This window comes from Lissotriton helveticus, chromosome 7 (genome assembly GCF_964261635.1).
Source record: "Lissotriton helveticus chromosome 7, aLisHel1.1, whole genome shotgun sequence".
In the NCBI taxonomy this organism is placed as follows: Eukaryota; Metazoa; Chordata; class Amphibia; order Caudata; family Salamandridae; genus Lissotriton; species Lissotriton helveticus.
The window spans coordinates 1,036,913,964-1,036,986,052 of record NC_136068.1 but is presented as its reverse complement, the minus strand read 5'-3'; the positions used below and the strand labels follow the sequence as shown (position 1 = coordinate 1,036,986,052).

Sequence of the window (72,089 nt, the reverse complement as noted above, 5' to 3'; positions counted from 1 at the left end):
GATATTAAACATAGTTTATTATCTTTTTATTTTTCAAGTTTTGAAGCTGCTGCTGCTGGCTGGTGGGGGGGCATTGCTCCTCCGCCATAGCGCAAAAGTCACAGCTGATGGTCACCCTAGATATTTAGACCTTTTCTGGACTCTATTTTTGCTGGTTGTAGAACTTGGTGCATTCTACCTCTGATAAAAAGGAGTAAAGTACCTTTACTTCCTCTCTAAACCTGGTTACATTGACTTCACCTAACTGACTTATCAAATTTGCCTTCAAGTCCCTAGTATATGGCGTAGAAAATGTACCCAAAGCCTGGAAGTTACATGCCTCCTGTGGACTGCAGCACCTATTGTGCTATCCACAGAGTTGGCCCTGGAAAATGTGCTTTAGGTCTATAATGTGTAGTCTGAATGCAGCTACCTAAAAGCCTGCTTGCCAACTTGTTAAAATAGTTTTTTTGACAGACAGGAAACCCTGCTTTAAAATATCAATGTCACCCCTAAGAACAACTGCGTTGGCCAAAAGGAAGGGTGCCTAATATTTAAAAAATGGATCCTATACAAAATTTAAATTGGCATGTTCTTCAAGTGACTATACCCTAAAAGCTGTTTTCACTGCCAGGATCGTAGCTGAATCCTAGAAAATGTCAAAGTCCAAATCAAATTAAATTTAACTTTAAAATGTAATTTAAATGTAATTAAATTAAACTTCAATCTGTAATTTATGGCAGGAACCTGTTGCAAACACCACCAAAGACAATTTTTTTATATTTATTAAAAGCTCAATTCAACTGTGAATTTGGATTTTCAATACATTTTTAGGACAAGTACATTTTAGGAATGTACCTTTTCCCTGCTAGAAGCTCCTGGAGACTAATTTTCATTAGCCCTCCAGCTGCTGTCCAGCCAGTGCTTGACCGTAATGAGCTGTGAAAACTGCTCCCAGACCTAGAACAATCACCTGGGTGTGGGCAGGTGTTTTGCTTCCCCTTTAAAGAAATTCAGTTAGGGTGGATCCAGGAACTTCAAGAACGTGTAAATGGCCTGCCCTTTCAATAGTAAATGTAAGGTGAGGCCCGGAGAAGGCAACCCTTGTCCATGCAGTCAGGCTGGCACCAAAACTAGTGGAAGGGAAGCTAACCTCACAACCAGTTTTGAGTGATCACAGAGAAATGGACTGCTCCGTTCTCTGGCCAAAACTCTAGGTGGACCCACAGACTCTGCACAAGGGATGAAGGGTTTCTCCATCTTGAATTTTAGGATTAAGTTCCACTGTGAGATTGTTTACAGTTGGGCAAACAGGAACTGCTGCAAAAGGGCATAGGGTTGAAACTGGATAACAGACTTTACAACAATGCTTTTACCACGCATCACTTTACCAAGCAGGTGCTGTTTGATAAATCTTCACAAAACTTTCTAAAAAAATTTCCTTCACCTCAGCTTCTTCCTGAAAAGTTTTGGGGTGATCCATCAAGTGGAGGCGGGGAAAAAAGAAAAGGTCCAAAAACTTTAACATCCCCATTCATATTTCCATAAGAAACTTGAATAGCGATACCGCAAAAACGGCTGAACGGAATTACACTAAATTTGGCTGAAAGATAGATTTTGGTCTAGAAAACGTGTTTTGTGATTTGCTGTAAATCCTTTCTGTAGTTTTTGAGAAATTAATGTTCATAAAATTTGTGTTTGATGGTTTGGTTTGCAGGACATTCGTGAGAGTCCCACGATCATGCAAATTAAAAAAAAAGAACAATCTGATTGGCTGAGGGGGCTTTAATCCCCATTGGCCACCTAGCTCCCATAGAAGAGAGGGTTTCATCCTGCAAAACCAAGGACGATATCTATTCTCCTGGATCCAAGGCTGAGAGGACCTTGGCCAAGTCAGCATCTTGAACTTGTCCTCCAAAAGGAAGGTGTTCAGAAACCCAATGTCTAATATCAGCCAGAGGCCTCTGTATTTTGGGTTCTAAAATGTACCGGGAATAACTGTTAACTCTCACCTGTGTTTCCGCAGGAACGATATGCAAGCTGCAGAAGAAACTGTTCCAATGTCTTCTATTCACCAACCCTGCCCAACAGTATTAAATCAAAACCGGTGTGATGGGGGAAGAGGGGAAACATTGGAAAAAAGAAATGAAGAAGTGTCCCTCGACGTACTCAGTGAAACAGGTAAGGTTCAATGCAGGCATAGGTGTTCCCTGTATGTAAAGAGTAGAAAAGGAGGATTCATCTATATACTAGTTGTATTCTAGTACCTACAATTCTATGTAAGCAAATGTGTATGTAAAAGTCATGCTACCCGTTTAGCTCCCCTCTTCCACTATAAATCAATAGCAGTCCACACAGGATTATAAGTGCAAGCTATATGAAAGAGAATAAATAAAGATATTGTAATCCCACTTTGGCAAAGCAACCATCAAATTATAAATACATGTATACAGAAAACACTCGCCCTACTATTAAGAAGTAGCAGTGAGGTAAAATTAGCCCAAAGGTTCATATAAAGTCCCAACCTATTTGACAAAAAAGAATAAACAATAATCTGAACATTTGCTTTAAAAATAAGGGGGAAAAAAGAAAATATGCAAAAAATATGCCTTCAGGAAACACTAATATGCTGTCTCTTAATTCGCACCTATAGATATAAGTATTGCTTATATCTATTTAGCATGCCAGCGCGTAACCACCATATAGATGGTACTCAATACTTTAGATGGTTTTTTTTCTTTTTGTCTTTGTAGGATGATCTAAGGAGGGATACTGAGACCCCGACGAAGAAGACGCCAAAAGAAGAAGAGATGAGCCGCCGCACCAGCCCTATAAAAGAACACTGACCACACGTAAGTCCGAACCCCCAGAAGAACAAAAGTAAGTTCACTGGATGCGAAAGAGTAGCACCCGAAGACTAGAACGTGTTCTGCCGCAGTCCGAGGTCCGTTTTAAGCCCACACCGCTCTGCTCCTGATGCAGCCTGCAGTGGAGGTGGAGCATTCACAACAATAAGACCACATTCCCCTCTCTATCTCAGAAACTGTTTCTATGGCCGCTTTGGCAAGCAGTGACTGAACTTCCTGGGCAAGGGTCCAGAATCCAGCTGCCGGTTAATTACCCAGAGTGACGCCCTGAACGACGAGGACACGCACCTTTCCCTGCAGCGGCCGGGCTTGGCTCCGCCACCTTGCTTGCTTCACCGACAGGCCGGGCTTGGCTCCGCCGGTCGGACTACACCTCCCAGCAGCCTCCAGGGGGAGGCGGCGACGACATCCACCAGCGCGCCAGGCGGCGCATAAAGCCCCGGCAGGTTCCTCCTCCCGCGAGGACGCGCGCGGGACACACCGGGGCTAAGCCCGGGCAAAGGGCGGGCCCTCTGTGGCCCTCCGAGGCCTGTAGTGGCCGGGACGGGCCACCCCCCTTAAGATCTTCGGTTGGGTTCTCGATGACAAAGTAACATTAAGAACTTACGGAGGGCAGATAATCAAATATTGAACAAGGATGACCAAGGCACAGAAAACTCCGATGGCAACAAGATCTACCACCAGACTAAAAACTGTGAGTACACCTTTACCCGCTATAACTGCCATCGATATCATGTTGCAAAAAACCATTAGCGTAGTGGCCAACTCCATTCAGGATACCGAGAGACGACTATCTCTGACACCAGACCTGTGTTTTCCGAACCTGTCTTTGCACACCATAAACAATACGCATATTATGGACGATACCCTTAACTCACAGGAATCTCTATTGATGCAATCATTTTCAGACCTACCAAGGTCGCAGGTGAAGGACTGGACTTTTAAGAACCAGCGGTGCCAGGGAACAACACCTGAAACCTTCGTAGGATACCTGTTCGGCGCACAAGTGACAGAGACACGGGACACTTCCTTCGGCGTCAAAGATCAGCGTTTATTACTGCAGGGAGGCAAAAGTCATGGGAAGTACAACAGAGTGTAGGTTCCAAGAGTCTGCTTCAAATTGTAAATGTGGATCGCTCCTTTTATACACATTTTCAGCATTCAATAACGTAACGAACAAAAGGTTACAACTCAGTTCCCACAATAAACTTAAAAGGCTTCAATCATGGTGTCGGAACCCGGAACATAATCATAGTAACATTTGTCGGTTCCCAACTGTAAAAGCACATTATCCTGCTGCTATGCACATTCCACTCTGGTTGTAAAAGGACGAGAGTAAGAGACAGGAACAGTTGCAAGGAAGTCAGACAACAGAAGAAGAAGGAGTGTGGAGGAAATATCGGAAGCGCAATCCCAGGATCAAAGGATTCGAGCCGAGCGCATGCGGGGCTGAAACAATAGGCCAACGTGGGAAGATTACCCAGCTGCGGAGCCATCTGTCTTTGCCGTGCCATCCCCCAGTCTTGGGAATCACAGGATCATGAGGCGGACATTTGCCTGTTCGCTGACTACGTGAGGGCAAGAAACAAAATGGATGCCGTATCTAAAATGGAACCCGAGGGTTCAAAATGAAGAACCTGTAAATAAGACGAACCCTTCTAAGTAGCGTAGCGAAAATGCGTACACCTATTAATCTCGTCATTTACGGTTCATAGATACCACACTCGCTAGCATCGTAACGGTTCTCATTGGTCCTCAGACGCTCCTTTTGCCCTCATGTAGGCAAGCACTAGTCAGAATCATAATCAATGTCGATATTCATCAGATCATTCAAGTGTTGTTGGAACATCATCTTATTCATCAATGTCTCGCCGGTAACAGATGGCCTTCTTATACACGCTGTAGCACAAAGGCCACATAAGGCAGGACCACACTGCACACAAAGACAACACGTGAACAGAAACGTCACAACAACCCCTATAATCATCAGAATTTTCCAACCCCAAGTTGACATCAGACCCCAACACCATCCTAGAAGCGTCCAATCTCCCTCGTCCACGTGTATGGACTCCGAGATTTTATGCAACTTCGAGATGGCTTGATAAACCGTTGGAGCGTTATCAGGTATGAAAATGCAGCAGCTCGAATGGATGACCTTACACACACCACCTCTGTCTGCTAGTACTACGTCTAGAACCATACGGTTCTGTAGCGTCATAAGCCTATCCGCTTGAAGCTCTGCTGTCAGATTACCAAGGGCGCTTGCAGTTATGTTAGCAGTTGCTTCCACTACACGAGTTAACTGTCTCAGATTCCTGCTATTTGACCATAGGGCCCCAAAACGGTAGGAAACCCTTAAAGAAATCTCCTGCTTCTTGACCGGCAGTATCTTCTTTACTTACGACACCTCTCACCACTCTAGTTTTGTGATAATCTGAGGCAACAGTGAAAGTTGGGGGCAAAAGATTCGCGATATAGCAGGTACCCGAGAAGTCATGAGGTAACCACGTATATGCACGATCATAACATACAAAATAGGTACCCTTGGCAGTCAGGAAGACAGGGGAAGAGAGCATTGGTAACACGTAAGTATCAACACAAGCGCTCTTCCCAAGCTGAGCTCTCGGATTGCGACCAAGACCTTGCAGACAGAAATGACCGAGATGAGGTACGATCCAGATTGGAGATGAGCTTTTAAAACTGCCTATTTTTCACTGATGTACTATACTCGACCTCACTCAGATCCTTATAAGCTCGCACCTCTTCCTCTGGGATAAGTGTTGCGTCAAAAATATCTCTATTTAAATCTGCAATTGCTATCGCCAAAGACTTGTGGTACGGGCCAGGACCAAGGTCTGCAGAGCGAGGCTCTCGATGGGGGTAGGAATCTAGTGCACTACGGAACATGGTCTGGAATGCTCGAGCTGACCCCTGGGGGCTGTAAGGAAGGACAAAATACGGAATACCCTTATCCATGGTATGTGGCATTAACCCACATACCCAACAATTGGTAGTGTTCACCACCAACTGATGCTGATGTAGAAGTTGAACAAAAGAATTGTTCATAAATTCCGCACGTCTGACCTGTTCATGTTGGGGCAGAAGATTAAAGGAATGTGGGGACATAGTGGAAACAGAATTTAAATCATGAGGAGGAGGAGTAGGTAAAGTAGACGGTAGCAATGATTGAAAACCAAAATATACTCCACCCACCAGCAGCATAGAAACAGTTAGGAACAACATAAAAACCTGTAACATAAAACATTTTTTTCGAATTGTTTTGTGCAATTTGGATCTTTGCGCCACCATTTTCTCAATTTCCAACAGCTTAGAAGACTCCATCTTCTAAAAACCGTCCGTGACGTTCTTGACGCACTTCGTTCTGAGTAGCGATTATCAATCCCCAGGAGTTCCCAGAAATCGACAAAAGTAATCGACCTAGTGTCAGATACCTGCTAGACAGGAGGAAGTACCCGCACGGCCTTACGGTTAACCCAGATGAAAAGGTTTTTAATCAGAGTTCATTGAATTCAATATACGCTTCCTAGCTGTAAGGAAAAAGGTACACAATATGTATATTTATATATATGTAATGTCCACAATTTTATGGCAACAATAGAGGTGATGTAGATTCAAAAAAATAAAAAAAGAATTTATTAGTCTGTTAGCGCGGTCGAAGAAAGTATCGACTTCTTCCGGGGCGAGTCTGCTCTTCAAACAGTGGATCAGACGGCAAAAGAGTGTTCGATTGTCCACGCAATTGTTCAGGACTTGAATTCTCCAATGTTGTTGAAAGAGGGTTAACTTCGGATGGTTCAACAGGGGTGTCGGGTCTTACTGTGTTATCTCCTACAAGCTGTGCGTCACTAAACGGCACGTAATTTAGAGGGACGTAAGTTTCAGACGAGCCGAATCCTTTTCTGATCCAACTATCTGCTGGCAATGGGAGCGGAATTTTCTTGGTGTGGGTGGCATGCACCCAGTGTTTTCTCCCTTCCAGCCGAACCGCAGTCCTCGTTGCCAGCAACACCTGGTAAGGTCCCACGAACCTTGGCTCAAGATTTTGTTTTCGTCCAAAATTGCGGGTAAGAACCCAATCACCTGGTTGGAGCCGATGACCAGGACCCTCTGTTTGTGTCGGTAGAGCCTCAAAGACCTGTTGATGAATCAAACTCAATTTAGCAGTCAGATCATAGAGATAGTCAATTAACATTGGATATTCAAGTCTGTCAAATTCTTTAGGCCTCGGAACTCCCCAAATGTTCGCAGGACGGCCGAACACAATCTCATATGGGCTGAGCCCTACTCGAGAGTGCACAGTCGCTCTGGTCGATAGGAGAGCTAAAGGCAAAGCGTCGGGCCATGATAGACCAGTCGTTGCCTGGATTTTGGCAAGTTTCAGTTTCAGAGTGCCATTATATCTTTCCACTAAACCCACAGACTGAGGATGATTAGCACTATGAAATTTCTGATTTATGCCAAGACCACGACATACACTCTTCATTACACTTCCCACAAACTCACTTCCGTTATCTGACCATACAATCCGTGGCATTCCATACCTGGGGAAATACTCTTTGAGTAGGACTTTTGCTGTGGACAGGGCAGTATTATCCTTTAGGGGGTAAGCCTCAATCCATCTGGAGAACGCACAAACTACAACCAAGACGAACTTTAAATTATTGCATCTCTCCATGTGGATAAAGTCTAACTGAATAATTTCAAAGGGACATGTGGGAGGAGCAAAATGACCACGTGGAGTGGGGGTGCCCTTGCCAGGATTATACATCAAACATACCATGCAATTCTTAACCACTCTCTCCGCACATTTAGTAATTCCATCATTCTTCCATACGGGCGACAGCAACTTACATATGCCTTTCGTACTAATGTGTGATGTACCATGAGCCATAGTAACAACAGCAAGCACGTATGCATCTGGTAACATCCATCTCTGCTTTTCCGACAAATCAACCCAACATCCATTCTCGTCTAACTTTCCCGTACTCTCTTTCCACTGAGTCTTTTCCATCTCAGTAGCTTCATTCTGTATCTTCTTCACACTCTCAACTGTGTCCTCACACATACTAGTCTCCGCTGGCCATCTTACTGAACTCGCAACGTACATTCGATTTGTCAGATCTCTAGCCGTCTCCTTCGCAATCTCATCCGCAAACGCATTACCGCGACCAACATCATCCGTCACCTTCCGATGCGCACTACATTTGATTATTGCCACCTCTTTAGGCAATGTAAGTGCGTCCAAAAGGTCATTCACAAGCTGTCCGTGCTGAATCTTCGTACCATGCGACGTCAAAAATCCTCTTTCTCTCCACAATCGACCAAAACTATGCGCCACACCAAAAGCATACTGGCTGTCTGTAAACACATTCACCCGCTTCCCTCTGGACAACACACACGCTCTCGTCAAGGCGATCAACTCAGCCGCTTGGGCCGAATTCTGACTCAATCTCGCAGATTCCACAACTGTACTCAATGTTACTACAGCATACGCAGTCGTCACATCACCATTTGGTAACTTAAAACATGAACCATCCACATACAAAGTACCATCGGGATCTACCAATGGAGTGTTTTTCAGGTCAATACGACCCTTCGTCTCCTCTTCAGTTCTCAAATAGCAATCATGTGGTGTTACATCACTTAATTCCATGTCGATCGGCAACAACGTTGCTGGATTCAACACATTACACCGTTTTATCCGTATGTGACTTGCCAATAACGTCAACTCATATCCAGACAACCTTGCGCTCGTCAAATGTTGAGTTTTCGTTCGGTTCAAGAGAGTGTCGACTGCATGCGGGACCATCACCATGAGCATATTATCCATGACCAGACCTGCGGACTGTCGAATGGACGCCGCAGCTGCCGCTGTTGCTCTCAAACAACTCGGCAAGGCTCTAGCTACTGGGTCTAAGGTCGAAGAAAAATATGCGCATGGACGCTGTTTGTCGCCAAATTGTTGTGTCAGAACACTCAACGCACAACCGTCCCTCTCGTGAACATAGAGTGTGAACGGCTTATTGTAATCAGGAGTACCCAACACAGGAGCCGAACACAACGCATCACGCAATTCAGAAAAACTTTTCTGACACTCTTCAGTCCATGGCAAAGGAGATGAAACATCCTTGCACGTAAGGGCTATCAATGGTTTCGCCAACAATGAAAAATTTGGAATCCATTGTCTGCAGTATGACGTAATACCTAGAAAGGCACGTACATCTCTCTGAGTCTTTGGCACAGTCATTCGAGCAATCGCTGCAATTCTCTCTGGGGTCAACCTTCTCCCATCCTTTGACAGTAAGTGACCTAAGTAGGTTACTTCTTGACAACAATATTGCAGCTTAGAAGGTGACACCTTGTGATGTAAGTCACATAGGTGCTGCAACAATGATACTGTAGCGGTTTTGCAAATAGCCTCTGTATCAGCTGCCACTAATAGGTCGTCAACGTATTGAACTAAGGCTGCGCCTGTCGGCAACACAAATGCAACAAGCTGACTTTTAAGTGCTTGGCTATAGATCGATGGACTCTCACAGTAGCCCTGTGGTGCGCGTTTAAATCTAAAACTGCGCCCACCTAGTGAAAATCCGAATAGGTCTCTGCTTTCCTCAGCGATCGGAATACTAAAGAAAGCATTCTTTAGATCAATTACCGTGAACCAGGAGGCGAAGCCGGAATCAGGGTCAACAAAGCCGTGATGTCAGGCACCACAGGAAACTGGGGAATCACGATTTTATTTACTTCTCGCAAATCAATTACAAAGCGGTACACAGGAGGTTTAGTTGGATCTGTGCGTTTCAAAATCGGTAACACAGGACTATTACACACATTGCCTCGAGTTTCTTCAATGACATCCTTTTCGATCAGGTCATAAATGATCGCTAATAGTGCTCGCTCACCATCAAAAGAGATACGATACTGTGGTATACGTGGGAAACACACATTCGATTTCAACTGAACCACATAAGGTGGGATGTTCAATAAGCCTACATCGTTGGGACCCGTAGCCCATAACGACGCAGGCAGGGAACTCAATTCCGGTGGGAACTTATCAATTGATAAGTACATAGGAGAGATCGCTCTCTGACCTAATGTAAGCTCCACTCCCGCAGGAGAGCAGTACAAAGTCGCATATAACCGTTTTAACAAATCCAAGCCCAAAAGATTCTCACCACAACCAGTAGATAAAATCAATGGGGCCTCTAGCTCATGAGGACCAATCGTAAGGGACAAAGGGCTAGAGACAGGATTGCTAACAGGGGCGCCAGAGAATCCAATGGAAACATTTGATAAGCCGGACAAAGGTGCGCCAGGGAGTTTCGAGTGCATGATGGAACTTTTCGTCGCACCAGTGTCTAACAGAAAAGGCTCAACTACGCCAGATGTAGCAACTGCGACGTAAGGCCCACTCTGATCAACCGGAACTGATACTACTCCCTCTCTCTGTCGGTGGCTGTCCTAGTAGTGGTTACCTGCATCAATCTCATGTTCGACATAATAATCGTCCACATGATACTGTGCTGATTTATCGGACCTCACATTTCGTTGGTCAAAATAATTATTCGCGTCTGATGGGGTATGAGGGCGCTCATGATTTTGAGGGGCACCGCGGCCTCTACCTCGGGGTGCTTGTTGAAGACCACCACGACCCCCTCGTGCCGACACACCGTTAAGCCGGTCACGCAAAGCTGGACAATCATATTTTATATGGCCCTCTCTTCTACAATATGCACACTGATTATACCCAAGCGTAGATCTAAAGTCGGAGAAGTCAGATCGTGACTGCATTCTAGTGGACTGGTCTCGTGGTCGATACTGCTGCTGCGAATCATTTTGATTCGAACGTGGAGGATATGCCTGCTGTAACAAAACCTTTGTTTTGAGCTCCTTCGTTTTCTTATCTGAACGATCACTTTCTTCCTTTTCCCTATTCTCATAATATTGAGCCGTAGCTAATATCTGTGCAGTGGTTGAAACAGCCCATGCACTTTCTGAATTCTTCAATTTGTTGCACAGCTCAGGCAACAAATTTAAGACAAACTTATCAACAAATAACCGTTGACCACCTTCGGTGCTCATGTCCTGACCACTATGATCGACAAATGCCTCCTCAAATCTAGTAAAGAAATCGGAGACACTCTCGTCTTTCTTTTGCTTACAAGCCGATAATTTATCCCAATTTACCTTCATCGCTGGCATGAGCGTTTTCATAAGCGTAATAATTTTCTGAGGCAGATCCGTAATCAACGGCTCAGGCTTAGCCCCACCAACTTGTCGTCCATCTGCCGCTACCAGTGTAGCCCAGTCACCACCCAACTCAACTAAATGATTCTCTTGGCGAATTTTCGCCCAAATCGGTTGTGGTACGACATTTCCAAACAGCATGTCGATGTCCGCAAGATTCATAATAGTAGCGTCTACCAGTTGAGACAACTCCTTATAATAACCTGCCGGATTCTTGCGTGGATCAGGTAAAGATTGTTTCACCTGCAAAACTTCTGATCGCTTCCATGGGAGGTGTATCCAAACTCTCTGAAAGTATGGCAGAATCACAGGATTAGCTTGCGGATCACCTGGCATGTATACTGGCGGAACCTCTGTCATAGGATACTGACCAGAGTTCGTTTTCTGAGTATCAGAATCGTCATCAAACGACACTCGAGAAAACACTGTGCACCGTAAGGCTAATAATCGCTCTAATGCACGTCGTACATCTCCACCTACAATCATGCCGTTCGAAAATTGACTCTGAAGTTCAGTCATATCGGGCGGTACATTATCTAAATCATCATTATACCATTCTTCTCTCAAAAAGTTACACATTTCTTCAAACACAAATCTCTGAGTGGGCTCATTAAACTGAGAAAACGTATCAAAGACCACGCGCGGCGGGTAGTTAGCAGGGCCGTCTTATCCATCTACGCGCCATAGTTACCAACGTGGCACTCTCCCTTCCACCAGGGATTTGACTGCGCCTCTGAGGAGTTTCAGAGACTTCGGATCGAAGTAACGATCCAGAAAGTGGGGAGTAAAGAGTAGCGACAGTATTAGGGATACGATTACGAACAGAAGGAGAAAAAAGAACAGGAGCAACAACATTAGAAGTGAACGTAGGGACAGCAGAGATAGCCGGGACGGCTGAGGTAACAGGAACAATTGACTGAGGAGGTACAGGCAAAGGAGCAGTAGGAATAGGACCAGGTGGTAGGACAAACGCAGGACCAACAACAGGCTGACCAGCAGCCGCTGGAACTACAGGAGGAACTACAGGGGCTGTAGCACCCTGTGCATAAGGAGGTGGCGATTTCATCAAATACGTTAACAGAGGATCTTCCTTCGAGTCCTCTTCTGTCCTATCAAGACTAGTTGATAATGCCGGATAACATTTGTCTATCCTCATGTGGTGTAGTCTAGTAGAAACTTCTATTTCTTTTTCTTCTTTATCTCGCTGACATTGTTGTACAACTTGCATTATCGGGACGATACCTTCTTTACGATTCTTTTTAAGCTGTTTGATTTCTTTCTGTTTGGCCTCTTTACGCCACAACCGAAGGGAATCAAACATGGCTGGCCTAGCTTTCTTCTTAAATAATTTAGTTTCTAGATTATCTAAAATCTCCATTCCAAAACTTCCGTGTGGTGGCCAACTAAGGACACCATCCTTTCTCGTATAACGGACCCAAAAGTTATTACATATAATAGGGCCCACACCATGTCGACTATAGAGCTCATATATCGGAGTTCCAACTGGAGGTATCGGACACGAGTCCTCCAACCGGGAATCCTTGTTGCAACATTTGAAGAAACCAATGAAACCACTACGGCTAGGCATCATGCACACTAACCAAGTATCAAACTTCAAGGGTTACCAAAGTACTAAATCTTTGTGAAAGACAAAACCCGCGGTTTTTGGCAATTGCAACTGTCAAATAACAACTATGGACCAACAACTAAGCACCACAAATGCAATGGAACCATGCAAATAACTAAGCACCAACAACTAAGGACTGGGAGCGACCCACAAATACTTAACTGAGAGCTCGATGGCATCACCAGGAAGGCCCGTCTATCGTCTCGCCATACAAAGGACTACGCCAGGCACCAAAACAGGTCGACAGTCAGAGCATCGATCCGTTGCAGCCGTCAGGAGGCGGGAATCTTCGCGGGAAAAATCGTTGGACCACTTATTTCGACAACAGGATCGATGAAGCGGGGTGCACCTTTTCCTCTGAGATACCCTTAACTCACAGGAATCTCTATTGATGCAATCATTTTCAGACCTACCAAGGTCGCAGGTGAAGGACTGGACTTTTAAGAACCAGCGGTGCCAGGGAACAACACCTGAAACCTTCGTAGGATACCTGTTCGGCGCACAAGTGACAGAGACACGGGACACTTCCTTCGGCGTCAAAGATCAGCGTTTATTACTGCAAGAAGGCAAAAGTCATGGGAAGTACAACAGAGTGTAGGTTCCAATAGTCTGCTTCAAATTGTAAATGTGGATCGCTCCTTTTATACACATTTTCAGCATTCAATAACGTAACGAACAAAAGGTTACAACTCAGTTCCCACAATAAACTTAAAAGGCTTCAATCATGGTGTCGGAACCCGGAACATAATCATAGTAACATTTGTCGGTTCCCAACTGTAAAATCACATTATCCTGCTGCTATGCACATTCCACTCTGGTTGTAAAAGGACGAGAGTAAGAGACAGGAACAGTTGCAAGGAAGTCAGACAACAGAAGAAGAAGGAGTGTGGAGGAAATATCGGAAGCGCAATCCCAGGATCAAAGGATTCGAGCCGAGCGCATGCGGGGCTGAAACAATAGGCCAACGTGGGAAGATTACCCAGCTGCGGAGCCATCTGTCTTTGCCGTGCCATCCCCCAGTCTTGGGAATCACAGGATCATGAGGCGGACATTTGCCTGTTCGCTGACTACGTGAGGGCAAGAAACAAAATGGATGCCGTATCTAAAATGGAACCCGAGGGTTCAAAATGAAGAACCTGTAAATAAGACGAACCCTTCTAAGTAGCGTAGCGAAAATGCGTACACCTATTAATCTCGTCATTTACGGTTCATAGATACCACACTCGCTAGCATCGTAACGGTTCTCATTGGTCCTCACAGGTCAAGGATAGCATGCCAAAATTTTCGCTCACTGGTCCAACAGCGAACACACTGGAGAGTAGCCTCACGCTTCTATCTAATCGTGGAAATAACATAATTTGTGCACAAACATCGTCTCCAGATCCCGAAGCTCAATTAATCGAGAGCCACACATCGGTAATCCACTTGCCAGAAACCCAAACTTTCAATCAGGCCAGGAACTCCAAGAACATCAAGAAAAAACGAAAAATTAAACACCGCATGAAAAAAATCCATCTTCCATCAGACAAACCGAAACGCTCAATAAGAGATATGTGGCAAAAACCAATTCAGAGGAAACCCACCGAACCCACTCCCACGGGGTCTCCTCTGTCTATCTCTCAGGTCTCGGATGTATCCAGAAATAACAAAAACAATTCGGAGAGGATCCAGGTCAATGAGCAGACAGGGCATATAGTTAGGACAGCTACTATTAAAATCCCCTCTATGAGTGAGATCGAAAGTCTGGTTAAATCTCTCTTACAACCCATCAGTCAACAGATTGCCATTATCGAGAAGGCTTTAGGCAAATTCGAGAGAGCACAAAATGAAATATCGACTAGCATCCTCAAATTGCAAAAAATGCCAAATACAAGTTCTACCTTTGTCCCGGCGAGTACAACTCTTAACGCAAAAAATCCAACAGTTGCAAAAAATTCATGTAATCTATCAAAAAGAACCGGTAAACAGACAAAGACACAGCAACAGGGTCCTGTTTTCAATGACCCATCATTAAATTCACAAACAGCACTCATCCCAGTGACGATTGTAGTTCCGCCCAAAATTAACATGCAAGAAATACATATACAAGAGGACGAAGACACTAGTGAATGGGCTACGGAGGTTTTTCCTTCAGAGGCAACTTCGACCTCTGTTGATACACCAAGACATCCCTCTATACCAACTGTGAACATCCCTAATAAAGCAACTAGGGAGCCGCAGCCCAGACCCATCTCGACACGAATACCCACCCATATCAATCTACCACCTGAGTCCAATCCCTATACAATAGTCATGATCGGGGTACCCAAAATGGCGGAAAATAGGGGGGAATCCTATGTAGAATTAAAAAACAAGGTGATGCAATGGCTAACCACCCACAGGCCACTTCCCCCCAACATAATAGGAACTATTTCCCAAGTGAAGCGAGTAGACTGGGTGGGCACACGATTCAAATCTACAGAAGGTGACTGTATCGTGGTCACTTTTAAAAGTAGAGGAGCGGCGAAATTTATTGTAAATTGGAGGAACTCTGCAACAAATAGCCTGATTCGACCAATGGGCCTAAGCTACTTCTACCCCCACTATTCAGACGGCCAAAGAATTAATAATAAACACTATTTTGGCCAAGAAGGGCTCCCTGTCCCGCAACTTTACCCTCAATTTCGAACCACCCCCTTTGAGTCAATCCAAAGGACGTCTACAGACCCTGATATATACACTAATGTCCACTCATGGGAAGGCAGAACACATAGTCACCTACCCCAAATAATATCTGAGAGACCAGGAACTATTCAATACTCACAGACACAAGATTACAGACATTTAATCCGCCTTATAATCACCATCTTGGGTTCCCAACCTCAAATAGATACGACACTCTATATGCTTATGATAATCTGGATGAGGTGGATTGACTGTCATTCACCCTATTCTCTGATCCCTCATTTGCCCAGTCAGATACCCAAGTTTATCCTAACATAATATGCAAGGACAACCCCGTAATAACTTCTGACCTCTCAGGTGCTAGTGTAGCCAACACTGTAACAACGGCGACAACACTCTCCCCAGAGAGTTCCCCCATAGATCACGCTTCTATTCTTTCCACACCTGAAGTAAGTAGTTCTTTTACCTCAATAGTCCTCCATCCCTCACCCACAACTAGAAGCCAACCGATTGACACAGCAAGTTATGTTACTTTAAAACCGCAGCTCATAATTAATACGACCACGGAGCCTGTGATAGATCTCAACGAGCCTGTGATAGATCTCAACGAGATCCATTCCATCAAAATCCTGTCATGGAACATCGCAGGACTAGCAGCTAAAGTAACCGACCCGATTTGGATAAACTTGGTCAGAAACTATACCATACTGTGCTTCCAGGAGACCTGGCTTGTAGATAACAACATCTTTATCGAGGGATACCAAAGCTTCTTTGTCCATGCATCTCCCTCATCTAGTGGAAGGGCAAAGGGAGGCCTAGCAATATTCATCAGTCTGTCTCTTCTATCTCACATAAAAAACATACAGCAGGACAGCAGGCATATTCAGATACTGGAGCTCAGGAAGGGCAAAAAAACTTTAGCTCTGGTTAACTTTTACAACTCTGTTACATCACCAGGAGAATGTAATATCGTTAAACTCCAAAACTATCTCTACGACAACTCAGCAAAGTTGCCCCGGGACAAAATAATCGTTGGTGACTTTAACACGCATATTTGTGGCGACCCATCAACGACATCTTTGGGTTCTTTGGGCTGTGGAAATAGACCAGGTCCTCACTTTGAACACTGCCCCCGAGGAACAAATATGAACACTTTAACAGATGTCTTAAACCTGTGCATTGCCCTGTCTCTGAAAGATGACTCTTATATCTTTAAAACACCAACTTACAAAGGCTCAGAGTCAGGTTCTTATATAGATCACATGCTCCTCTCAGCTGAGGTGACAAACCTGGTCATAAACTTTAACATACTTGAAAGCACTTATAGTGACCACAACCCACTTTCACTTGACCTACAATGCGGCCCTTTTGTACTCCGGAAAAACCATAAAGACCCTGGAGTTTTAAAATTAGTTAACAAAAACCGCCGCTTGAAATGGTCCACGATAAACAGCGATACTTTGCAAGAGTCTGTTATAAAGAGTTGTGAACATGAACTCAATCTTTGTGCCTCTAACATCACACCTCCCGAATCCATCTTATCTGCCTTTGCTGTGATTACAAAAAGAATTGATCTACTGCTCTCTGTGTCAACAAAACGATCAACTGCACTACAACCACGATGGTTTGATCATACCTGCTCATTATCTAGCCGAAAACTGAAAACTGCCCTCAAAAACAAACCAAGAAATCTTGCACTTATTAAAGCATTACGTTCAGAATACAAAATAGCCCTGGCATCTCGGAAAAAGTCCATAAAAAGGAACATCTGGGAGTCTTTACTTGATCCTTCAATCTTAGGAAACAGCGCGAAGATCTGGAGCATAATTAACAAGCCATTGTTTGACGATCCTAATGCTACCAACCTCGGAACTGTTATACCTGAGAACTAATGGATCTCCCATTTCAGCTCAATTTTTAAGAGCGACGCCCCACAAACAACACAAGTTCTTAAATTCTCCGAAGGGGCACCATTGCACTTCACAGTCAAGGAAGTTGAAAAAGGGATCCGTGTTCTAACCAGTAACAAGGCCCCGGGTCCGGATGGCCTTCCCCCGGACTTATTTAAATCAAATATACCCTTTTGGGCTCCAATTCTTACAGTGGTTGTTAACGCTGGGGCCGCAATAGGGGTTCCAAAGACCTGGGGAGCCTCCACCATCGTTCCTGTATACAAAAAGGGCGACCGAACTAACGCAGCGTGCTACAGACCAATCTCCCTGATAAACTCAGTCGCCAAAGTAGTGGGAGGGATCCTCTTAAACAGGCTGTCCACATGGGCCAAAAATAACAACATAATGGCACCCGCTCAATATGGCTTCAGACCCGGGCATTCAACAACAACTCAATGCCTGAATTTATATTTAATCAGTGGCAAGTACACCCTGGCCCGCAATGGAACACTATACATGGCCTTCATGGACCTTTCATCAGCCTTTGATTGCGTTGACAGAAGCAAACTTTGGGACGTCTTAATGAATATGGGAGTTGAAACTAAATTGATTAATTTTCTGGCTGACCTCCATAATGATACACGTGCAAATGTTCGTTACACCAAAGACCTGAAGGTAACTAGTGACTTTAAAATTAATCGGGGGGTTAGGCAGGGCTGTATTTTAGCGCCTTTTCTTTTTAATTTATATATAAACGGTCTTGAGGAGCATCTTTTAACAACTGACACGGACTACCCCTATATAGGAAGAAAGGGCGTTCCTGTTCTGCTTTATGCAGATGACGCCGTTCTTATTTCCAGAACTGCACTCGGCCTTCAAAAATTATTAGATTCCTTTCTTCAATTTATGAACTTGCGGGGCCTGAGTATCAACAACTCAAAATCATTTGTTATGAAGATAGGTTCTGGAACTAAAAAATCCTACCCATTCTCCATCAATGGGGAAAAAATACCAACAACAAAAACCTTCTCATGCCTTGGAGTTCTGTTTGACTCTAAACTTGCATGGGGACCCGCAATAAAGAAAAAGAAAGATGAACTAATAAGGACCAATGCTGGAATAACGGACTTCGCGCGAAAAATGGGCAATACACCAGTGGTTGCCCTGATGAAACTATATCAAGCAAAAAGTATCGCAGTCGCCTGTTACGGAAGCGAACTATGGGGCTTTGCCCCTGTGGGCGTCCTTACAATTATTGAAAATAACTTTTTTAAACAGGTCCTGTGCCTACCAAAGTGTACTGCTAATTTCTCCACTCATGAAGAACTGGGAATGCCATATATAGGGGATAAGATCGCTGTAAACCCTTTGCTTTGTTGGCTTAAATGTTGGCTGAACGAAGAAATACCACTAACTCATAACATCCTCCTCGAAGCACTAACCTGGGAAGGGAAATTCAAGATACCCTGGGTAAAATACATCAGAAACTGCCTCCAAGACCTGGGCAGGCTGGATCTCTTTTTAACACCCCAGAAAGTATCCAAGAATGATGTAACATATGTAAAGGACACTTTCCTGTTGAATCGCCAGTTTGCCAGGGAAGAAACCGAATTGAAAAAGGATAGTGTTATGAGACACATTTTAATTAAAACAAGTTTACAAATTGAACCATACCTATCCTGGCCAACCTCCAGATATGAACGCTTCTTGATGAGTAGACTTCGTTTTGGTTTATTCCACCTGATGTTAGCCGTACCGAGTGGAGCCCACAGAGGGACAGTGTTGCCACCTTGCGGCTGCGACAACAAGTCTCCGCAAGACATGGCACACTTTTTATTTATATGCTCTTATTACGAGATTCCTCGGAAAATGTTTTTAAAACCCTTGCTTAAAAAACTGAACTTTGTACAAATAATGCCAGCACTTTTACACCTTCAAATGCTGCACAGTGACTGCACCCCGTTTATATATAACTTTTTAAAAACAGCCCTGAAATTCAGAAAAAGTATGGAAGGCTGACCCCTAACCGAATTATACCACCCCATAATTGAGTCCCTTGTAAATCTTATATACACACTTGAACGTGATATCACATATTTCTTTATGATTATCTGACGTATTGATTCTTTTTAACCATGTTTTGTACATATATGTATTTTTATGAACTTTTATGACTGTATTTCATGCAGTCGAATAAAGAATTTTGAATTTGATTTGATTTGCCTAAATCTGAACAAAAGCAAAAGAACAGGAGGGGGAGTGGATGTAAAGAGAAGAATTATGTTGAGTAAACTGCAGCACCTGGTCTAATGTAATTGCACACCAGCCAATCAAGTAAAAATGTATTCTGCCCCTACTGGCCATGCATGACTATGGCAGGGGAAATCACAGAGACTTGGCTGCAGTTGTGGCAGGAAGAGGACTACTTTGGTAGCGACTATGGCCTCTGTCACTTCCATTTCCTCTGGAGCCACAAAGACAGCATACAGGAGTAGCAAGCCTAGGGGCTGTCTTTCAAGAATTCCGACTCACAATCAGTTTTTTTTCTCAAAAAAGCTTGTAGCCATCAAATGGCATGTCCATAAGGGATGCCTACATATCCCCAGGTAATCCTGTGTCACACATCCAGGCATGACGTTGTGACCCATGCTAGGAGCTACACAGTCTGTTGTTGTATGTAGACCAACTCGCAACACATGCTTAGCCATGTCCTGTCCATCTTGAATTGTTTGTGAGAAAGTGTTTCTAATTCCTTGGGAAGGCAGACAAGAACTTTTTGGTCAGACCTCAGACGGCATGAGTTTAGCACCCTCAGCAGCTAGACACTGTTCATGGATCTGAAAGCCAAACCAGCAGAAAAAATACCCCTTGTAACTAGGCGCATTGATTCCCTATCTGTCACAAAAGGGGGAATGCATTGTGTTGACCTTGCTAGTGGAAATCTGAACCAGCAAGCTTTCATGGGGATAGGTGCTGGGTCAGAAAGGCATCTACCTAGGTGTAAGGCTATGACGCCTCACCACAGTGTGATGTACTGGTGAAACTAAGCATGGTTTGGACCAGGCTGTCATCACATAAAGTGAGCACAGGTTCAGATGCAGCAAACTCAGGCTGCAATATCTCCGTCAATATGTTGCTGTGGTCTCTACTGTGGGTAGCTAAAGTTCCAACACTTCACTGGCTCCGCAGGCTACTACTGCCAAAGAAGCACTCTCTTCTGTAAAGTCCTCCAATGGTAAGTCCAGCCATGTTACAGGACAAATGTACAGGGGTAAATCTAAATACCAGTCAGAATCAGTGTAATGTTGAGGCTCTGGACGCCATCCAAATCCAATCCAAACAATGTCTCCAGCCACTGGAAGAACTATCATCAAGGGTGTGGAACTTTCTACATCCAAGTCATGGGCTGCACCTCAGTGAGCACATAATGGGTCATTGCCTGGGCATGGGCTGACATTACCTCCAGATCCCAAACAAGCATTGAGGTTGGATCCGGAGCAGGAACCACTTCAGCCAAGGCTGGTGCCTGCGCCAACGGGATCAATGTGGATTTGGCAAAGGTGCTGATATATAGGCCACAGACGTTTGGGGTGCTGGTTATTGGCCTAATAGGGTCAGTCAGGTGTCGGCGCAGGCCCTGCGGGCAGGAATCTGACTTAGGGCCTTGCGGCTCTATGGTGCTTGGCTGAGCTCCATAGAGACCCGGAATCATCTGGAAAGTTGCAGCGTGGCCTTCTTGAATGCCTGTACGTGCTGCTGATTTAACGATGGCTTGGGGAACTCCGGGCTTACTGTGACCAACATCGGGAAAGGCACAAATTCAGCTGAGTTATATCAAGTCTGGTCCTTCAAATGCAGACTGCGCAACTTCTCCCCAGAGCGAGAGCGACAGCACTGATAGAAGTCTTATATGTAAATACACTGCTTATATGTATGTAGAGCCTTGTCCTTCTACGTCACCTTTGACTTACCTGAGGACAGTGACTTAGAGCTAGGACCAGGACCTGGAATGACAGCAACCTTGCAATTTGGAGAGGGAGCGAGTTTGTGGCTTAGAGTGCAATCTGTCCTGTTTCTTTTGACCAGCGATGCACGTGTTTGCCTCCCGCTCCTAGGTAGGTTTTGGGTGCACCAGGAAGCTTCTGTCGCATGATTCTGAGCCATGCTTAGACCCTATACACCAGAGCCAGACTTCATGAGGATCCATAAGCAACATATGCTTCTTACACTTGCCACATGGTCTGAAGCCTGTGATCTTAACAAAAAATTACGGAAACACTGATAAATGTTTAGGAGTGGAGTTCTGGATCTGTGTCGAAGAATGTGGAAAGAAAGAACTGATGTCAGCACATGCACATGGTGCTCATATACTGCCCTGTGCTGTCACTTCCAAAGGCAGTCAATGCAAAGATCATGATTGAAAGCAGCATTCAATCATGTCTCCTGTTGGTGTGCAGGAGCAATTGCTGGAAAAGTTCCGGATCCAGTCTGGTGCCTGGGAGAATTCAAAAGGTAAGGAACCTGACGTTAGAAGTAGCCTTTAAAAAACAAATGCACTACATAGGAGCAAAAGAAAAAAGTAGTTCCTTGAATGTAAGCAATTGAAGGATACAAGTCATCCAATCCAAAGGATGGTAAAGTAATCTGCTGAAAGAAGAAGGACAACCACTGAATTAGAAGCAAGCACATGAGATTGACAAGAAGACTGTTTAATGATAAGTAATGATTGACCCAAAGGCCACTGTAAGCATTGGTATTTTACACAATAGGTCTTTAGACAACAGACATCAAAAGCTGTCAATAAGCAAGACCAGAGTAGTCCCCTTCCTTCCCTTAGGCTTAACCTTGGTCAAGAAAGACTTTCAAAGTTTATAACATACTGAGTGAAACAGAAATAATATGTGATACTTGTATTTATTCAACGTGGAGTACTAATTTAAGACAAGAAATAGTTGAACATAAGTATTGTGTTTTGGTGATTGACAGAGAAAGCAATATTTTTCCAATGGCTCAATAACAGAATGTGTAATCAGGAAAGATGGTATTGGAAAGTGGGTTATTGGTAGGGGCAAATGTAGGTCTGCCACTGGCAATAAGGCCACTAAATGTATGTGAGTCCCTAGCTAGCCATCAAATAGGCGTAACCAAGTATAAACTCTTGGGGAAAAGTTTCTAATTGCCCCTAGGTACAGACCATAGCCACATGAATAGTGAATCACAATAGAACATTCAATAAAAATAAAAACAATAATAGAAGAAAAAATCTATAGAAAAATTGTACAATTTATTTAAAGGATAATACAATCATAAAACAGTTTTTCTTCAAAAGCATTTTAGTACCACAAATAAACAGTTAAAAAATCATGTCATTACATGTAGAAAACATTTTAAAACATATTTGTTACAGAAGTTGTCGACGCAGCGTTTCGGTATATCGATAGGACCATCATCAGGACAAGGTTCTTATGATATCAGTGTTGAGTGGAAGGTACCACGTTACCGCCACGTTGGTCAATAGTAAATCCGACCTCTTCCTTTGATATGGAGCTTGGGACACTATATATCTTACTTCATAGTGTACAGAACTTTTCAATAAGGAGTGCTCTTTTAGAGTCAAGGGAGCCACTGAATTTGAGTAAATGGTTAAAATTCGTTAAAAATTAACCCACAAACATGGGAATATAGGTTACTCGTTGCAGCTTGTGGCTGAGTGTATCAATACTTGTGCCGTTTGTTCTTCGTATTTTTTAGTAGGCGTAACTTCACTTCAGTGTGCCTCAAGCCGAGTTGTATACTTTATCGTGCTCTTGAAACATCAAGACGGCCTTCCTGCTCCTCTTATTCCTCTTCGTTTTCCGGAAAACGTTACTATTATTTACTAGTTTCAATCCCCTGCCCTATAACATACTAGGGGCCTATGGGGTAGGTCATGCCAATTACAGGGGTACCCCACCATACCATAGTGTACCCTAGTGTATGCTGGGTGTCTTAACTGTTTTCAAATGCGTTCCTTTTAGCTTGGCACTGGCCCTGGTTAAACAGAGCCCCGGGTCAGTCAGAGTCAGTTACCACCAGTTCCAGTCAGCAAAACGTTGGGGGGTGCCCAGGGCACAGGATGACTTTGTAACATAGCCCCCCCAAACTAAAGGTGATGGGTTACTAACCTACACCCTGGTAGTCCTCATCGGCTAAGTGGAAAAACCTGGAAAGTCCATCTGCATTGGCATGGGCAACCCCAGGTCTGTGTTCCACTGTAAAGTCCATTCCCTGTAGGGAAATGGACCACCTTAACAGCTTGGGATTCTCCCTTATCATCTGCATGAGTCACCTGAGAGGCCTATGGTCAGTTTGAACACGAAAGAGAGTCCCAAACAAATATGGTCTTAACTTTTTCAGTGATCACAGCAAAAGCCTCTCTCTCAATGGCACTCCAGCTCTGCTCTCTGGGAAGAAGCCTCCTGCTAATAAAGGCAACTGGCTGGTCAAGGCCCCCTTCATTTAGCTGTGACAAAACTGCCCCAATCCCTTGCTCTGAAGCATCAGTCTGAACTACAAATTATTTTGTGTAGTCAGGGGCCAGTAACACTGGTGCTGAACAGATAGCAGCTTTCAGAGTATCAAAAGCCTTCTGACACTCTGGTCCAAATCACCTTTTTGGGCCTCTTTTTAGAAGTCAGTTCTGTTAGGGGCCGCACAATGGTCCCATAAATTTGAACAAACCTTCTATAGTACCCTGTCAGTCCAAGGAATGCCCTGACCTGAGTTTGGGTAACAGGAGCTGTCCAATCCAAAATAGTTTGTATTTTAGCTTGTAGAGGCTGTACATGGCCCCCACCTACCAGGTGGCCCAGGTACACCACAGAACGCTGCCCTATTTGGCACTTGCTTACCTTAATAGTCAGGCCTGCTTGCTGCATGGCCTGAAGCGCTTCCCTTAGGTGGTTTAAGTGGTCCCCCCCAGGTAGAATGGTATACAGCTATATCATCCAGGTAAGCTGCACTGAACTGCTCCAACCCAGACAAGACCCTGTTCACCAACCTTTGGAAAGTGGCAGGTACATTCTTTAATCCAAAGAGCATTACCTTGAACTGAAAATGTCCCTCTGGTGTGGAGAATTCTGACCTCTCCTTTGCTCCATCAGTGAGGTCAATCTGCCAGTAACCGGAAGTCAAATCAAAAGTACTCGGGTACTTAGCAGCCCCTAACCTATCAATGAGCTCATCCGCTCTAGGTATAGGGTGAGCGTCAGTCTTTGTGACTGCATTCAAACCTCTGTAGTCCACACAGAACCTTAACTCCTTGGGTCCCCCATGAGGATTAGGTTTAGGTACCAGTACCACTGGACAGGCCCATGGACTCTCAGACGGTTCAATTACCCCCAGCTCCAGCATCTTAGCAACCTCAGATTTAATGCTGGCTCTGACGTGGTCAGGCGACCTGTACAGTTTATTTTTGACAGGTAGGCTGTCACCAGTGTCAATGTGGTGCACACACCACTCAGTGATGCCTGGGGTCAGAGAGAACAGGCCAGCAAACTGCTCCAGCACCTGCTTACAGTCTCTGTGCTGCTGGTCTGTCAACTTGGGAGAGAGCACAACTCCCTCCACTGACCCATCTTGCACATTAGTGGAGAGGAGGTTGGGCACAGGCTCAGTTTCCTCCTCCACACCCTCATCAGTGACCAGTAACATGGTCATGTCTGCCCGGTCATGGTTGGGTTTCAATCTATTCATATGCAGGACCCTGTGAGGTTTCCTGGGGGTGCCAAGGTCAACCAAATAGGTAACCTCACCCTTCTTTTCTAAGATTTGCTAGGACCCACTCCACTTGTCATGGAGGGCCCTGGGAGCAACAGGCTCCAACACCCACACCAACTGTCCTGGAGTATACTCAGGCATAGTAGCCTTTTATTCATACCAGTGCTTCATTAGCTCCTGGCTGGACTCCAGTTTCCTGTTTGCTTTGTACATGTACTCCGCCATTCTAGATCTCAGGCCTAGCACATAATCAAACACATTGTCCTTAGCTTCTTTAAGAGGCTTCTCTAAAGACTCTCTTAGCTGGCTCAATTACCCCTCACAGGGTGTCCAAACACCAGCTCAAAAGGACTGAAACCAACCCCTTTCTGTGGCACCTCCCTGTATGCAAACAGTAAGCATGGGAGGAGAACATCCCATCTCCTCCTGAGTTTCTCTGACAACCTATTTATCATGCCCTTCGGGGTTTTGTTGAATCTCTCAACAAGACCATTTCCTTGTGGGTGATAGGGGGTGGTGAACTTGTAGTTGACACCACACTCATCCCACATAGCAGTCAGATAGCTGGACAGGAAGTTCCTGCCCCTATCTGACACTACCTCTTTTGGAAAACCCACTCTGGTGCACACCAAGCAGTGCTCTAGCCACTGAAGGAGCACCAATGGTTCTAAGAGGTATGGCTTCAGGGTATCTAGTAGCATGGTCAACTACCACTAAGATATACCTATTCCCTGATGCAGTAGGTGGGTCCAGGGGACCAACAATGTCCATCCCCACCCTTTCAAAAGGAACCCCAACCACTGGTATTGGTATTAGGGGAGCCTTTGTCTTGCCTCCTGCCTTGCCACTGGCCTGACAGGTGACACAGGAGCTGCAAAACTCCTTTACCTTTTCAGACATATTGGGCCAGTAAAATTGGTCCACCAACAGGTTCCATGTCTTTGTCTGTCCCAAATGTCCTGCCAAGGGGATATCGTGACCCAAAGTCAGGATGAACTCTCTGTACTTTTGGGGCACCACCAACCTCCTGGTGGCCCCCTCCTTGAGGTTTCTGGCCTCAGTATAAAGCAGTCCATCTTCTCAGTAGAGTTTGTGAAACCCACTGTGAAAAGAAGAGGCAACTCCAGGTAAGTTGTAGCCTCTTTATTATAGACCAGTCCCGTTAGGAAGGTTCCATGCAAATACAAAGAAAGGACCCAACACACTGTCATCCCCTTCCTCTTGCTTAGAAGCAATCCGCCTCAAGCTCTCAAGGGTGGGACAGCCACGCTGTCCCTGACTGAACTCCTCTCTGGAGGGTCCACCTGCTCCTGTCAGTTCTGCCAAATCTGACAGCTCTGGCAGGGATGGAGCCCCTCCCTCAGATGCCAGATCCTCCCCATCAGGCTTAGATTCTTCCTGCACCTCTGGGGTTCCCTGGGCTGGCTCACCAGGCCCAGTGCCCTTGTCCTTGGATGCTTGGCCCTTTGTTCCAGGGTCCAAGTGTCCAGCCCCTCCCTTCTGGCTAGTCTGTGACCTAGTCACATCACATACCCACTCAGGGAGCTCCAATACTTTAATATGGAGTCCTCTCGCCACCTCTGACCACGCAGAGGCTTCAAGATCATTGCCCAGTAAACACTGGACTGGGAGCACCTTTGACACAGCTACCTTCATAGGGCCTGTCACACCTCCCCATTCCAAATCCACCACAGCCATGGGATGGAGTTTGGTAGTGCTGTCTGCATATGTCACTGAATGAAACTCACCAGGTAACAACCTCTCTGGGGGCACCAGTTCATCCAGGTCCATAGTCACACTAGCCCCAGTGTCTCTGATAGCCTCAACCTCAGCCCCATTCACTTTAGGCCTCTGCCTGTACTTGTCCATGTTTGGAGGTAAGGCAGCAAGGGTGGCAATACTCAACCTACCCAGGGACACTAAGGTTGCTTCCACCACCTGCCTGTTCTGTACACCACCCTCCACCCCTACACTGACACTGGCAATCCCTGTGGATGGCCCCTTGGGGGGAGCTTCTTGGTGCAGACAGCATCTCCCTGCTTATGCCCTTGCTGGTTACAGTCAAAGCACTTACCCACCTTTGAGGGATCAAAGAACCTACCAGGCTTTCCCTTAACCCCCCCCATGAATTTAGGTTAGCTCAGCCCCCCCCCCTCCTTGTGCATGTTTTTGTGGGTCTTTGGAGGACTCCTTAGGTTTTTGACCTTCATTTTCCTGGGTTTTCCCCTGGGGAGGGACCTGTCCTCCTTTCTTCTGGTCGCCCCCCTGGTGCTGAAAGGAAACCCGGGTTCTCACCCAGTCATCAGCTGATTCCCCCAGCTCACTGGGGTCTGTCAGCTTAGAGTCCACTAAATACTGGCGTAACTTCTCTTTCTGCACAGTGAGTCAAAATGTGTTCTTTCAAAAGCAAATTATACAATCCCTCATATGTGTCAACTTTGTTACCAACAATCCAGCCTTCCAGTGCCATTACTGAAACGTCCACAAAGTCTACCCAAGACTTTGAACTCAATTTCTGCCTGCCTCTAAACTTCACCCTGTACTGTTCTGGAGTCAGACCAATTCTCTTGACTAAGCATGCCTTGATCTGCTGGTATGATTCTGCATCCTCTCCCTTCAGGGTCAGGAGCCTATCCCTCCCAGCTACTGGAATCAACTCCCATAGGAGTGCACCCCAATACCTAGAGTGGACCCTACTCATTTTAAGATCCCTCTCAAAAGCTGCTAGCCACTTGTCAATGTCATCCCCCTCAGTGTACTTGGGTACTATGCCCTTGGGAAGTTTAGGTTCAAATCTACCACCCCTGGACATCTCAACATCTTCTTCACTTTCGCTGCCACCATTCCTTTTCTCCTTCACCCTCTCCCATTTTCTCTCAGCCAATTCAAATTTCTCCTTTTCCAAGGCAATCAACTCTAATTGAGCCTGAAGCTGTCTCTCTGCATAGGACAGTGGCGGTACCTGAGTAAGGGACCCTTCCCCACTCCCACTACCACCTTGATTCACCTAGCTAACACTAGTCACAATGGGAAAGGTCTCATCCTCACCCCTCTCTTGGGTGAGGTTGGGGGGAAACATCTTCCCACCCCCTTGGGTTCTCCTCTGCTGCCCTGGCCCAGGCCTTTAGGGACTCAAGCAACCCTGCCTTCCTCATCTTCCTGACAGCACGCAGTCCCCTAAGCCTACACTGTTCCCTAGGATCAGCCATCTTAAACTGGGGCAGTTTAGCCAGGTCCAGCTCCATGGTTCCCTAGTTTTTGGGTCACAAAAATCTAGGCACAATAGACATAGGACCATTTGGAAAAATCAAAACAATAGATTAAAAACAGTTTAGTCAAAATTCCAAAAATCAAACTCAAAAGTTTTGTTTTAAGGCAATTTAGAGGATTTTTATAATCTTAAATTATTCACTGACAGGTGTACTTTTTAAACACAAGTCCTCATCCACACCGCTGAACACCAAATGTTGGAAAGTGGGTTATTGGTAGGTGCAAATGTAGGTCTGCCACTGGCCATAAGGCCACTAACACATAATAGGACTCAGCATAGGTCTTAGAAAATTATTCCTATGCTCAACCCTTGGTAACGTGGTTGCGAGCAGACAAGCTTAACTTCAATGACAGGTATGTAAAGCATTTCAAAACACAATTTCAGTAAATAATTAAGACACAACGCAAAATAAAAATCCAACACCCATTTATAAAAATAGGTAATATTTGTATCTTATAAATAACACCAAAACAGAAAAAATCCACTGTAGGGAACCAGAGATATGAATTTTTAAAGATTATTCACTTTCTAGTGCTTAGAAACCAACAGTGCCCCTTTTAGTCATTTTGTTTTCTCTGTCAGGGACACATCTTTATAAATTGTTCTGAAGAATTTTCTCACCACGGCGGTGGGCCGCCTTCTTCAGCAAGCAGAGTCCAGTTAGAACACTGTCCTGGAGTTCTGCTTGCGGGTCCCAAAGTATCCAACACACAATCCAAGATTCTGGAATCTCCAAGAGGGTCCTTGAAAGTGTGAAACTTCAATTCCGCAATCCACTTGAACAAAACCCTTACAAATCCACTGGTACTCCAGGATTTGAATTCTTTGTGGGGCTGTCCAGATGAGCTCTGTTAACCTGTGGCTTGCAGGGAGTCCACTGAGTCCATTCGCAGCAAGGTAATCCACAGGGCTGCAGTTTCACTTGGTGCAGTCTTCAGAGGTCAGGCCTTAGAGTTCCTTGCACAGCAAAATCTTTTCAGCAGGGCACTTCTTGCTTCATTCAGTTTCAAGCAGCAGATCTGGAGGGCTCTACCCCTCTCAGATACATATTCAAAATTCTCTGGGTCAAGCACCAGGTTACTACTGACCAATGAGAGCAGGGCAACTCCTCTTAGTTATGACCACATCCTGTAAAGTGTGGCATTAGTTTGTCCCAGAGTGCATCATTCTTCCAAATCCATAATGGCTGATTTTCCAGCAAGGAGGTAAGAGCTGGCTAAACACACCCCCTGGGATGGTTTATTTCAGAGGCTCTCCCCCTACCATCTGCATATACCTTCCTTAAGCCTAGCCCTGACTCTGGGTCAAGAGTGTGAGATTGAAACTGAAACCCAGGCCTCCCCTCTCCCTTTGAAGAGGATGGTGTACGGCTCCACCCCCTGGCCTGGCATTCCTATAGACCAGCAAACTGCCTTCCCAGCAGTGGGGTTCTTTATCACCTCTTCAAAGCAGCCTGGCTAATCCACTTAACTCTGACCAATCAGGGCAGACCACTGAAAGGCTGAATTTGGTCTTACAAATAAGAAAGTCTTATAACTTCTTGTATGTACACTTAAGGAGAAATTAAACAATATCATATTGTTGGATTTACTACTACAATTCTGGGAAGTCTTTGAATTGTCTGGCTAGTCCTCTCCTATCAATATTTATTGATCAATAACTTCCTTCCATGTCAACCTATGGACCATGGGGTTTGCAATGGGGAAAATGACTTGGGCCACTTTTCTAGCAACAGGGCTTATAAAACCATATTTTATAAGTATTTCCCTAATTTCTACAGGACCCCCACCCCCTGTGCAACTAGGGGAGACGACAAAAATCAAAATAGGGAGTGAAGAGGTAGTGCTTAAAAAGCACTGGGTGGATGCACCCTCCTTCAGTCAATGGTATATTCAAACAACAAGATCCACCTCTAACAGGTTTTCCTGTGAGCCAAGATATGACAGGCATACACAGTATTTGTTAAAATACCCCTCACACACCAAAAGGTCCCTTGGTGTCATGCTTCATCATCGGGGTCTTCCCGCCCCGCTGCGGGACGCGGCGTGCTACGACTAGCGACTACGCTGGAGCACTCAGATATTGTAAGTGCTATGTGAGGTGTATTGTTGTGAGTGTAAGTAGGGTCAAAAAGTGATAGGAAAAGTGAGGTTAAAAAAATACCTGGCCTTTTGAAAACAAAAAAAGTTCTTTATTACTCATAGGCTGGTATTGTTAAAAATTGGTGTGGCCGAGAAAAACACAGCTTGTCAATGAGCTAGTTCTCCTGATGGTGTCAGCATGTTTCGAGGCTGCCTGCCTCTTCGTCAGGACGGTGTCAGATCCCTCTCTCACTCACTAATGTTGCCATCAATGTGTGTTATGTGTATATACAGGTGAAACGGATATTCTAATACCTATGTGGTATGCAATTAATTTACAGTTTATAGAGCCTTAACAGTATTAGTGATTCGTGGGCTGAAATAAGTTGGAGACAATGCCCCATGAACCGATCAGGAATGAGGGGTAAATGAAACTTCCATTCAACCTCGAGTTCTCCTCGCATCCTCCCTCGTTCGCGGCTTCCTAATACTGTTAGGGCTCTATAAACTGTAAATTAATTGCATACCACATAGGTATTAGAATATCCGTTTCACCTGTGTATATGTATATATATATTCACTGAAAAAACCATAGGTTTCAGGTCATATATAGTTAGGAATTAGCATTTAAAAAACCATTGAAATTGCTCCTATATAGTTAGTTGTACTAACTATATTTCGCGCACCGCAATCCACTGCTGATGATGTCACATATTACATCATTCATGACATGGTCAGTGACTTCACTGATGACATCACTGATGACATCTCAATTGACATCACTGATCACATTATTCATGTGATAATACGATGCACTTCTTCACACTCTAATATAACCTTTGATACACCCAGTGTTAAACACAGACTACCATTCTTGAAACCATTGACACACCAATACCAGTTACTACATACGCACACACTGATTGCTAGGTCTATACACACATCCAATCATTTAACCATATAATCACTCATACATACAGTCACTCATCAATACAACACTATCATCTGCACTCAAACACCTATACAGACACTCACGCTCTGCCACTCATCCATGGAGTTACTCACACATCTAGTCAGTCATGCAAAGAATCAATCACACTTTCATTTCCTTAACTATACAGTTATACACACAACACCTTACTTATTCAAACATATACTAACACATACTTACTTTGTTATACAATTACTGATACAAGTACACAATGATCCATACAGCCACTCGCACAATCAGTGGCTCTTATGTATAGTCATTTATATATGCCAGCTACCCACACACACACTCAGTCTCCCATACAAATACTTGGGCAAACAATCAATAACACATATAGCCACTCATATAGCTACTGATCAACACATGGAGTTGCTTACACAACAACAGACATACTGATGCACACATTCAGACAGTTTAGTCACTAACCCATGCATTCAGTACGACACATTTAATCACCCACTCATACATTCAGTCATGTACCTACTAAATCTTTCATCCAGACACTTATACATCCACTCATTCTTCAATATGTAAAACATATTTAAACTTTACAGAAACACACAGTCACTGGATGATGCCATCAGTGATGTCATCAGTGATGTCATCAGTGATGTCATTTGAGATGTCATCAGTGATGTCATCAGTGATGTCACTTGACCATGTCATGAATGATGTAATATGTGACATCATCAGCAGTGGATTGCGGGTGCGCGAAATATAGTTAGTACAAGTAACTATATAGGAGCAATTTCAATGGTTTTTTAAATGTTAATTCCTAACTATATATGACCTGAAACCTATGGTTTTTTCAGTGAATTTGAAAGGTTTTTTTAATGCTAATTCCTAACTATATAAGGACTGAAACCTATGGTTTTTTCAGTGAATTTCAAAGGTTTTTTAAATGCTAATTCCTAACTATGTAAGGCCTAAAACCTATGGTTTTTTCAGTGAATTTGCAAGGTTTTTTAAATGCTAATAGCTAACTATATAAGGCCTGAAACCTATGGATTTTTCAGTGAATTTGCAAGGTTTTTTAAATGCTAATTCCTAACTAAATAAGGCCTGAAACCTATGTTTTTTTCAGTGAATTTGCAAGGTTTTTAAAATGCTAATTCTATTAGCGGATAACGTTTAAATATGTTAATATCCTTGTGGGACCACCTGAGCAGCCCTAGGGATCCGATTTTTGGACCGGAGCAAGATGCTCTCTGATTGTGCCGTATTTCATGCCTTCTGCCCCCCTGATTGTGCCGTATTTCTTGCTTCTGCCCCCCTGATTGTGCCATATTTCTTTGCTTCCGCCCCCTGATTGTGCCATATTTCTTGCCTTCTGCACCCTGATTGTGCCGTATTTCTTGCCTTCTGCTCCCTGATTGTGTCGTATTTGTTGCCTTCTGCCCACTAATTGTGCCGTTTTGTCTTGCCTTCTGCCCCCTGATTGTGCCGTTTGTCGGGCATTCTGTCCCCTGATTGTGCCGTTTTTCGAGCCCCTGCCCCCTGATTGTATTATCTTTGCCAGTGTTTGTTCGCTGCTGGTATTGCCTTTGCCTATGTTTCTTTGCTGCCGTTATTGTCTTTGCCAGTGTTTGTTTGCTGCCGGTATTGTCTTTGCCAGTGCTTGTTTGCTGCTGGTATTATCTTTGCCAGAGCTGTGTGGGCTGTGTGGGCTGTGAGAGCTGTGTGAGCTGTGAGAGCTGTGTGGGCTGTGAGAGCTGTGTGGGCTGTCAGAGCTGTGTGGGCTGTGAGAGTGTGAGCAGTGTGGGCTGTGAGAGCTGTGTGGGCTGTGAGAGCTGTGTGGGCTGTGAGAGCTGTGAGAGCTGTGTGGGCTGTGAGAGCTGTGTGGGCTATGGGAGCTGTGTGGGCTGTGAGGGCTGTGAGGGCTGTTTGGGCTGTGAGGGCAGGGAGGGCTGTGAGGCCTGTGTGGGCTGTGAGAGCTGTGTGGGCTGTGAGAGCTGTGTGGGCTGTGAGAGCTGTATGGGCTGTGTGGGATGTGAGCTGTGTGGGCTGTGAGGGCTGTGTGAGCTGTGAGAGCTGTGAGAGCTGTGTGGGCTGTGAGAGCTGTGTGGGCTGTGAGAGCTGTGTGGGCTGTGAGAGCTGTGTGGGCTGTGTGGGCTGTGTGGGCTGTGAGAGCTGTGTGGGCTGTGTGGGCTGTGAGAGCTGTATGGGCTGTGAGAGCTGTGTGGGCTGTGTGGGCTCTGAGAGCTGTGTGGGCTGTGAGAGCTGTGTGGGCTGTGAGAGCTGTGTGGGCTGTGAGAGCTGTGTGGGCTGTGAGAGCTGTGAGAGCTGTGTGGGCTGTGAGAGCTGTGTGGGCTGTGAGAGCTGTGTGGGCTGTGTGGGCTGTGGGAGCTGTGTGGGCTGTGAGAGCTGTGTGGGCTGTGAGGGCTGTGTCGGCTGTGAGAGTGTGGGCTGTGTGGGCTGTGAGAGCTGTGTGGGCTGTGAGAGCTGTGTCGGCTGTGAGAGCTGTGTGGGCTGTGTGGGCTGTGAGAGCTGTGTGGGCTGTGAGAGCTGTGTGGGCTGTGTGGGCTGTGTGGGCTGTGAGGGCTGTGAGGGCTGTGTGGGCTGTGTGGGCTGTGAGGGCTGTGAGGGCTGTGTGGGCTGTGTGGGCTGTGAGGGCTGTGAGGCCTGTGAGAGCTGTGTGGGCTGTGAGAGCTGTGTTTGCTGTGAAAGCTGTGTGGGCTGTGAGAGCTGTATGGGCTGTGAGAGCTGTGAGAGCTCTGTGGGATGTGCGCTGTGAGGGCTGTGTGAGCTGTGCGTGCTGTGAGAGCTGTGTGGGCTGTGAGAGCTGTGTGGGCTGTGAGGGCTGTGTGGGCTGTGAGAGCTGTGTGGGCTGTGAGAGCTGTGTGGGCTGTGAGGGCTGTGTGAGCTGCGAGAGCTGTGTGGGCTGTGGGAGCTGTGTGGGCTGTTTGGGCTGTGAGAGCTGTGAAAGCTGTGAGAGCTGTGTGGGCTGTGAGAGCTGTGTGGGATGTGAGCTGTGTGGGCTGTGAGGGCTGTGTGAGCTGTGTGAGCTGTGAGAGCTGTGTGGGCTGTGAGAGCTGTGTGGGCTGTGTGGGCTATGAGAGCTGTGAGAGCTGTGTGGGCTGTGAGAGCTGTGCGGGCTGTGAGAGCTGTGTGGGCTGTGAGAGTGTGGGCTGGGTGGGCTGTGAGAGCTGTGTGGGCTGTGTGAGCTATATGGGCTGTGACAGCTGTGTGGGATGTGAGAGCCGTATGGGCTGTGAGAGCTGTGAGAGCTGTATGGGCTGTGAGAGCTGTGTGGGATGTGAGCTGTGTGGGCTGTGAGGGCTGTGTGAGCTGTGAGAGTTGTGTGGGCTGTGAGAGCTGTGTGGGCTGTGAGAGCTGTGTGGGCTGTGGGAGTGTGGGCTGTGTGGGCTGTGAGAGCTGTGAGAGCTGTGTGGGCTGTGAGGGCTGTGAGGCCTGTGAGAGCTGTGTGGGCTGTGAGAGCTGCGTGGGCTGTGAGAGCTGTGTGGGCTGTGAGAGCTGTATGGGCTGTGAGAGCTGTGAGAGCAGTGTGGGATGTGAGCTGTGTGGGTTGTGAGGGCTGTGAGGGCTGTGTGGGCTGTGAGAGCTGTGTGGGCTGTGTGAGCTGTGCGGGCTGTGAGGGCTGTGTGAGCTGTGAGGGCTGTGTGGGCCTTGAGAGTTGTGTGGGCTGTCAGAGCTGTGTGGGCTGTGAGAGTGTGGGCTATGTGGGCTGTGAGAGCTGTAAGAGCTGTGTGGGCTGTGAGAGCTGTGTGGGCTGTGTGAGCTGTGAGAGCGTGTGGGCTGTGAGAGCTGTGTGGGCTGTGAGGGCTGTGAGGGCTGTGTGGGCTGTGAGGGCTGTGAGGGTTGTGAGAGCTGTGTGGGCTGTGAGAGCTGTGTTGGCTGTGAGAGCTGTGTTGGCTGTGAGAGCTGTGTGGGCTGTGAGAGCTGTGTGGGCTGTGAGCTCTGCTTCTTTTGTGTCTCGGTCTACCTAGCACAAGATGAATGCCAATACTTCCTGGTTAGAAGTGTTGACAGCCAATGAGCATGCTGCTTTCCTGTGAAATGCATGCTGATTGGCTGCCACTGTCTGTCAACACTCCAAACCAGGAAGTGTTGGCAGCCATCTTGTGCCTCGGTAGAACCAAGACACAAGAAAGCAGTGACACAAAGGTGCAAAACACGCAAAGGGGGCATGGTAGAAGCACCCTGACCCCCTAGGCCTGCTCAGGGGGCCCCACAAGGCCCCCCCAGGCCAAAAAAAAACATTTTCTTTTTCGAAAAATCACGAGGGTACGCGCACCGTACAGAGTACAGTAAGCTTACGGTAAGCTTACTGTAAGCTTACTGTACTCTGTACCCCCGCGATTTTCCGAAAACAAAATATTGCCCTTTTTGGGTTCTACATGTTTGTTTTTCTGCTTTCCTGTGCCTCAGTCTACCGAGGCCCAAGATGGCTGCCAACAATTTCTGTTTTGGAATGTTGACAGACGTCCAACAGCCAATCAGAATTCCGCGCGCACACGCTAAGGTCCGCGCACGTGCAAGGACGGTGCAAGGACGGTGCGCGCACGGGCGTGCACCGTGTCCCGCCTATAGATATATCATTTGAAAAAAGTCGATTTTCGCAATAATTACTGGAGGGATTTTTACCAAATATATAAAATAAATTATGGCATATCAGTCTTTACAAGTTTACCAAGTTTGCAGTAATTCCATTCAGCCGTTCGGGCTGTAGCTGTGTCTAAAGGTCCAATGCAAAATTGCATAGGACTCAATTTCACATTCAATTTTCTCAAAAACTACTGAACGAATTTACACCAAACATACAAAAGGCACTGCTCCATACCAGGCTCTACCATTTTGCCAAGTTTTGTGTAATTCCGTTCAGCCGTTCGACCTGTAGCCTTGTCAGAATGTCCCTATGGAAATTAACATGGGGAAAACACGTTTTGGGACCCCCCTTTTATCTCGGCCCCCACTTGACGAATCCCCCCGAAACTTTCAGGGGCAGAGCGCAGCGAGGCAAGTTTGAGGAAAATTACAGGCAGATCCCTCAATCGGCGCCAAAGTTATTCCCAATAGAATGTTCGCCATTTCCTATGGTAACTAGGTTCTAACTATATATACCTAATAAATATATATATAAAAAAAATACAAATATATATATATATATATATATATATATATATATATATATATATATATATATATATATATATATATATATATATATTACCTACTGGCGATAGCCAGTAGGTATATATAGTTAGGATTGTTTTCCATAGGGAAATCGCAACATTCTCTTGGGATTAACTTTGGCGCCGGTTGAGGAATCTTCCTGAAATTTTCCCTAACTTTGCCTCGCGGCGCTCCGCTCCTTCCCTGAAAGTTTTGGGGGGGGGGGATTCGTCAAGCGGGGGCCGAGATAAAAGGGGGGTCCCAAAACGTGTTTTCCCCATGTTAATTTCCATAGGGCGGTTGGACTCACTTTTAGCCCGAACGGCTGAATGGTTTTCCACCAAACTTGGCAAAATTGTAGGGACTGGTAGCCCGATGTGCCTTTGCTATGTTTCAAGATATGTGCTCCAGTGGTTTTTACGAAAATTAACTTTGAAAAAATATATATTGGGCTACATTGGGCTATATATATATGTTAGAGCCCAAATGTAGCCCAAAGATGGCCACCAGAGACAAAAAAAAACAAATGTAGCCCAAATATCAGCCAGATGTAGCCCAACTATAGCCCAATGACAGAATGTCCCAGAGTGTTCTAAAGAACAACTAGAGCGCTAACAGTCTTACTTGTGACAAAAGTATGGCACACCTGAAGTCATCTTGATTGGAATAAAGTGTTAACACTTAAAACATTTAATTTGCAAAGGAACAAAATGAGGGGGTTCATTTTGCCATAGAAATTATGATTAGTGCTGAAGAAAGAAAAATTAGGGCACATTTTGAGTGACTTCTCAAATCCTCTTATATTTCATTAAAAAAATTCTGATATGCAGTCTCCCAAGATGGCCACCAGAGACAAAAGAGCCCAAATGTAGCCCAAATATCAGCCAGATGTAGCCCAACTATAGCCCAATGACAGAATGTCCCAGAGTGTTCTAAAGAACAACTAGAACGCTAACAGTCTTACTTATGACAAAAGTATGGCACACCTGAAGTCATCTTGATTGGAATAAAGTGGTAACACTTAATACATTTAATTTGAAAAGGAACAAAATGAGGGGTTTCATTTTGCCATAGAAATTTTATATATATATATATATTCACTGAAAAAACCATAGGTTACACACCAGTTATAGTTAGGAATTAGCATTTAAAAAACCTTTGAAATTCACTAAAAAAACATAGGTTTCACACCAGTTATAGTTAGCTGGAAATTTTACTCGCATAAAACCATTGAAATTCCCTTGTTATAGTTAGTTGGACTCACTATAACTTGCACGTCTGCAATGCACTGCTGATGACGTCACATATTACATCACTCATGCATATATTTAAATATTTAAACATTACTCGCTAATATATGTATTCACTAAGATATACTTAATAAGCGAGTTAACCAATCAATTTTTTTTTTAAAAACACTGAAAAAACCATAGGTTTCAGGCCTTATATAGTTAGGAATTAGCATTTAAAAAAACTTTGACATTCACTGAAAAAACCATAGGTTTCAGGCCTTATATAGTTAGGAATTAGCATTTAAAAAACCTTTGAAATTCACTGAAAAAACCATAGGTTTCAGGCCTTATATAGTTAGGAATCAGCATTTAAAAAACCTTTGAAATTCACTGAAAAAACCATAGGTTTCAGGCCTTATATAGTTAGGAATTAGCATTTAAAAAATATGATACTCTGTATTTTACAAACAGTGATGAAAAATTGTAATAGTGTATGAAAAGGTGTATGTGATTGTCACATGGATAATGTCATCAGTGATGTCATCAGTGATGTCATTTGAGATGTCATCCGTGATGTCACTGACCATGTCATGAATGATCTAATATGTGACATCATCAGCAGTGGATTGCGGGTGCGCGAAATATAGTTAGTACAAGTAACTATATAGGAGCAATTTCAATGGTTTTTTTAATGCTAATTCCTAACTATATAAGGACTGAAACCTATGTTTTTTTCAGTGAATTTCAAAGGTTTTTTAAATGCTAATTCCTAACTATGTAAGGCCTGAAACCTATGGTTTTTTCAGTGAATTTGCAAGGTTTTTTAAATGCTAATAGCTAACTATATAAGGCCTGAAACCTATGGATTTTTCAGTGAATTTGCAAGGTTTTTTAAATGCTAATTCCTAACTAAATAAGGCCTGAAACCTATGTTTTTTTCAGTGAATTTGCAAGGTTTTTAAAATGCTAATTCTATTAGCGGATAACGTTTAAATATGTTAATATCCTTGTGGGACCACCTGAGCAGCCCTAGGGATCCGATTTTTGGACCGGAGCAAGATGCTCTCTGATTGTGCCGTATTTCATGCCTTCTGCCCCCCTGATTGTGCTGTATTTCTTGCTTCTGCCCCCCTGATTGTGCCATATTTCTTGGCTTCCGCCCCCTGATTGTGCCATATTTCTTGCCTTCTGCACCCTGATTGTGCCGTATTTCTTGCCTTCTGCTCCCTGATTGTGCCGTATTTCTTGCCTTCTGCCCACTAATTGTGCCGTTTTGTCTTGCCTTCTGCTCCCTGATTGTGCCGTTTGTCAGGCATTCTGTCCCCTGATTGTGCCGTTTTTCGAGCCCCTGCCCCCTGATTGTATTATCTTTGCCAGTGTTTGTTCGCTGCTGGTATTGCCTTTGCCTGTGTTTCTTTGCTGCCGTTATTGTCTTTGCCAGTGTTTGTTTGTTGCCGGTATTGTCTTTGCCAGTGCTTGTTCGCTGCTGGTATTATCTTTGCCAGAGCTGTGAGAGCTGTGTGAGCTGTGAGAGCTGTGTGGGCTGTGAGAGCTGTGTGGGCTGTGAGAGCTGTGTGGGCTGTGAGAGTGTGAGCAGTGTGGGCTGTGAGAGCTGTGAGAGCTGTGTGGGCTGTGAGAGCTGTGTGGGCTGTGAGAGCTGTGTGGGCTGTGTGGGCTGTGAGAGCTGTGTGGGCTATAAGAGCTGTGTGGGCTGTGAGGGCTGTTTGGGCTGTGAGGGCAGTAAGTGAATTTCAAAGGTTTTTTTAAATGCTAATTCCTAACTATACAGACCCCCCAGGATATAGCGGCATGGATTGGCAAATTTAGCGGCACAAAAATGGAAATTTAGCGGCACAAAAATGAAAATTTAGCGGCTTTTAGCGGCATTTTATTTTGTTTTGTTTTTTTACAACAAACACAGATATCTTACTGTTTGAGTTATTTGCCAACATGGAGCTATGTACATTTCGTTTATTTACAATTCAGCCCATTTGTTTTGGTTAAAAGGCATGTTAATCTTGGCCATGTACGTTCAGTTCTTCTGAGCACTCCAAATCTAGACCAGTATTGTGCTGCTGGTTATAATGTAAAAACAATAATGCCCGGATCGATCAGTACAGTGCAACAAAGTTTAAAAACATGGATTTTTGCCCCCCCGGGCCAGCCGCGTGCCCCGTGTGCGGCGGGCCCCCACAAAATGGAAAAATACTTTTATTAAGTACGGCGTGAAGGACGTACCTGTTTGCTGTTCGCCGGCTGTCTCCTGCTTGCCGGCGGGGTGCCGCTCCCGCTTCCGTGTTCCTGGGCTGGGGGCAGGAGAAGATCCTTCTCTGGCAATGCGGTGAGAATCTGCAACTCGCTACCTCCATTACTCCGTACCACCACCTCTACCCGGACCTTCAAAACTGACCTCAAATCTCTTCTCTTCCAAAGACACTTCCAGAACTAATACATCCTTCTTCAAGTCCCTCATGGAAGTCCTTTCTTTATGGTAAATTTATGATCTATGCCCTGACAATCGTCATCCTAGTGTGTTTTTGCTTTGTGTGTTTTTGTGTGACTGCTCGTTTGTTTTTGTAACATGTAAATTTTGTAACACTCTCCTTATGTAACGTACTTTGTTCTATTGTAAAGCGATCTGACACCTTTGGGTAAAGTCTGCGCTAAATAAAAATGCATGAAATAAAATAAAATAAATAAAAATTACTCGGTGTGCGTGGACTGTATGAAATGTATGTCAGAGAGAGGCTATGGAGAGATGAGGTGCACTGTTGGAGAGTGGTAGTGTGGGAATTCATGGAGAAGGAGGATATGGGGAGAACACCAAAAATGGCTGTTGTAACAGCTGCCACCAGCGCTCGAGTCGTCCCTCGCTGTGAGTCTTAGCCCCTGCCCCTTGAATTTCAGGTATAGTTACGCCCCTAACCCTCTTCGCTACTTTGAGTCAAAACTGTGAGTAGACAGAACACTGATCTCACCCGCAAGTGCATTAACCACTAGCGTTATCTTACCTTTATTATTTTTCCCTGAAAATTGTTGGCAACGCAGAGATTTCTGCAGCAGGTATTTTTATTTTAAAATGCAGTCTAAGCCCTTTGTGACCAATTAAGTATACCAGAAAATATTTACTGTTACATGTGGCCTTGTTGCAAATCTCATCGTGGCAGCTTTAAAATAAATAAATGTATAAGTTGACTGTTTTCAAGATTCCCCCTCTGGTGGCTCCACGTCCCTCTCGGTGCCAACCCCAGACCTCCAATTTATGGTTTCCACCCCCAAAGTAATTATTCTCCATTTCCAACTCTGGCTAAAGGCTTTCATATTAAAACGTGAGTTACATTGCACTTGTATGTATATTTTGTCCTCTTATAAAACCACTGGACCAGCTACCCAGGTATGGACCATAGACTTCGGAAGCTGTAGGATCTAGAATAGATGCATGACATTTGAATGGAGTGCTCTGCAGCCCCTGTGCTCAAACAGCTTTAAATGGGGGAAGGGCGTGATTTGTGATCTTACAGTTCAAGCCATCTGGTGCCCGCAGCGTGACGCAGATAGCCCCGGAGCTGTGAACGATTTAGGTGCGCACACAGTGAAGTCAATATGCTTATTGCTGCCACCGATGGGCCCTGCCTCATCCAACATGGCGGTGCTGGTGTGACGTTACGTCTCTGCGTTGGCCGGCCGGTACCCGCAGGGCTGCCTGTACTCGGGGTGGATGGCAGCGGCCACCGCGACCTGTGGAGGTCGAAGACCTGAGGGAAACACCGGAGGAGGAGCGAGGAGGGTGAGGAATAGCGGGAGGACGGACGATTCAGCAGGGGCTGGCGCGGTGAAGATGGGGCTCTCAGCTGCTGAGAGTGATAGTGCTGCTCGGCAAAGACCACAGCCTGCTGCGGGACCCTCCTCCTTTCCATTAATTGGCGGCTCAATTGGCGGCTCACGGAAACGGCGGATTTCGCGGGCATTTGTGTAAATATCGCGGCATTTGCACGGATCGGCCGATTTCGCGATTTGTTTGCAAATCGCGAAATCGCGATAAGCTGGAGGGTCTGACTGTATAAGGCCTGAAACCTATGGTTTTTTCAGTGAATATATATATATATACATATATATATATATATATATATATATATATATATATATATATGTATATATATATATATATATATATATATTCCAAAAAAACAGGTAAGTCTAAGACGAAGGAAGCCACATGAAGTTTTATTTGGCACTCGTAATTTTGCCTCCATTTCACAGCTTGCTTCATCAGATAAACACACAGTTGCAGTCTTCAAAGTAAATGTCAGCCTGACGCGTTTCAGGATTTCTCTATCCTATGTTCAGAGGCAAAGTTCAGAGGGGATTAAAGAAGCAGTTTTTCATTGTGCACAGTTATATACATTCCCAACACCTGCCCCAGTGGGCGTGGCATCTCGCAAAGCCTTCTGGGCCTTGCAGTGCGTCAATACTGTCACATTACGTCACTCTAATGTTAGGTTCATATTACACTTGGGACACCTTGCACAACTGATTTTTTTCTGTACTATATTTTCTATTCTGTGTGACTAATACATACAATTGTGTTTAACTACCATTGGTGTTTCTGGTCCTCTCTCTTTGACATCAGTACAACCCTAACATCACGATTGCGCTTCTAACAGAGTTTTATATACATATTACTATTCCACAGGACCATTAATGTAGTGTGTGGAATGCAAGAGATAAAACAAAAACAACCCCCAAAGACTGCCCTTCAGCCATAGTATTGCACAAATATCTCTGTTGCTATGCTTTTACAGACAAGCTAGGAGAGGTTGGGAGCAACACAGTGCGGGTAGGTGCATTTAAGGGGTTAATCAACACACAAGAGAGAGAGAGATAGAAAACTTATGGACTCTCCTGGAGTGCTGAATAAAATGAAAAAGAAAAAAGTAGTTCCTTAAATGTGAGGAGTGGAAGGATGTAAGTCAGCCAAAAGGATTGTAAAGAAGCTATGCTCCAGGATAAGGATAAACACAAGAAGAGGAAGGAAAGCCATCAAATAAGAAGCAAGCGAAAGGGAGTGACAATAAACTCTGCCAGTGGTAAGCTACGAACGGGCTGTAATTCCGCTGTAAACTTAAAATTGGTATTTCACAACCAGACAGTTTGAGCTGTTTGGTAAGCTCGACCTAAAAACATCCTGAACACTGGCCTTTTCAAGCAGGCCATTCTTGCAGGTCAGGGGGCCCAGCAGATCGCTCCATTTTTGCCTGGTTTGCCCCCCTTAAGTATGGCCTACAATATCTCATCTGCAAAGACAATACCTGTTGTTAGAACTGGGGGTCTCTAGTTGGCAAAGGTAAGTACCTTTTACCACATAGGGACCCTTGCTTCTAGTCAGGGTAAGGGGGTACACTTCTAAAATATCCCCTGCTCACACCCCCTTGGTAGGTTGGCACAAGCAGACAAGCGACAAGCTTATCTCAGAGGCAGTGTGTAAAGCACTTGTGAACACATACAGTAATACAGTGAAAACACTACAAATGGACACCACACCAGTTTAGAAAAATAAGTAATCTTTACTAGACTTAATACCAGACCAAACAACAAAAATCCACAATACTCTAATCAAAAATAGGCTTTAAAATGGTAGAAAATAGTTCAGTTCAATGTAGATGGTAAATGCAACACTTTACTCTCAATGTACCTTGGATGCGTCACGCAATAAAAACAAAAGGGTCGCAGGGAAGGTGATGCGTAAGTTCCTTACTGAAGCGCAGGGGAGGTGATGCATCGGTTCCTTACCGGAGAGGAGGTGATGCGTCAGTTATTAACTGTGATTGGTGCAATGCGACAAAATGGCGCCTGGATGCGATGATCCGGTGCAATGCGAGAAAATGTCATCTCGATGCGATGCGACAAAGTTGGATGTGATGCATGCACGCCTAACGGCCGTACGGCGATCTCGGTAATTTCTGAGCTGCGACAGGCCCTGCAACACGCTTCTCTGGTGATGGGACGGCGACCTCTGCCGCTGCAACACGCTTTTCCTGTGATGCGGCACGCTTCTTCAGCGATGGGACGGCAACTGCTGTGGCGGCAACACGCTTCTCCTTGTTGCGTTGCGCTTCCAACTCTCAACGACTCGCAGTCTTCTCAGAGGGCCCAAACAACAGTAGGCACCTCTCTGCAGGCAGAATCCCAAAGCTAGGGAATTCAGGGGAGCAGTCTTGTGTCCCTTAGACTTCAGGGAGGAGGCAAGCTCAGTTCAAGCCCTTCTTCAAGATTGCAAAAGTACACACAAAGTTCCTTTTCTCCTTTCCTTGGCAAATAAAGTAACCACTGCAGGCCAACCCCAACAGCACAGCATAGGGGCAGTCTCCTCCTGCAGCTTTCTTGGTTCTTCTACTTGGCAAAGGTTAGTCTTGATTCCCAGAAGTGATCTAAAGTTCTGGGGCCTGGGTCCCCCCTTTTATACACCAAAATCAATTGTCTCTGAAGGTAGAGAGTGTCTGTACCTAGTCCAAACCAGTTCTGTGTAGTCCTGGAGAACTTTGTTTACAGAACTCCTTCTTTCCTTTGACAGTGTGGGCCAGGGTCATCAGACACACCACAGGAGGTGGAGCCCGCATTGTGGAAGGCAGGTACAGCCCTATTCAGGCCCAGGTGCAACTCATCCCACCACTCTAAATGCAGATAGGTCTAATCAACCCTTTGCTGACTCGCCCTGTCTCCTGTAGCCCCCAGCCCCTGTCACTCAAAAATCAGACAAGGAATACACAACCTAGCAGGGGCAGGCTTGGATAGTTAGGCAAGAAAATACCTACTTTCTAAAAGTGGCATTTTCAAACACAGAATGTTAAAACCAACTTCACTAAAAGATGTATTTTATCATTCTGAGTTCAGGCATACTAAACTTGAATGTCTACCTAGTTCCCTGAGTCAGTTAGGATTATAAGATGTTAAAGTCAAACTGTCCATTCTGGCCTATGGGGAACAGGTAGCCTTGCAATAGAGGAAAACGAAATTGCCTGTAATTCACTATTAGGACATGCTACACACATCAGGGGATGTCCTACCCTTTTCATATAATGCACCCTGCCTTTGGGCCTACCTTAGGGGTGACTAATATGTAGAAAAGGGAAGGTTTAGGGACTGGCAAGTGGGTGGACTTGCCAATTCGACATGGCAGCCCCAGGCTGCACACAGGTTCTGCAATGGCAGGTCTGAGTCACATTTTACAAGCTGCTTCTGTGGGTGGCACAACCAGTGCTGCAAACCCAGCAGCAGTGTTAGATTTACAGGCCCTGGGCACACATGGTGCACTGTACTAGGAACTGACAAGTAAATCAAATGAACTACTTTCTGTTTAATTCAAAGCAGCCATTGCGTCACTCTCTGGACAGCTCAATGCATCCCGAAGCCGTATCCATCTTGGTTAATCAAAAGAGGCTTTGTGGAAAACTGGAGAAATCCAAAACCAGATGGTAGAATTCACCTATTGGGTTCATGAAATGTTACCACATTTCTCCAGCCTTGTCCAACCTACGCAGAGTCCAAGCCTACCAAAGTCATCTCTGGCGTCATTACAAGATACACTGGTTTGAAAAGAACCTTCACTCAAAGGGATGTGCTCTGAAATTCTCCTCACCTCGACAAACTTCAAAAATGCCGAAAGGCCTGAAGCCTTTCTTTCTTCTCTAATTATACAGTGTGCATTCTCCATAAAGCACTGACCTGTGATCTCTTAATTCATCATGCAGTGATGTTATTCACACCCTCCCCTTTCCCTGCTAGGAGCTCTGGAGCAGGTGCAAGGCAGTACAAGCGCTATATAAAAATACCCAAAGGGAATTAAATTAATAATAATGACCGCTAGCAGGCCTTGCAACCTCCTTTACCCAGTAAAACATCGGCTTCATCCTTGGTGGTGCACGGTCGTTGTTATCACGATTATTTGGGAGGGTTGAGCAACGAGAGAAAGCGTTTTGCTTTCACGTCTGGTTGACTTGATGCCTTTTAGTAGACATTTGTAACACAAAGAACTGTCCTGTGTCCTTGTGCGGGTCCTGTCACGCAGGTCCTGTTGAAACCAGTGGGCTGGCGTTCTCCTGGACCATGTTCACGATTATCTTGATTTGGGGTGATGTAAAACGGGTTCTGTTTTATAATGCAACACCTCCCCAAAACCCAAAAGTGTTTCACTATCTACTTGGAATTGTAAAAACACGTGTTTAAACTCCAGCTAAAAACTGCATCGAAAAATTGGTGTCAAAACACCTAAGAAGAACCACCTATTCACATTTTCCCCTCAACTCTCTGTCCACAGCTCTTTTCTGAACTCTCCCATCCCTCCACCTGTCCTCGACATTTCCAGACCCATCCTCGCTGCCAGCCCTCGTCTCCCTCCTCTCTCAGCCTCCCCTCCCTCTGTAGCTCCCCTTTCCCTCCAGTGACAGCTCCCGGTTCCGCAGCTGATGCCCCCTGTGCCCTATATAAAGGGGTCCGGAGCCCGCGTGCTCAGACTCGCTCAGCAGCACGCGCACACTCCGCACCCTGGCCCTCGCGCCCTCCCGCCCAGCCTCGCCTCGACGCCGGCTGCCGCGAGCCCTGAGGCCAGCGCGCGCACTCTGCACCGACCCCCGAGCCCGAGGCACCATGCTGTGCGTCCAGAGGTCCCTGAGGCTCGGCGCCCTCTGCCTGGCCCTCTCGCTGCTGCTCAGCTGCCCGCCCGCCGAGGCCTGGTACAAGCCCTCCACCGGGCCCAGCTACTACTCCGTGGGCCGGGCCTCGGGGCTCCTCTCGGGCATCCGCCGGTCGCCCTACATCCGCCGCTCCGAGGCGGAGCCCGACAGCGCCGATAACTCCGCGGCCAGCAGCTTCATGTCCGAGCTGGGGAGCCCCAAGCCGGGGGCGATCCTCAAGAGCATGGTGAGTCCGGGGGATGAGCACGAGGAGAAGACGGGCCGAGAGGCAGGAGAGCAGGGGGGCAGGAAAGCAACCCGGAGACTGAGGGGCAGTGGGGAGAGGGGGGCCAGGACCCCATGAGACCGAGGTCTTATGGGAGGGAATGAGTCTGAGGTCAGAGTACAGGTAATAACAGAGGGATGGGGTCAGCGGAGAGTGAGGAAAGAAAGGAGGGTCAGGGGGGGAGTGGAGGTAATGAGGGTCAGAAGACAGTCGAGAGTAGAGGGGTGCCATGTAGGGTCTTGGTGACTGAGGGTCCGGGAAAGTGATGAGGTCTGTGTGCTGGAGGCGCGCACCAGGAGACGGGGTTAGTGGTCCGGCAAAGGTGCACTGGTAAGTGGGAGGAGGGGAGTTCAATAAACTTGAGGACGCAGGGAGAACAACGGCCCCGAGTCTAGGGGTTCAAAGATATACACCAGTGCTTTAAATGGGCAGGTACTGTCCGGTACTGAGTACTGGCACTTTTTTATTTTGCGAAGGAGAGTACCGGCACTTCTCAAGAGAAATGTAATGCTTTTAATTGGAGAGTACCGGCTCTTCTCGGAAACACGCCGGTAATCTGGTACAGAGTACCTGCACTTTTATTTTTCCATTTTAAGCACTGTATACAGGTGCACACTTCAGGACACTTCTCTTTGTGTTAAACGCTCTGTCGCCCTGGGAGGGTCTACTTTGCGGTAATGCAAAACTCGATCAATAAAATCCGTGAAACTCTGAAGGGAAGGGCTGGGAGGAGGTGGGATTTGGAAGACAGGTCTACCCGACAGTGCTTTAAAGGTGCGGGTACTGTCTGCTGCGGTACGAGAGTAGGGGAGCAGAGGCGGCATTTAGGAGGCTGGGAAATAGTATGGAGGAAGGGAAGTACATTTGTGAATCACATTGAACAAGTGCAGACTAAATCAAGGGCCTAGAGTTGTCTAAGATGTTATTCAGAACCCAGATGAAAAACCTCCCCGTAATTCGCTTTTTAAACCATCTATAATTTTGTGGTGTGTATGGCCCCAAAAATTATCTGCCTCTGCTTTCAACCGCTATGCAGTGGAAGAGGAGAAATGGGAAAGCTGTGCATAACATGGCATCTGTTGTGTATTCCTGACCCAAACGTTAAAAAACTACCTGTCATCCTTGTTCAACACCTGCAAACCTCCCCCTTTCCTCCCCTCTCTGCAGCTCTGCTTTCAAATCAGCGAGCAGTACTGCCTTGACAGGGTTTCAGGGAGGCCTGTGAGCCTGGCCTGGAAGCCTGTATGACTTCACAACAGTGAGGAACAAGTTATGTTATCAACTGTTGCTATGTCATAGAAGTGGATTATGAGATTCGGTAACTGAAATACAAGAGAGCCCCTCTGTGAGAGCCCTACATAACAAAGGATTAAAATCTGACCAATGTGAATGTCTCTTTCTTGACCTGCTAAATCTGGACAAGAACGAGACCAGCAGCGGCTCCTCCGTTAAGGCGGAAGAGCACCGCCCAATTGCTCTCAGCAGTGCAAACAGGAAAAATACCATGATAATTATTATCATTTTATTTTTCAGCACTGAGGCGGGCTGGGATAATCTATTGTGACTGAGCAGGGAGGAGGAGTGGTGACCACCATAAGTGTGCATGGCGGTTTGACTAGCCATTTTAGGACGGCCAAATTGACATACGCACTTAGCATTTCTACACCTGGCTGTATTGCAAAGCTGGGTGGACAAAAGTCCCAAGCACTGTCTGAGTGGCAAACCAGGCCACTTATAATGCTACAGTCATACTGGTACTACTTTAACAGCATGACAGCAGCGTTGTGATTGGCTTAACGGAGTCTGGGAGCCTGTGCCCTGCCGGGAGTCAATAGGAACAGAAGTGGATGGAGGCGGCAGCCGTCACATAAGTCATTTCTCCTTTTTTTATTCCCCTGTACTGCCCACCACTTGTTCCGCAACAACCACCACTGAAAGGGACTTCCTCTGAAATACTGTCCTGCTGTTGAAGGCAGTTCATCCAGTTGAACTCTTGTGGATTTGGCGCTTCCTCCAGAAATCATTTTTTTAAATTGCAACCTAAAGAGATTATTAATCATGTCAAGGTTGCCTCCCTGCGCTGACACCTGGCCGAAGGTCCATCAGCCCGACAGAGGGAGCGCAGGATGGCTGTGTGCAAACAAACCCTTTAAATGAGCACTAGCTCCGTGTCTCCTCCCAGACATAGGGCTTCGAGACAGTTGCAGCGCTTCGAGACTCAGCCGATGCGTCGTCCAACTCTATTAACGGAATGAGAGCGAGCCCTGCGAGGGATGCTGAGCGCGGGCTGAGTCTGGGGTGGGTGGGTGTATTCATTTGAGGAGCATCGGTGGCGGTTACAGAAGGGATCCGTGGTCGGGACAGAAGTCCAGTGCGAGGGAGGAAAGGCGTTTATTAGCGTTGGGACTGCTCTAACGCTAGCGCATCACACTCGAAGCGCTGCGCACAGCGAGGCACAGCTTTGGAGCGCAAAAGGAGCAGATGTAGCCAAATAATGCACGACCCAGTATGAGACGAAAATCCCTCATGAGGTTGCTTAGGAAATCTACAGAGGTGGCTTTTTCGGTGTTATGTAACGTTGCATGTATTGGTTTGCATGGTTCTGCTTGTATGGGACCTTCCCGACCCAAGAATAAACAAAGTACAGGTGTTTGCAGACAATAAGTACCCACCTGTTAGGCCGCCAGTGTTCTTGAGACGGGGGAATTCTACATTGCATTCAGCGTGCGGTGACTTCAGTCGGACACGAGATCAGTCTCATGCTTATTGTGGCTGAAGCAGGTGTCGGCTGACTCCATGCCTGTGCCGTTAATTCGCCTGTCTCGAGAGGGCAGCGTGCGTTCTGTAGTGTCGGGTCACAGGCACGCGCGTCCACCCCACTGGTAATTGTGAAGCCGTTGAGGTTTTTTATTTAAGAGTTATATTGTCTTATCGCTCTTTCCGGGGTTCGTGTAATGTTGCCAGTCTTGAGAGACGTGGTAACATTTCTTCAACCCTGATGCGAGCTCAGCTGGGTTTTTCCAGGTTTTCCATAAACCTCTTGGCACTATCCTTCTTCTAGTAGGTGTCCCACTTTAGACGGAAGTCACTTTTACTCGCCCGACTGCTCTAAACTCTCTAGAGATAAAGGGGATGGAAATGCAGTCAACAGGAGGTTGAAATGGCAGTATTTGGTCACAATGTTGGTTACGAATTAAACGACCCCCGACTGTATTCTGGTATGTAATGGAAAACTCCGCGCAAATGACTTAGAATAACACGGGCCCCCAGGGTCAGTGCAGACCACGAGCAAAGAGCGTCCTCGTGAGACTGTGTGTGTGTGATGGGGGGAGGGGGAGGGTGTTTCACGTGCACCGGTGACTGGCTGGGATGCGCAGTGGTAACCTCTTCTTCTCGCCCCTCTCCCGCAGGCCGTGTGCGTGAAGGACGTCGCCCCCAATCTGCAGAGCTGCGAGCTGCTCCAGGACGGCAGCAACACCTTCCAGTGCAAGGCCGAGGTCTTCCTGTCTCTCGACTCTTCGGACTGTGTCAGCACCTGAGGGCCCCGCCGCGAGGGAACGGCCATGACGGGGAGGGAGCCTTCACCCTCGGTCAGGACCAAGAAGGGACCCAAACTACCTCCCCCAAAAATGATAACACTGGCGCAGCGGCCTGGGCTCCGCATGGCCCAGAGCTGCGCAACAGACTGTGCGTTGCTTTTCTCCGCCGACCTGCTCTTAGTTAGCAGGCATTGTGCATTCATTGTATAGAAAATGATATGTTTGATGAATAAAATCAGCCTTACACTAGCTGCTCAGTTTCCTCCGTTCCTTGTGTTCGGAAGGCGGGAGAAATTTCAGGGATTAGATACAGTCTGCAACCAGGCATAATCCCGCTCACGCTATTACATTTTAAAGGAGGAAAAAAACAATTAATACTATTTGTAGAAAAATACACTCCTTTTATCCTATGCACAACGTGAAAATCAAATGTTATCAAACATTAAATAATTTCAGAATGAATAAGGAACTAATATATTCAATAAACTTTCATTGCATGTAATATTTGTTCGTTATACAATCTGACTCATGGTACTCACACCCATCTCACTAATAAAAAAAACAATGGTTCCTAGAAAACAAACTCGATCATCAAAACAGAATACTTGACACTTTTGGACTACATCCAGTGAACCTAAAATCATTAGCGAGACAAAGCACATTTGAGTGGCGTTACTGGGAATATGACCACCTTCTTCAGGACTAAAATCCGAATTACACACATTGAACAGGAGGCGTTCAGGTCTTTGCAATCTTCAAAAGAAACTCTTCTCAGAAATGATACTGTATATCAGACACGGTATTCCTCCGAGTGTGCTTCCTGTTGCCAGATGCCTGAGCTTGTCTTAGGCAAGACTGAAAAGACAGCCACAAACCAGGTAAGAATTCCCAAAAAGGTCTACGGCACAATACAGCGCCAAGAATGAGAGATCCAGATGGGAACATTCCTGGTAGTGTCACTCGGACTTGCCAGAAGACGTGCTATGTTATACACAAGTGGATCAGGCCCTAGTGCATTATTTATGTCCATTATGCGAGTGACCGTATTTCTGCAGGCATCTAGATGGAAGCCAATCTGATATCTAATGTTGTTTATGGGAACAATTTATGTTTTGCTTCGAAGATTGCAAAGACCTGAACCTTTCCATGGTCGAAGTGCGTAATTTGGATATTGGTCCTGCAGAAGGTTGTCAAATTACCAATAGTGCTAACGAAACATGGGTTGACCCGCTTCTGAATTTAGGTTCACTAGATTTAGACCAAAAGTGTAAAATATAGTTCAGGAACTAATAACCAACACTGTTTTGAGGATCAAGATTGTTTGCCAGGAATCCTTATTTTTGTTCCTGAATGAGTTTGTGTGAAAATGTTGAGTCGAAATTCAGGCTGCATAGTGAATAAAATATACACCAATGAAGGAAGCGTCGTGTTCAGTGATCAGTATTTGCAAATGTAAGTTAGAACGCAAATTATATTGATGAACTGTTGTGAACTTTTGTGGAAACATTATCCTAAAGTAACGTGCAATAAATTGCGGATTGTGGACTCAAGGAAATCTATCTTTTGATTGAATCAGTTGGGAACTAAATTACATTTGCAAATACTGATCACTGAACATGATGCTCCCTTCATTGGGGTATATTTTATTGAAGGTGGTCCTGCAGCGGTGGGCTACAGAAGGTTGAGCATGATTGATCAATTTAATGACATTGAATTAACATAGCAATGAACCTGTCCTGTGCACACCGGTTGGAAGCCCTCACCGCTAAGCATTATTGTGCATATTGAATAATATGTCATGCAGTGAAATTGTATTGATTATAGTGAGGTATTTACAAATTGTTATATCACTTTCGTAAATGAACGATTTAGCATTTTGTATTGATCGTATTAACTGATTTATCTTTAAAAAGCATAGAGGTTGAGAGGAATTATGCTCAGTTGTTGTAAGTATTAAACCCTTCCGTGACCTGAAATTAAACTTGAGGGTACTCTTCTGTGAGATTTCTAGGTGCACACTGTGCCAGTGAGTCATCTGTCTCCAATTCTGCACCAAAGCCTGTCCAGCAATAGAACATGTTTGAGCCTACATCAGACCTGCAATCAGCCCTCTCCTGACCTCCCACTGAGCCCAGGTGCACGGCTTACTATTTGCAAGCTCCTTGTGTCTCCTGTTTTCTCCTCATGTTATCACTCTCCTTCATTGGACATGCTTCCTGACTCGTGTTCTCCTACTTGGGCATTGCTTTTTACATATCTCCTACTCTACCCGTTTACTTTCCGATCCCATCTTGGTGTAAATGACCCCTTCCTCCAGTGACAGTCCTTTCCTCACCTCGCTTCTCATCACTCTAACCTGTATTCTCCTCTTTCCTCTTGTACCCTTATCTCTCCACCATCCCCCCATTGGATCGTCATTCGCTCCATAGGGATGTAAACTTCCCTCCACTTTGGTTTTTTTCCCTGGTGCTCCTCTCGTCCCTGTTTCTCTCCTCTTATATTTCTGTTTTTCTAACAATCCCGAAGCTCTCTCATATTTCAGGTCCTTTCTCTCATCTCTCCGCCGCTCTCACGTATCTCCATGTCGGTTCTCCCCTCCATCCACTTTGGTTTACATTTCTCTTCTCGTGTTTCCCTTTGCTCCCCCCTCCCACGGAGCCTTGTTGCCCCTCTCCTCATTCTCCACCTCGTCTCTCCTTTCCTCCCGCTGGTATTCTCTTCTACCGCCGCTGCGTTCTTTCATTTTGGTTCATCTCATAAGAGCCTCTATCTTAGGGTGACCAGATTCCCAAAACAAAAAACGGGGACAGGTCATAGACATAGTAGTAGGACTACGGTTTGCAGTAACCATCCACAAAGCAGCATTAGTACTTCTTATAACATTTACACTTTTAAAGACTATAGCATATATTTGCCGAAAATCAATAAAACATCACAGGCTAGCAAATGCCAGTGCAAAGAGAGCATGCTCAACCAGAACAATGAACAAGCACTGGCGTTGCCAATAGGTCTCGCAGTAGTAAAGTTGGAGCTATTACAATTGCAAATAACAATGCCTTTTATTTTTGTTTTCATTTTAAAAACATAAAGGGCTTTGTCATTTACAAAACCAATAGCTCCAACTTTCCTACTGCGAGGCCTATTGTGCACTGCACAGTGTGGGTGAAAGTGGCACTGCGTGGGTGTGAGTGGCTTTGAGTGAGTGGCGTTGCGTGGGTGAGTGGCGTTGCGTGGGTGAGTGGCGTTGCGTGGGTGAGTGGCGTTGCGTGGGTGAGTGTGGCGTTGCATGGGTGAGTGTGGCGTTGCGTGGGTGAGAGTGGGCTTGCGTGGGTGTGAGTGGCGTTGTGTGTCTGAGAGTGGTGCTGCGTGTGTGAGTGGTGCGGCGTGTGTTTGTGGTGCTGCGTGTGTTTGTGGTGCTGCGTGTGTGAGTGGTGCTGCGTGTGTGAGTGGTGCTGCGTGTGTGAGTGGCGCTGCGTGTGTGAGTGGCGCTGCGTGTGTGAGTGGCGCTGCGTGTGTGAGTGGCGCTACGTGTGTGAGTGGCGCTGCGTGTGTGAGTGGCGTTGCATGTGTGAGTGGCGTTGCATGTGTGAGTGGCGTTGCATGTGTGAGTGGCATTGCATGTGTGAGTGGCGTTGCATGTGTGCGTGTGTGAGTGGCGTTGCATGTGTGCGTGTGTGAGTGGCGTTGCATGTGTGCGTGTGTGAGTGGCGTTGCGTGTGTGAGTGGCGTTGCGTGTGTGAGTGGCGTTGCATGTGTCAGTGGCGTTGCATGTGTGAGTGGCGTTGCATTTGTGAGTGGCGTTGCATGTGTGCGCATCGCATGTATATATTATAAGTGCTGGTTAACCACAGGCCGTGCAACGTCTTTTTTGCAAACTTTCAAGCCTGGATAAGCACACATGGGATTGCGAGACAGAAATCAACTCAAATCAGATCAAATGGGGAATTATTCAAAACTAGTTTTACGAACCTGTAACGGCAGTCTCACTAAAACCCACATGGGATATGTAATCGCACCACCTAGTGGAGCAAGTCGAAAAGTGCAACTTGTTTTTTTCCCAACAGCAAACGTGTCTTCGAACAGCCAGCTCAGAAAAAAACCTACCCTCGTCCCCAACAGACTCTAGAACTGCATATTATTATAACTACAACGAATGGATTCCGTCGCGGACACAGCCACACAGCAGATGGATAAGTGATATGCTAGAGGGATTACAAAATAATTGTATGTTCATGCCAGCATGATATTCTCGCAGCTGATAAAATGCGATATTCTGGGTGTCAACGTTCAAAACCCACAGCAAGACAGAGAGCCTTTCATCCTTAAGCGGTCGGTAAATTGACTATCGTACAGCGGATAAAAAGTAACATCGGTTATGTTGTTTAGAAACCTTACAAATCCTGATGGAAAAGGCAGAAGTGCTGAATGTAGTACTGTATAAAAATGTAGTGCGTGATGCCATACTTTTTGGGGTTACGTGCCTTACAAGCAATGGTATTTGTTCTAAGTAGTTGAGTGAACCCGGATTAAAAAAATATATATATTAGCGGCCGATATTTTGAAAACAGGCTAAGGGAACAACAGCCATACAGTGTGCTGGGGCCACGATCTAAAAAGTCTTGGGTAAATATAAGAAAATACAGAAACAAGCAGAAACACGAGAGACGGCCTGCGGCCGTCAAAGTGAAGTGGACACGGCGGGCAAGACAGAGAGCCTTTTATCCTTAAGCGGTCGGTAAATTGACTATCGTACAGCGGATAAAAAGTAACATCGGTTATGTTGTTTAGAAACCTTACAAATCCTGATGGAAAAGGCAGAAGTGCTGAATGTAGTACTGTATAAAAATGTAGTGCGTGATGCCATACTTTTTGGGGTTACGTGCCTTACAAGCAATGGTATTTGTTCTAAGTAGTTGAGTGAACCCGGATTAAAAAAATATATATATTAGCGGCCGATATTTTGGAAACAGGCTAAGGGAACAACAGCCATACAGTGTGCTGGGGCCACGATCTAACAAGCAATTACGCCATTGTATTGAAGGCAGTGCTTTAAATGGGAAACAAGACGGAGGGCATTGCTGTGGGGAGGGGGTGGAGGAGAAATGCACACGGCGGGCAGGGGAGGGGGCGGAGCGGGGAGAGCGGCATGTGGGTGTGAAGAAGCCGGGCCTTTGAAGTGAAGCTAAGCTTCACTTCAAAAGGTGTCGGAGGAATGCGGCAGAGGGAACAGACGGCGATTGCGGCTGTGCACGCTCTTTTAAGCTCAATGCACATGCGCATTGAGCTTAAAAGTCACGGGCACTGCAAGGAATCGCCACGATTCCTTGCTTCTTAGTTAAAGGTTGTTTAAGCCGCAATAGGCTCGCAAGCTCGATGCGCATGCGCATCGACAGGCGAGACCTAAAAACAGGGACATTTCTGTGTTTACCTGGGACACTGTTTGAAAACGGGGACATTTGAGTCACTTGGAGAAAAGTGTCGGGACACGGGGACACTTCTCCAAAAACGGGGAGCGTCCTGGGAAAACGGGGACGTCTGGTCACCCTATCTATCTTCAAGTTACGCCTCTCGTGATGTTTTTGTCCTTACTCCTCCCGCCCGGACTCAGTCACTTCATTCACCTTTAGCCCCCGCCCATAGATCAACTCTCTCACAACTCCCATGCTCACTCTTGCCCCTGTCCTCTGCGCCGCGCCGCTCCCTTCGCATCTGCATGTTTCCTCTGCTGCTCAGCCTTGACGTCTCCTCCCGATCTGCCTGTTACTCGCCTGCTCTCCCCCTTCGCAGCTCTACTGGCGAACACCCTATCTTTGTTCAGGCACAGAGACCCGAGGTACCACCTTCCACCATATTAAGAAAGACAATTGATATAAAGAAACGGTCGGCGTAGAAAAGACCCTCATCTTCGGCCACAGTAACATGTTGACATGTAAAGGTACCCTCAGCGGTTAAAGTGCTAAATGTGAATACAATGTAACGCACACACCTTAAATAAAAAACACAAGTGCAAGCTAAATTGTACGCGCATAGGCTGCCACACAATGTGCAAACATATTTAGGGGCACATTTACAGAGAAGTGAAGTAATGTAGGGCAGCAACCACAATCAAAAGGAGACCGCAGAACAGCACCATATCCATTAAGATATCCTACTATTTCTCCTTCCTACTGTACTTGTACACTTTTGGCTGCCTTGCGTCACCCACACACCCTTAGTGCCAGGGTGTGTGCCTCATACATAGAATATCTAGCGGCAACCTTCCAGTATAAATTAAATGCTTAGAAAGTTTAACACTTTTCCATGTATGTATGCGTGCTGTATCGCTGAGCACACATGTACATTTGAAAACATTTGGGGAAAAGAAAACTTTTCTCAAACATTACACCATCCTACAGGAGGCATACTTATTAATGTAAATCCCTCTCCATCAATGTTAAGAAATACAGATTTGTGTCAAAACTCATGAGTGTTTATATTTGACCACCCAGGTACCATCCATGGCACATCTCCTTGACACAACGTATCACAAAGTGCCAGCCTGTTACTTTAGGTCTACTTTCCAGCACAAATTAGCAATTGCATTGAAAAATAAATCATAAGTCAAACCTTTGCACCAGTTTGCATAACTTGTGTGACGCTGCACTGGTGCAAAGGCTTGATAAATCTCACCCTGCTTTTTTTTAATTTTTATTTCAAAGCATTTTATTGGATTTTTATACAAACAAATACAAAAGCATTCTTGTCATGGGGTAAGCCAAAATAGTCTGTATACAATGGTTACAGTGGTTACATGTACTATAACGGTAAGATATCTGTTTTAGGTAAACCCCTCTTACATTGACTTGCTGGGATAAATAGGCAAAGGTTGATAGAAAGAAAGGAAAGAGGTGAACGGAGGATGTGAGAGAGCTTCTATGATCCTGAGTCTGATAAGAAAGATAAAATGAGTGCTCTCAAAATACATTTTCTTAGTCAGACTGTAGTTAGTGTACTTTTGTAAATACGTTTAGAAGGACATACTCCAGTGCTCAGCTGGTAACACCCTTGTATTACCTCTCAAAAAGAATAACTCTTTGTCACTGTGAAGCTCCAAAGGACTCCATCAATTAAAGTATACACTGACTCGCAAGCAGCCTTTATATTTAGCTGATTTACCAATTGCACACATTTATATTTGTTTCTAGTAGCAGGCACCCTGGCACAAGCTAATAGCCTGAGAAATAAAATACCCCCCACCTCCCAAACAATATCCTGAATGGCGGTAAGTGAGCAAGTCTCAACCTACGTAGGAGACTGTATGGGTCAATCCAAATCGTGATGCACTTCATAGCACTTTGTATGCCTTACATCATTCCTTCCACTAATCTTTCCATCTTCTGTAGCATCCTTCTATCTTTCCTTCAGTGTTCAAATATTTCCTTCCCTTCCATCTTTGTTTCCATTGTGGCATTCTTCCTTTTATCCCCATTGTTCCATACAGCCTCCCATCTTTTCTTCTATAGTTGTATCTATCCTTCCATTATTCCAGCTTTCCTCCTATCTTTAATTTCTTCTTCTTTCAATCTTTATTTGCATCTCCTTCCTTCTTTACTTTTATCTTTTCTATCCCTTCATGCTTCCTTTCATCATCTTTTCTCTTATCCTTAAAACTTTCATGCCACCCTTCTTTTAGTCTCTAGTTTTATTTCCTTCCATCTTCCTTTCGTGGAATCACTCCATGTGCTTCTCACATTTTATTTTCTGCCAGTTTTATAATTTCTCATTCACTGTGCCCATTTTTACGACGCCAATCCGCCCCACCAGACAGCTCTGCCATTGTATCTTCTTGGATTTATCAGCTCCTCGGCCATGATATGGAAGTCAAAGATTAAAGCTGGGAGAGGCCATAAATAATGGACCTGCATTAAACCCTGCTGCAGCTGAGGAAGGAGCTGCTTCACAACATCCTTACTACGGTGAGAAGACGTAGTTTTTATTCACTGCGTGCCTCACCCGTGGCATTCTTAGTGCAGGAGACCCTTTGCCTTCCAGCCAGTCACCTCAAGGTCGGCACTACACATTCAGGAATACTTGGTTTTAGTTTTTTAACAAAAGGTATGGGAACACTTTTTGTAAAAATGACAAGATTGGAAATGTTGTTTCCAATAGATCCTGCCCACTTCAACCACAAGGTACCCATAACCATATTGCTCCTCTCACGCTTACCATTCTTTCTATAACATTATAATTTCCACTCTTCATCCATCCCTCCCTTCTTTGTAGAACATCACTACCTTCTTATAAGGTTCACATTAAGAAAGGAGTGGTGGAAACACACAGCGATTTCTTATCACTGGACAATATTACAAAGGGCATCTGAAAGGGCTTCTACCCTCAGAGCATCTGACAAGGAATACAAGGAAGAAGATTCCACCAGCCGAAGCTATGTTCCTTAGAGAGAAACCTTCAGCACATGAATAAGGAAAACACACACATGCAACTATACTGAATACCCACAGAAACATGCATTAATACTTCCTTTCACTCAACAAGGGAAAACAAGCATTTGCAATGCAATAGGTCTCTCATTTATGAGAGTTAGAGCTATTGGCATTGTAAATGACAATGCCTTTTATTTATGTGTTGTTTTTAAAACAGATAAATAAAAGGCATTGTCATTTACAATGCCAATAGCTTAAACTCTCGCAAATGCAAGACCTATTGCATTGCTAATGCATGATATAAAAATAAATTAAAGCTTTAGGAGAGAGTGTGTCTTGCCTGCAACAGCAGGCAGAACAACGCTATTTGAGAAAATAGTGCTCGGAGGCAGTAATTAAAGCCTACTGAGCAACAACACAGGTAACAGGGGGTGTCGCCATGGAAGGTTACAAAATGAGACAAAGAGGTACTAAGGAGGAACTACTAAGCCTTTTGACTAATGACCAGCCACAGCTTACAGTGGGCAATGACACAAGCCAATCAAAAATGTGGGAGGAGCTTCAAGTCCCCACCTCAATACAGCATGTTTCGCAGAGCAGCGCATGCGCTGCCCAGGCTCGACCTAAATAAAATGTTTCAGTAGGCGCTACGAAGATGTCATAACTCTTGCTGCATTCTTTTGTGTCATTCGCCAACTCATTCCTCTCCTGCTCACCTGCTGATAAAGCGTGAGCCTAAGGTACCACAATCTGACTTGTGTCAAACTCCCAAGAGGTCTGAAATCAATTCTCTAATTTACACAGGCGGAAGAAACAACATCTCCCTGTTCACTGTCATTAGTCGAATCAAGAGGATTCCCCTGCAAAGATACAGCAACCCGCCATTTACTACACATATCATCATCTTGAGATGCCACAATACCTCAGTTCACTTTGATAACCTTAAAGGTCTCCTACAACTAGATTTCCCCACCGACCCCGTCTGCACACCAGGAAGCTACTACACACACACTACCACACACTGCAACATACACAACCATGATAATAAATACAGAATCACAACGCCCAAAAGAATGCTTTAGTGAGAACTAAGCAAATACATCCAGCACAGCTAACAAGCACCATATTACTAGGTTCCACAAGCCCACAAAATCACTCCGATCTTCATAAAACAATGTACACCTCTATGAAAACGAACTGCAACAACACTCAGGAAATGCATCAAAGCTAGTATAAAGTTTAGTGTAAAAGAATTCTGTGGACACCACCAAAAATCCATACTCTCAATTACCTCAGACACATACCGGGAAGCTGGGAACGCTAACAATGAACCCTCCAAATGGCTTACAATGGAATTGGGAAAGATCTCTGGATGGTCAGACGGACGCAGACAACACTAACCATTAGATCACACACAGAACCAAATTACCTTGATAGGTCTCCTAAATGTAGATTTCTCTTTTCAATTTCTTGGAGACAGAATTTTCACCCATTAACCCCACTCTGTCAGGTACCCTTTCACCAACTCTAGACTTTAAAATACACATCCCCATCTGCTCTGGCAACAATATCCACCAGGGAAACACCCCTGACACCGGACCTTCTCCCTAAAATAACTGGAAAGTGCTGACTCCATTTCTGGAATGAAGAATAATCCTGTAAAACCAAATCCTTCCCTCAGTGCATCCTACCAAGGCACTAACAACAGGTGATGGACAGAATGCAGAACAATGTCATACATTCACCCCAGTCCAGAGATCTGGGCCTAAATCCATCGTTTTTTTGCTCACCATGCCTTTCCAGTTTGAACCCAGTCATATGCAAATCAGTCTTGACCCTGTGCCCCATGGGAACAGTTAAGCCCGAACTGCCAAGCCAGGTCCTCCCTGGACTGGAAACAAGGATCCAAGGACTGGTTTCGGGCTTTCAGCCCTCATCAGCCTGGATAGCGTGATTCCAATGGCATGGAGAGCACGGGACTCACGTCTGAGCATACCCGTCCCACTCGGGGTGATAAAAGCAAAAACAAAAGGTGATGGACAGAATGCAGAACAATGTTATACATTCACCCCAGTACAGAGATCTGGGTCTAAATCCATCGTTTTTTTGCTCACCATGCCTTTCCAGTTTGAACCCAGCCATATGCAAATCAGTCTTGACCCTGTGCCCCATGGGAACAGTTCAGCCCGAACTGCCAAGCCAGGTCCTCCCTGGACTGGAAACAAGCATCCAAGGACCGGTTTCGGGCTTTCAGCCCTCATCAGCCTGGATAGCTTGATTCCAGTGGCATGGAGAGCATGAACTCACATCTGAGCATACCCGTCCCACTCGGGGTGACAAAAGCAAAAACAACAGGTGATGGACAGAATGCAGAACAATGTCATACATTCACCCCAGTACAGAGATCTGGGCCTAAATCCATAGTTTTTTTTGCTCACCATGCCTTTCACCAACTCTAGACTTTAAAATACACATCCCCATCTGCTCTGGCAACAATATCCACCAGGGAAACACCCATGACACCGGACCTTCTCCCTAAAATAACTGGAAAGTGCTGACTCCATTTCTGGAATGAAGAATAATCCTGTAAAACCAAATCCTTCCCTCAGTGCATCCTATCAAGGCACTACCACCACATCGGATCTTGTACACTCTCTTTTAAATAACTATTCAAGTATTTCACCTTCCAATTGCAGAAGCAGTAATGCCATGCTAAAGGAACATATTTAATAATGAACTGCTAGGTTAAGATAGTTTTGGAAAAGCGTTCCCTACAAAACACATCCCTTCCTACCATAGTCATGCCTGCGCACTCCACCAGTGTAACCTGTGGAAATTTAGTATGATAATGCGTAATTATCAAGACAATGCTTGCACTAAGTGGCAGGAGAATGAAAAGACCAGTGATTTCTTACATAACCTTCTGCTTCGCAATGCTGCGACCGCTGACACAGATTCCAACTTTAGCATTCTGTGACGCAACACATTTCTCACAATTAAGCACAACGGGCCCGATTCACAGAACTAACTTAAGACAAAATCCTAAACTTACTACCATTTTGGTATTCACAGAAGGCACTTACTCATTTTGGTATTCACAGAAGGCACTTACTCATTTCGGTATTCACAGAAGTTAGGAGTCCTAACTTTAGGACTCCTAAATGCCTTCTGGGAATACCGAAAGTCTTAAAATTAGGATTTTTCTCAATTTAGTAGTAGTAAAGTTAGGACTCCTAACTTTCGGACTCCTAAATGCCTTCTGTGAATACCAAAAGTCTTAAAATTTTGATTTTTCTCACTTTAGTAGTAGTACAGTAAGGACTCCTAACTTTAGAACTCCTAAATGCCTTCTGTGAATACCGAAAGTCTTAAAATTAGGATTTTTCTCAATTTAGTAGTAGTAAAGTTAGGACTCCTAACTTTCGGACTCCTAAATGCCTTCTGTGAATACTGAAAGTCTTAAAATTTGGATTTTTCTCAACTTTACTACTACTAAACTGAGAAAAATCCTAATTTTAAGACTTTCGGTATTCACAGAAGGCATTTAGGAGTCCTAAAGTTAGGAGTCCTAAATTTACTACTACTAAATTGAGAAAAATCCTAATTTTAGGACTTTCGGTATTCACAGAAGGCATTTAGGAGTCCTAAAGTTAGGACTCTTAACTTCTGTGAATACCGAAATGAGTAAGTGCCTTCTGTGAATACCAAAATGAGTAAGTGCCTTCTGTGAATACGAAAATGGTAGTAAGTTTAGGATTTTGTCTTAAGTTAGTTCTGTGAATCGGGCCCTATGAGAGCCTGTTGGGGCTAGGGGTGCCAATTGTGGGTCCCAATTGTGGTGGCTGAGACCAGAGTGACTCCAAGGGCTAGTTGGCTCGACTCCTGATCTAAAGCTTTGGGGACATAAGATTCCTACAATCTTGCACCTGCACTCTGCCACCTGTGAGTCTACCTTGCCAAGTGGTGCCACCACAGTTCTGGACCCATGGAAGTGGGCTGAAGATGCTCTGCCAGCCTGCGAATCCAGTGGAACTGATGCATCTCCTCTTCTGCACAGTGCAAACCAGAGCAGAAATGAACCATCGCCACTCCCGTGTGAATTGGACCCATCGCGAAGACCCGCATCGCACCAACAGCCTCATTGGAACAGCCACTGCGCGACACATGCTTGGCGCAGGCCCTCGCATCTCTTGTCGATTGCAGCCTTGATGCTGCTACAAACTTTGCATTGCAGCATTTCAGAACCGATGCATCGCCCCAACTGTTTGCCACATTCTTGACAGTGGACTGTGCATCGCAAGCCCTGTCCATGGGATCCTCAACAATCCGAGACCTCGCATCACAGCCTTGCTGCATCTCGGAACTGATGCATCAGCTTCGGGTCGGCTACACAGCTTCGAGACAGATCCTCGTAACACTCTTCAAACCAGGAGTTAAGGTACTATGTTCAGCGGGCCTAACTGGGTCCCAGTAGCCAGCCTGATCTCCATCGCAGTTGGCCTGAACTTTTGACTTTGTGCCGGTTCGGCGCAACCAGATATCCATGGTTGGCGCTTTGCGCCTCTTTTACTAAAATCTTTAAACTGAATATCTTTGGTTCTACTCACTGGATTTGTGTTGTGTTGATCTTGTTTTATTTATTAAAGAAAGCATTGTGTTGCTGTTTGGCTGACTTAGTTAGGTCTCTACGCACTTTACCACTGCTAACCAGTGCTAAACTGCTTGTGTTCTCCTCTTAGAGAACAAGTTGCATACCTTCTGCAATGCCTTATCTGTTAGAAATTTGATCTAACCACAGTTTCCTTACCGTAGAATTATACCCAGGCATCAAACTGGATCTGGATTTTTTTTCATGAGCAGCACCCTGGACTCCAGTAGGTGGTGTCGTTCAGCTCTGTTTAGTATTGTCCGCGCCGGAAGTGACATGCACGGTGCCTATATAGGCGCCACCCCAGCATGCTGACGTTAGTTTCTTTTCGCAACTTTCCATGCCAGGCATTTGGAGCCACAAATAACACTGACCACTGGTGTGTGGAACTAGGGTTCTGAGAAGGGAGCAGCCCTGTACCTATAAATCGGTTCGCAGAGCGGGGAGGATGGGTGGGTTGGCAAGGAATCTGGTGTTAGATAGAATGTCTACCAGATAAGGCATTACCGAAGGTAAGGAACTGGTCTTGTTCATCTGAAATTGACTTTTAGCTACAGATTCCTTACCTTAACCGCATCGATGCAGTGCATTTTCCCGTTGTGTGCTGGAAAATGCAAAAACAAATGTTCCATGACGAGCTGGGCTCGTCATCAGCGTAGCAGGAGGCTACCTCATGACGAGCCCAGCTCGTCATGAGCGTGGAAGGGGTTAGAGTAGATACCAAGCAATACCTCTCCGGAGGTGGGCATGCAAACTTAAAGACTTGAGACTAGGAAGTCCTGCAAGACTGAACGAGCGTAGTGCCTATCCCGATGGACCTGACTGTCCAGGCAGTAGTGCTTGGTGAATGTGTGCAGTGAGGCCCACGTTGCTGACTGGCAGATGTCCAGGACCGAAACTCTGTGTGCTAACACAGTTGTCGCAACCTTGGCTCTGGTTAAAAGAGCATGCAAACCCTCTGGGGGTAGCTTCTTGGCCAATGTTTAGCAGAACTTAGTGCACGGCCCAATCCATCTGGAGATGGTTCATTTCTGCACTGCCTACCCTTTTTTGGCTCTGAAAAATCCCATGAAGAATTGTTAGTCCACCCAGAACGGTTTTGCACAGTCAAGGTAGAATAACAACACTGTTTTGGGGTCTAGATGGTGGAGTCTGTCCTCCTCCTTAGAGGGATGAGGCGGACAAGGTGATGGATTGGCCTAGGTGGGATGGGGTGACTACCTTTGGCAAGAAGGATGCTCTAGTCCGAAGGACTAGTTTGTCTGGGAAGAATGAGAGGTATGGAGGCTGTGATGACAGTACCTGCAGTACACTAACCGTCCAGGCAGATATAATTGCCACCAGAAAGACTGTCTTGATGGTAAGAAGCCTAAGAGGACAGGAATGTTGTTGCTCAAAAGGACGAAACATGAGAACCAAGTTAAGGTCCCACTGAGGCATCACAAAGGGAGCTGGAGGAAATAAGTGATCCAACCTTTGAGGAACCTATTTTTTATTAGAAGCCTCGAAGAGGGAAGGCTGATCTGGCAGCCGTAGGAAAGCAGAGATGAAATATAAATAACCCTTTAACACGCCCAATGCAGAGCCCTGCTTGGATAGGTTAAAGGTAAATGAAATAACTTAGGAAAGGGGTGCAGATAAGGGGTCAACCTGTTTGGCTGCACACCATGCTACAAACTTGCTCCAAGGGCTGGCGTATACCATTTTGGTGGAGGGATGCAGAGCTGCAAAAATAAAATTACACACTTTGGTCGAAAGGTCGAAATCTGCCAACTGTTGATGCTCAATCCCTACGCATGAAGGCAGAGCGTTGATGGGTTTGGGTGCAGTACCCTCTCCTGCTACTGAGACAGAAGATCCTCTCAAAGGGGCAGCCTGATCGGCGGACTGATGGCCATGCTCAACAGCTTGGGACACCAGATTCTCTGAGCCCAGTCCGGAGTCACAAGGATGACTAGAGCTTGGTTATTCCTGAACTTCTTGAAAACTGTAGGTAAGAGTGGTATAGGCAGAAAGGTGTATATGAGGCGTGAGCTCCATCTGAGAAGAAAAGCATCTAGTGAGAGCCGCTTTGGAAACTCCATCGCGTTTGACTACTGACATTGCGTGTTCTCGGCGTTGGCGAACAGATCTAATCAAGGATCTCTCCACGGCTGAAAAACCTTGCACCAATTCCGGACAGAGATGCCATTCGTGATCCATTCGGTATATCGGCTGAGTTTGTCCGCTCTGTCGTTCGGAGATCCAGCTAGGTGTTGAATCACCAGGGAAATGCCCTGATGTTCCAGCCATGTCCAGAGAAGTAGCGCCTCTTGACAAAGGGTCCAAGACCCTACCCGCCCTGTTTATTGCAGTACAATATGGCGGTGTTATCTGTGAACACCTGTAGCAGCCTTCCCTTGATGGAGGGTCGAAAGGATTTTAACGCTAATAAGATCGCATGGAGCCTGGATTCTGCCAGAGACTAGACGGCTGTGATCTCCACCTCTCCCAGATGGCAGCCCCATCCCATGAGTGACACATCTGTCATTACTGTCAGATCTGGTTGGGGAAGTGACAAGGGTCTGCTGCTGACCTAATCACATGTCGGAGAGATTCCCCCAATGCTGCGCCCACTGGGACTTCAGGTACCACTGCAAAGCCTCATATGCCAGTGGGCATGTGTCACAAGCAGGATGCACGGGGCCATGAGGCCCAGAAACCTCAGAGTCAGTCTCACCGAAATTCAGGCTAGAGGCTGAAACATCGGTATCATAGCCTGAATATCCTGGACACACTGTTCGGGAGGCTAAGCCCGAAACTGCACTGTGTCCAGAACAGTTATGATAAAAGGGAGCATCTAAGAAGAGGTCAGGTGTTACCTTAGCACGTTTATAGTGAACTCCAGCAAGTGCAGGAGGTTACCCGTAGTCTGGAGGTGGGAGACAGCTGCCTGCGATGAGCCTGTCTTCAACAGCCAGTCATCTATATAGGGAAGACTGGTTTCTCTAATCTCCAAAAATGAGCTGCAACCACGGCCATCACAACTTGGTGAACACCCAAGGTGCACTGGTAAAGCAAAAGGGGAGCACAGTGAACTGAAGGTGCTTACAGCCTACCAAGGACGACAGGTGAAGTCTGCGGGCAGGGTTGTGTAAGTATGCGTACTGCAAGTCCAACGCTACCATGCAGACTCCCAAGTCCAGGGTAGACAGGACTTGAGCGAGTGTGAGCATTTTAAATTTCTCCTTTTTCAGGAAGAAATTGAAAGGGTGCGGGTCTAGCATAGGATGAAGGCCTTCGTCCTTGTTGGGCACCACAAAGTAGCAGGAATAGCAACCACAACCTACTTCTGATGCCCTCTCTATAGGTCCCTTGGCCAAGAGAGTCATCACTTGCCAGCGGAGTAAGGAGATATTGTCCCCCGTCAGCCTGTCGCAAGTGGGTGGCATGGGTGGAGGGCTGGTCACGAAGGGGAGGGAGTAGCCCTTTTGAAAAACCTAGAGAACCCAGCGGTCGGATATTATCGGCCTCCAGTGGTTCAGGTGATGGCATACCCTGCCTCACACTGGGTGCCGATGTTGGTCAGAACGCAAAGTAAAGAGGATTGGCTGCGGTGGGGTGGTGGAATGGCCTGACCTTTGGCTACCTGATACCCGAGGTCTTTGGGTACCGGGTTCTGGGCCACCACGCGCGCTGAGAAGCATGCATAGTGTGGTGGTTGAGCGGGTACAAATGAGGCTGAATCCCCTTCAGTGGCCACAAAAGAAGCAAAAGGCGGACTGGATTTGGCATAGAGCCATGGAAAGGCCCAGGGAACTGGCCGCAGCTCTGCTGTCCTTAAAGCACTCTAGTGCTGAGTCCGCCTTACTTCTGAAGAGACAGGAGCCATCAAAGGATATGTCCATGAGCAAGGCCTGGATATCCCCTGAAAAGCCAGTAGTTCGCAACCAGATGTGGTGCATAAAGGCCACCATCGATGAAACCGCTCTGCCTATTGAGTCGGTTATGTCCCGCCCACTGCGGATGGTGAACTTAGCCACGTCACTCCAATTAGCAATAGAGTGGGAGAGTATGGCTCGGGTCTCTTCCAAGACCATAGGCAGCATCTGCGCAACCAAGTCCCATAGCGAATGGGCATATTGGCCTAAAAGGCATGCAGTGTTCACCGACCACATTGCCAAGCTGGCGGAAGAAAACATCTTCTTTTCCAAGGTACCCAGCCTTTTGGATTTCCTGCCTGCTGGAGTGGTAGGAAATGCCCCAGGATGTACTCTGGAAATGGAGGCTTGGACCACATCCCTTCTCCAGGAAGGGCTGTTGGTTGGGGAAGTTTGGGTCCCCTAGGGCGGGGCGATGGCAGTGGGCAATTGTCCTATTCACAGGAGCCCCTGTGCAGGGCTTGAACCAGGCCCTAAGTAGGACATGAGGGCTTCATTAAATGGGTGAAGCAGTTCTGAAGGGGGACTCATGGCTGAAGAACCTCCATCAAGATATTTGTCTTGACAGCCAAGGAAGGCAGCGGAAGGTCCAGGACCTAGGCCACCCTTCTCACTAACCATAGCAATTGAGGTTCCCTCCTCCATAGCCACAGTAGGAGGAGAGACCAAGGCAGTATCTGAGGAGGTGGCCAGTCCACTGGCATCCGCCAAATCCTCACACCAGGTGTCGTCAGTGAGATCTAGGGACTGGTATTCTACAGTGCCCATTCATACACAAGGCCTTGCCCCTAGAGATAGGGCATAGGCTCCGGCCTGAATAACATGGCTGCTATTTTTACTAAAATCTTTTAAACTAAATAACCTCAATTCTACTGATTGGAGTTTTGTTATTTTGGTCTTTCTTCATTTATTAAAGAAAGTTCTATTTTTCTAACTTTGTGTTGGATTCTTTTTGTGTGGTGTTTTCATTTTATTACTGTTTGAAGGGTTGCACAAAAAATCCTGACTGCTCTGTGCCAAGCCACCGAAGGGTTGAGCACAGGTAAATTTAGGGATGGCTTGTGCATCACCCTGACAAGAACTGTGGTTGCTGCTTGACCAGGTCTCACACTCCAGTTAACCAACAACCCATTTTCTTACAGAAAGTCACCAAATAAGAAGAAAACCAATGAAATTAATAAGAAAGTCAACCGCTAGTAAGCAATGGGAAGGCTCTAAGCCCACTGTAAGTTTTCGGTATGATCTACAAGAGGCTTTCATCTACAGACACCTAAAAGCTGTCTGGTATGTGAGATCTATAAAGAATGGGAACTGTTTTTGCAATATTAAAAAAGCATGAGAATGTTGTTGCCCATAGATCCTGCCCACTTCAACCTCTGTGTGTAAAAAATGTTTGAAGTGCTGCAGTCGGGCTTGTACTTCAGCACAAGGGAAATGTACATTAGTACTGCTGTGCAGTACCTGTTCTGTGTTTTAGTGAAGCTTATGAAAAAGTTACCACTGCAGAAAAGTCAAAACTACTTGCTTTGCTAAAGCTTCTTTTTAATATGTCTAGCAGCTTATCAGAATGCCAGTCCAGGTCTGGTGACGGTATATACAGAAGAAAAAGAGGGCTTTACTTCTTAAAGATTCATGTGGCTTGCTCTACGAGTAAGGCTTAATCAAATGACCATTGCAGGAAAGAACAACAACATATGAGCAATCGATGCCCTGAGAACTGCTGCTAGGTAATTGCTAGAAATCCAATTGTTCTCTTCTGTAGGCAATCAGAACTGAAATGCAAACATCTGATAATCCTATCAAAGGGGAGAAGAGTCTCAACTAAATGGATGGTGGAAATGAGCAGTTTTGCAGTTATGTAACCGAGACAAGTTTGCTGCATACAGACCTGTAAATGTATGTACTAGTGTAATGAGTGCCCTTTCTAGTTTGTCTGTCGACATAAATTGCCATTATGTGACAGAGTTGCCATCGGGGCCATGAAATTCTCATCAACATGCGTAGGGACATAAACGTCCAATGGTCTGGAAACATGTGAACTGTAATGGGGCGTGGCTTGGAGCCTGGCAAGATGGCCGCACTGTAGTGTAGCTCTGCCGGCCACCGACAAAAATCCTTCAACTATCCTGCCTCACTCGAGCCATCTATCGGGATTCTCTGTGACAGTGGATTCGCGTGGACGAGCTGCACAACTTGAGGTGCTTTGGGGTGCTAACTGTGTTTCATGAGCCGAATTCGACTACACTCAGGCCCCTGACCCTCGTGGTGCCGGAGGGGGTGTGTAGAAGGCCGCTCTTTGGCCCGAGCCCGCCAGCCTGCCTGACCTGCGTGCGTAGCCGAGAGGACCTGAATCGAAGGTTGGTTGTGCTTTCGTGGACTAGCAGGAGAAAGCACAACAGGTGAACTGGACCGGGGCAGCACATCTGACAGCTGCTATAGTGGTGAGGACAGAGATCATCGCTGGACGTTGCGAGGAGACGCTGGGGTGACACGCGAAGTGCCGTGCTGCGGGGTCTGGAAGCGCAGCCGGTGGGAGTCTCCATCTTGGACATCTGACGTGCGGCGTGTTAGCGGTGAGTGGAGGTACCTTATACCACAACTGCCATCTAGAGGCTGGTTAGATCCACCCAGCCTGCTAACACTGCCATTATTTGCACCCTGCTGAGAGTCGGTGCGTGGGTGCTCCAACGGGCTGTTGGTCACCCTCTGGCTGTCGTTGCTTGAGCTCGAGGCAAGGCTCAGCTGCACTTTGAGGTCGAGAGGGTGTGCACAGCCACAGCCCTGCGAGATCGGTGCACTGTTTGGTGCCTTCACTACTGGGCTTGCTGCTGAATTCCGGCGCCATCTGGAGGTTTCCACTCGGTTGCCTGCAGTCCGGCGACGGCCAACACACAGCTGGAGACTGGGTGGCTGGAGTGACCCAGAAGGCCATCTTTTCGACTTTCACTACACTCCGATCGGGACTTCTGGTATTGGTCTAGCAGCTCTAGCTGCTGCGAGGCTGATCAGAATTGAGGAACACTGTAATGCTGCTCGGGTTGCCAGTTGCGGTGCCCCACACGCTGTGGAGTGGGTGAAGGTCTTGCTTTGCCGGTTCTGAGGTGTGGACTCCGGCCATACCTGCGGGGACCGCTAGGTGTGGGCACTATGGGGAAACCGAACAAGTCTCAACCTCGCCTTAATTTTGACTCACGTAAAAGCAGCAAATCGGCGCAGAATGCGGCCTCGGATTCAGAGGTGGAGACTGCGTCGCATGGATCCTCGCCCCGGAGAAATCTCTTGCCACCATTCTGGCCAGCCTGCAGGCCATAGATGGCAAGATCGAAGTTTTAAATGGCAGGATGGATCACTTCTCTGCAAAACTGGACAAACATGCTGCCAGACTTGATGAGGCAGAGCAGCGCATCACGGATACCGAAGACGGCCTCCAGCAGGTGACGACTGTGGAGTTGGTTACTAGGGCCTAACTCGTGGTTGTGGGCACGTAATAGAGGGACACAAAGGCAGTATACTTGTCAGCCGGAAAAGACCCCGAGCGGTCTTCCGCATGTTTATTTATACCCCGGGCGCGAGCCCGCCCCGGGGTGCGTGTGCTTGCGTGCGAGAAAGAAACATTGTATGGGAGAGCCCGAGTGGCTCTCTACATCCCTCCTTCAATTTAGTTCTTTCCTGCAACAGTCTTTACGTGTCAAATTATGGAGATGCCCAGGCAAAGTCTCTTAGATGCAGGTTGGGTCTCGGGTTGGGCCTCAGACTGTATCGCTGGTTTCTTGCGCACGGTGATTCGACAGCCCCAGCCGGGGCTGTCTCTGCATCCTCACCAGCGCTGGCCGCCCTGGGTCGAGGGTGTCCAGCGACAAGGCTGCGTGGCGTCATCCTGGATGGACTCTCACTACGCTGTCTGACCACTGGTGATCTTGGCCTATTCTCGTCTGGGTCAACACCTCCATCACCCTCCGTCTCAGAGTATCCTTCCGCTGGGAGTTCTTCATTAGTCTTGACTATTTTCTTGAAACAGGACACATTTCTCGTCACTGTTTGTCCATTCCGTCTTGCAGTTATCATAGTCCCTTGAACCTTGTCCACTCTCCACACTTCCGACTCATACGGTGTTCGGAATTTCCATCCCGGATGACGATCGCGCACTATCACCGTGTCTCCCTCTTTCAAAGTGGGTTCCCTTGCACGACGATGCTCACTCGCCTTCGTGTTGGTTTTCAGCCTCCGAGCTTGGATGGCTGCCGCGTCTCTTTCTTCCGGTGTCCAGGTCCTATCAGTTGGGATACTGCCTCTCGGTGCTCGTTTGAATATCACATGGGCCGGAGCACATTTTGTTGTACTGTGCGGCGTTTGTCTGTACGCCCCTAGAAACTCGTCCAGGGCTACTTCGGGATCTTCCCCATTGTCGACGGCAATCCTCAGTGCTCTATTCAGTGTCCGCATCAGCCTTTCGACTTCCCCATTTGCTTGGGGCCACAGCGGGGTGATTTTCCTATGTTGGATCCGAAGGCTCTCAAGGTATGATTGAAATTCTCTTCCCTGAAAGGGAGGTCCATTATCGGACTTGATCTCCTCTGGGAGTCCCATGGTTGCAAAGACGCGGCTCAACACTCTTTTGACTTGCGGGAATGCCATTGATGAAATGATTTCTACTACCGGAAACTTTGAAAAAGAATCAACGAGGACTAACATGTGTCGGCCATCTGGGAAACTACCAAAGTCTATGCTGAGGTGTGTCCACGGTGTCTGCGGTGCTTCCTCCGTGATGACGGGTGCTGGGGCCGGGTCACCGCTAGTGATTGTGCAGGCGTGGCACGCTCGTATCATGGCATCCACTTGGCTAT

The 72,089-nt window shown here is 46.0% G+C and overlaps 1 protein-coding gene across 1 annotated transcript; it reads left to right on the top strand.

Annotated features, from left to right (window-relative positions):
* The first annotated feature begins 46,300 nt into the window (after positions 1–46,300).
* On the top strand, positions 46,301–51,299 carry NPB (neuropeptide B). Its single transcript, XM_078650757.1, has 2 exons — positions 46,301–46,679; positions 50,129–51,299. Exons 1-2 carry the CDS (start codon positions 46,407–46,409, stop codon positions 50,255–50,257), a joined length of 402 nt encoding a protein of 133 aa, XP_078506883.1. The 5' UTR covers positions 46,301–46,406; the 3' UTR covers positions 50,258–51,299.
* Positions 51,300–72,089: the final 20,790 nt, after the last annotated feature.

What these genes read in the sequence shown, in the direction of transcription:
- NPB (XM_078650757.1), top strand. Translation starts at nt 46,407, where the DNA reads ATGCTGTGCGTCCAGAGGTCCCTGAGGCTCGGCGCCCTCTGCCTGGCC. An exon ending in GGGCGATCCTCAAGAGCATG is followed by an intron (nt 46,680 to 50,128) that starts GTGAGTCCGGGG and finishes CCTCTCCCGCAG; the next exon opens with GCCGTGTGCGTGAAGGACGT.